Raw genomic sequence first — 72,089 nt, 5'->3', positions numbered from 1 at the left:
TCCAGCTTCTCAATCCTGAGAACAATTCTCAAGTTTCGAAGCCAGTCAGCATAATTAGGACCAGTCAATTTGTGAGCATCCAGTATGCTCCTGAGTGATAGTGCAGAAGACATAATGTATATTGTAAATCTGTAAATGATAAACACATAACAACACTTAGCAAATATTCGATTTCATTTTAAAACACTATATGAATCGGGTCTTTATTCATAAGTGGCTCCCACTAGTTTATCTAATTTATTCAACCCCCTACGTGAAAAATTAAGCATTCATAATGCTAGTGGGAATAGGGATCCTACATTCCATTACACAACCCCGGTTGTGGCACGAAACGCCATGTAATGTTCAATAGGCAGACAACTCTTGTCAATTACATCTAATGTTATTCCCTAATCAAACTTCAGCCTCTTGAATAATTGAGTCACGGCTGTGGCACGACAAACTCAATATTTTAAGTCAAGTCTAACCCAACATTCCGTACAATTAAATCAATCCCCAAAGGCCCACGGCTGTGGCACGTAACGACCTTTAGATTCTTATTCAATGTACACATCTCTATGTAATAGACAAGTATTTCTTATTTCGAAATCAAAGCCCTCGTCTGTGGCACGAAATGACAATGATTTAAAAATAAGAACTACTTTCTATTATGTTGGAAGGCTATGACCGACACAAGCCTGTTGTGTCATTGGCCAATTACTACTTGATATTATTTAATTTTAGAGGGATTATATTATGTTACAATCATAATCATATTATAAAGAGATTCTTCCTTTTAAATTAAATATTTTAAATCAATAATCAATAATCAGATGATTCCCAGATCGGGTGGAGCATTGTCAAGAGGCGTCACTTAATAACCCTTTCTTACAGATAGAAATCTGTTGTTGACAGAATCATCCTTTCTCTCATATCGAAAATTCATATTCAATTACGTGTTTCATAAACACAAGAATCTCATGATTGTATTCATAATATTATTATTAAGGTTATGAAACAATTTCACTATACTAGGTTGTCTAACAAACGCCTTATGTTCATTTAAGTTCACCTAAATCTATCATCACATGATAAACTAAGCATATATCACATATATAAACATGAATAAACATCAAGGTAGGCATGTTATATCATCTAGTATATTAGTCTAAGCATTATACATCTCTATGTATCACATGAAGCACTTAAAAGCAATTCAAACGATCAAAAACAACTTTAAAACAATTCTGTCAGCTATAAACAGTTCGAAACAATTTCATAAAATATCATATAATATACCATTAGAAGCGTCTCGAAAAGACGAATCCAACGGCACCAAAATTGCCCAATTCTGAGCTGCCACGCGCCCGCACGCGCCGAAAGAAGGTCTCCCACGCGCTCCCACGCGCACACGCGCTGTCAGGTGCGTGTCAGAACTCGGCCCACGCGCGCCCACGCGCCCACGCGCTTTACGCGCCCAGAACCCTTCACTGACGTCAGCATGACGTCATCTGATGACGTCAGCATGACGTCACCAGCGCGTGTCTACCACGCGCCGCGCGTGGCACGCAAGCGCGTGAGCCCCACGCGCGCGTGGTCGACGCGCGGTCCTCCCCCTTTCTGCGATTCGCCGCCGCCTGACATCGTCTCGATTGCCGTGCCGCCGTACCTTCTCTGTCTGTTCCTTGTTTTGCTTCCCATGCCACACAGACAGCCACAACAACAAACATAGCAGATATATATATACGTACTTATAATTTATATATATATATACATGATTATTTAATTACGAATTTAATTGCAACAACTTCAAAAATTCATAATAAAAAATCTATACATCATAAAAATATAAGAAAAATACCCAGACGATCTACAACACTTGTAGAACCCAGATCAACATTCAAAATTATTCTGAGAAACAATTTCTCATCAGACAAAATTAATCCATAATATAACTTGTAAAAATCATAATTAATTCATACAAGCACATAAAATTATGAAATTTTTACCACAGATCTATATGCATACAACCTAAGCTCTGATACCATTGTTGGATTTTAATCGCAGCGGAGGCATGGTAAAACACTTTTACACACATAAAATCCAAATAAAAGTATATAAATCGTGGTAAAAACATATGGATCGATTACTAACCTTTAATATGCGATCCAAAAGCAACGATCGGAGATCCTTAGCAGCTGCTCCTCAAACGTGAAGCACTCCACCGATATCCACCAAGAAAACGACGTTAAGGAGGAGGAGGAGGTGGAGAGAATTAGGTTTTATAAAATTTTGGGGTTCAAATAAAAATAGGGTTTATAATAGTATATTTATAGGCAAAATTTTCAGCTAAAATTTTCCCATAAAATATTATTATTATTAACCCATTTATTATTCTTATTAATAATTAAAACACCTTTTAATTATTAATCCTTTTTAAACACTTTAGAAATAATTCTCTCTCTTGATTTAATTTCCAAAAAATTAAATCCTTAATTAATAATATTAAGAACTTTTCTTAATTAATTTATAATCAATTAAATCTCATTTAATCAATTATTAAATTTGCCAATTAATTATTTATTTCACAAATAAATAATTATTAGCCATTATTAATTAATTCCTCCACCATTAAACCATTCTCTTTTTATGGTGTGACCCTGTAGGTTCAATATTAAGCCGGTAGTAGAAATAAATAATAATAAAACTATTTTATCATTATTTATATAAATTCTCTAATTTATTAAATATGATTAATTAATTAATCACATTTATTCTACATCGTGAGGGATACTTTTCAGCATATCACGACTATCCGGATAATATGAATTCACTGCTTAGAATACCAAGAACCTATTCAGTGAATAGTTACCGTATAATAAAATCCTTCTACCCTACAATGTCCCGATTAAATACAAGGCATGGATCTCGTGTCAAGCCTATCTAATTCAATCACTTGCTTACCATTTACTATGCGTAGTTCTATGCAAATTAGAAACTCCTTTCTAATTTCATTCACTCTGGCCAGAGATTCCTGAACTAGCATAAGTGGATCAGCCTTGAACATTCGCTTCCTTCACTGGAAGGGGTAGATCCTTTATTGATCATACACTATCTTCGTGTACAAATTCCTATACCCAGAAGAGCCCTAATAATTGTCCCTGGAGACTAAGAACTAAACCAAAGTATAGTTCAGTGTACACAAGATGACTATGATGACCTCAAGTCTAAGGATACTTGTACAACTATCACTATGTGAACAACTGCTGACACGTGAGTGAACTCCATCAGTTGTTCAGCTGTGCGAGTCATGTTCAATGAACTTATTCTATAATAAGCACCTACATACTAGCTATAGTGTCACCACACAAATGTCTATGAGAACAGACATCCTTCATAATGAAGCAAGCATAGTATGTACCGATCTTTACGGATTATTAATTACCAGTTAGTAATCCTATGATCAGGAACTATTTAAGTTTAGAGTTATCATCTTTTAGGTCTCACTATTATGATCTCATCATAATCCATAAAAAGCTTTACTCTAAACTATGGTATATCTTATTTAAACACTTAAATAGATAGAGCCCGTAATAAAAACAAAACAAGTCTTTTATTAATATCAATGAAATCAAAACAGATTACACAGGAAGTTATTCCTAAATCCTAATACATGATTGGACTTAGGACATATTCCTTTCAATCTCCCACTTGTACTAAAGCCAATCACTCTGGTATCTAATACCCATCTTGTCTTTATGACGTCTTTATGACGATCAAAGTGACTTTCATAAAGTAGCTTTGTGAGTGGGTCTGCTATGTTGTTATGTTTGTCAACTCTATTTCAATACAACACAAGAAATGTTATCGCGCTCCCACTAACCCTTTTGTAGACGCATGGTTCATCTACATTTTTGATAAAATCAAACTCTTTGATTGTCTCATCAAAACGAATGTTCCATCTTTCGAGAAGCTTGCTTTAAACCACATATGGGTCTTCCCTTCCACATTTTTACTCTAGATCTTAAAGGAGTACCTGATATTTGTTTCTTTTTTTCTTTTTTTTTAATAAGTGAGGCTTATCAACACTTAGTACATCCATCAGATTTACTAACATCAGAACTTAACAGATAAGAAGCATTATTCTAGTTTTTGACTTAGTAATAAGATACACAAAGTAAACTTAACTAAGCTCAATATCAGAGTTTGCTTGTGTTAAAATATTTCCACATAAACAATTACTTCATACACGGGATCTTTAGTATATTAAAGACTACTAGGTCAGCATCTAGCACAATTACCTCATTGGATTGAATAGTCACAGAAACATTCATATCACTATCAGTGTTTAGAATTCACATCAGACAACAATCAACACTTAAGCAAATTTTAGTTTAAGCACATAATACACAAAGATAGTAATATCTGTAAATACTGATCATAAAGTCTGATGTATCAGAACATAAACTAGGCAGATTTAGATAAAGAACCCGAAACTATTCCAAGTTCATTTACCAATCTTGTAAAAGTAGCTTCACACAGTGGTTTTGTGAAGATATCTGCTAGTTGTTGATCTGTTAAAACAAAATGCAATTCCACTGTACCTTCATCCACATGTTCTTTTATGTTGTGATACCTAATACTGATGTCCTTTGTCATTGAGTGTTGAACTGGATTACCTGTCATAGCAATAGCACTTTGATTATCACAGTAAATAGGGATTTTAAAAAATTCTAACCCATAATCCAGTAACTGATTCTTCATCCAAAGAATCTGTGCACAACAGCTTACTGCAATAATGTATTATGCTTCTGCATTTGATGTAGAAATTGACTTCTGTTTCTTGCTAAACCAAGAAACTAATCTGCCTCCAAGAAATTGGCAGCTTCCACTTTCTTTGGTTCAGTCTGAGAAAGAAAAGAATGATAGAGACATTTATTTGATGTAGCTGTTCTAGTTCTGACGCCTGCATCAGGATTTCAAATAATTAAGTCAGGTGCATGTGCTTTAGTACACTTCCTTGCAGATGGAAGGTTATCTCTAGAACTGGATGCTCCCCCATGATCCATGCTGTCTCCATCAACATTTTCTGATGCTCCCCCTGAAATTATGCTCTCTGAGTTGGATCCTTCAGTATTTGAGTTTCCAGAAATATCAGAATCTGAGTTTCCAGAATTATCAGAACTTGGCCCATCAGAACTTGAAGAGCCTGTTGTAGGTTCTGGTGTTTCTTGAGATGTGGTTGGATCTTCAATATGCTCCCCCTGCACAGGTGCATTTTTTTTGGCGTAGTCACCACAGTTTCAATAACATCAGAGTTTAATCCATCAGAGTTTGCAGTATCAGGATTTGGACTGTCAGGATTTACAGAATCAGAATTTGAAACTTCATTTTCGAATCTCAGCTGATCATGATCATTGAAATCTTCAAGTCCAGTAATCTTCTTATCATCAAAAGAGACATTGATAGATTCCATGACAACCCTTGTTTTTAAATTATAGACTCTGAAGGCTTTTGTGGAAAGTGGATATATAACAAAAATTCCTTCATCAGCTTTTAGATCAAATTTGGATAGCTGTTCAGGATGAGTCTTAAGAACAAAACACTTGCATCCAAATACATGAAAATACTTCAAATTTAGCTTCTTTTTCTTCACCATCTCATATGGTGTCTTTCCATGCTTGTTAATGAGTGTAACATTCTGAGTAAAACAAGCAGTCTGCACAACTTCAACCCAAAAGTATGTTGGCAACTTTGCTTCATCAAGCATAGTTCGTGCAGCTTCAATAAGAGTTCTATTCTTTCTTTCAACAACTCCATTTTGCTGTGGAGTTCCAGGAGCAGAAAATTCTTGCTTTATTCCATGGTTTTTGCAGAACTCTTCCATGATCAAATTCTTGAACTCAGTGCCATTATCACTTCTTATGATCTTCACAGAATCTTTGACCAATTTATCCAGTTGCTTGACATGATCAATCAAGATAGATGCAGTTTCAATTTTTGTGTGCAAGAAATACACCCATGTGTATCTGGTGAACTCATCCACTATGACCATAGCATATTTCTTCTTTACAATAGACATGACATTCACTGGACCAAATAGATCAATATGTAGTAGGTGATAAGGCTCAAGAATTGATGATTTAGTCTTGTTCTTGAAGAAGATTTTCTTTGTTTTACCTTCTGACATGAATCACAAAGGTCATCAGGAGCAAATACTGATTTTGGCAGTCCTCTCATAAGATCTTTCTTGACTAGTTCATTTATATTGTTAAAATTTAAATAAGAGAGTTTCTTGTGCCAATCCCAGCTTTCTTCAATTGATGCTCTACTCAACAGACAGATTGCAGAGCCATCAGTACTTGTTGAAAGCTTGGCTTCATAAATGTTACCATGCCTGTATCCTTTCAGAACAACTTTTCCTGTAGATATGCTTACAACTTCACAGTGTTCTTCAAAGAAATCCACATGATAACCTCTGTCACAGATTTGACTAACACTCAGTAGATTGTGTTTAAGTCCTGAGACTAGAGCTACTTTTTCAATGATGACATTCCCAAGATTGATATTGCCATATCCAAGAGATTTTCCCATGTTTCCATCTCCATAAGAAACACCTGGGCCAGCTTTCTCCACAAAGTCTGATAGCAGGGCTTTATTTCCAGTCATATGTCCTGAACATCCACTATCCAGAACTAGGATGTTCTTCCTGCTGCCCTGCAATCACAAAGACCACTAATGATTAGTCTTAAGGACCCAGACTTGCTTGGATCCTTTGGCCTTATTAAGTTTGTTAATATTTACAGCGGATTTAGCATCAGAGTTTATGTTAACAGTTTTCTTATCAGAATTTGCAATATCAGACTTTGCAACAGAACTTACACTAGAAGGAATAATGCTAACTTTCTTTACAGAAAATTTTATTTGATAATAATCATAGTACAAACTATGTTATTCCTTACAAGTATAAATGGAATGCCATAAACTACCACAATGAAAACAAGGATTTTGTGGCTTATATCTAACAGACTGACTCTTAACTTCTGATTTTGAAGGTAAGGAATTTATGTTCTTATTCTTTCTGCAAAAAGAAGCCAGATGGTTAGAATTTCCACAGTTATGACATGTTTTTCTAGGAGCATTAGGAACAGACATATAATTGTTACTTTTGTTCACACCTGTTGGATTTTTAACGCAGCGGGGGCATGGCAAAACACTTTTACACATACAAAATCCAAATAAAAGCATATAAATTGTGAATAAAAATTCGGGGGATCGAATCTAACCTTTTAAAAATAATTCGGAGACAACGATCAGAGATCCTTAGCAGTCGCTCCTCAAGTGTGAAGCACTCCACCGGTATCTACCAAGAAAACGATGTTAAGGAGGAGGAAGGAGGTGGAGAGAATTGGGTTTTCCAAACTTTTTGGATTTTCGGGTTCGATGTGGGTTAGAATAAAATAGGGTCTATAATTGTGTATTTATAGGCAAAATTTTCAGCTGAAATTTTCCCATAAATATTATTATTATTATTATCCCATTTATTATTCTCATTAATAATTAAAACACCTTTTAATCATTAATCCTTTTTCTAAACACTTTAGAAATAATTCTCTCTCTTGATTTAATTTCCAAAAATTAAATCCTTTAATTAATAATATTAAGAACTTTTTTTAATTAATTTATAATCAATTAAATCTCATTTAATCAATTATTAAATTTGCCAATTAATTATTTATTTCACAAATAAATAATTATTTAGCCATTATTAATTAATTCTTCCACCATTAAATCATTCTCTTTTTATGGCGTGACCCTGTAGGTTCAATATTAAGCCGGTAGTAGAAATAAATAATAATAAAACTATTTTATCATTATTTATATAAATTCTCTAATTTATTAAATATGATTAATTAATTAATCACATTTATTCTACATCGTGAGGGATACTTCTCAGCATATCGCGACTATCCGGATAATATGAATTCACTGATTAGAATACCAAGAACCTATTCAGTGAATAGTTACCGTACAATAAACTCCTTCTACCCTACAATGTCCCGATTAAATACAAGGCATGGATCTCGTGTCAAGCCTATCTAATTCAATCACTTGCTTACCATTTACTATGCGTAGTTCTATGCAAATTAGAAACTCCTTTCTAATTTTATTCACTCTGGCCAGAGATTCCTGAACTAGCATAAGTGGATCAGCCTTGAACATTCGCTTCCTTCACTGGAAGGGATAGATCCTTTATTGATCATACACTATCTTCGTGTACAAATTCCTATACCCAGAAGAGCCCTAATAATTGTCCCTGGAGACTAAGAACTAAACCAAAGCATAGTTCAGTGTACACAAGATGACTATGATGACCTCAAGTCTAAGGATACTTGTACAACTATCACTCTGCGAACAACCGCTGACACGTGAGTGAACTCCATCAGTTGTTCAGCTGTGCGAGTCATGTTCAGTGAACTTATTCTATAATAACCACCTACATACTAGCTATAGTGTCACCACACAAATGTCTATGAGAACAGACATCCTTCATAATGAAGCAAGCATAGTATGTAACGATCTTTGCGGATTATTAATTACCGGTTAGTAATCCTATGACCAGGAACTATTTAAGTTTAGAGTTATCATCTTTTTAGGTCTCACTATTATGATCTCATCATAATCCATAAAAAGCTGTACTCTAAACTATGGTATATCTTATTTAAACACTTAAATAGATAGAGCCCGAAATAAAAACAAAACAAGTCTTTTATTAATATCAATGAAATCAAAACAGATTACATAAAAGTTATTCCTAAATCCTAATACACGATTGGACTTAGGACATATTCCTTTCAATCTCCCACTTGTACTAAAGCCAATCACTCTGGTATCTAATACCCATCTTGTCTTTATGACGATCAAAGTGACTTTCATAAAGTAGCTTTGTGAGTGGGTCTGCTATGTTGTTATGTGTGTCAACTCTAATTCAGTACAATACAAGAAATGTTATCGCGCTCCCACTAACCCTTTTGTAGACCCATGATTCATCTTCGTTTTTGATAAAATCAAACTCTTTGATTGTCTCATCAAAACGAATGTTCTATCTTTCGAGAAGCCTGCTTTAAACCACATATGGTTCACAGCAGCTTACACACTAGGTTTTATTTCCCTTGGAAAGAAAACCATCTAGCCATCTGCCAGATTTCATAGTCGTAGTAAGCAGCATTCGCAAGCAAAATCCGAACTGATTTTAACAGGGCTACAGTTAAAAAGTTTCATCAAAGTCAATCCATTAACTTTGTTTGAATCCTTTTGCCACAAGCCTGGCCTTATAGGTCTCCACCTGGCCATCTGCTATAATCTATCTTTTGTATCCCGTATACATAGATTTCATTCCGAATTTCATGGCACTATGCCATTTCTCTGAGTCAACACTACTCATAGCCTCGTTATAGGTCACAGGGTCGTCATCATCAATGATCGACAACTCATTGTCATTCTCAATGACAAGGCCATATTTCCTCTCAGGTTGGCGAGACACTCTCCCTGACCTATGAATGGGCTGTTCCACAAAAGGTTGTTCAGTCAGAACAGGTGTTTCCACTTGATCCGTAGTAGTTTATGCTTCTTGAACTTCATCAAGTTCAATTTTGCTCCCACTGTTTCCTTCAAGGACAAACTCCTTTTCCAAGAAGGTAGCATGTCTGGATACAAACACCCGATGATCGGTGCAAAAGTAATACCCTAAAGTCTCTTTAGGATATCCCACAAAACTACATTTTACGGATCGATATTCCAGCTTATCTGGGTCAACTTTCTTGATATAAGCTGGACATCCCCAAATCTTAACGTGTTTAAGACTCGATTTCCTTTCTTTCCATATCTCATACGAAGTTTGAGGAACAGATTTTGGAAGGCACCTTATTCAGTAAATATGCTGAGGTTTCCAATGCATAACCCCATAGAAATACTGGAAGATTTGCATAGCTCATCATGGACCGAACTATGTCTAACAAAGTTCGATTTCTCCTTTCAGATACTAATCTGGAGGAGTCCACTGGGAGACTATACCATTTACTTTGAGATAATCCAGAAACTCTCCGTTCAAGTATTCACCACCTCGATCTAATCGAAGAGTTATAATACTATGTTTGGTTGTTTATACACTTCATACTTATATTCTTTAAACTTTTCAAAGGCCTCAGACTTGTGTTTCATCAAACATATATCCGAATCCAGATCTATCATCTATGAAAGTAATGAAGTATGAAAATCCACCCATGGCTTGCGTAGACATTGGTCCACATACATCTGTATGTACCATTCCTAGCAAATTTGCAGCCCTCTCTCCATGTCTACTAAATGGAGACTGCAATGCCACTATAAAGTGAGATTTTCATCATCCCTTTTCTTTTATTAGTTTGTTCAATCTGAAATAAATTATGTCACATACATACAGACCATTATTTAAAGCACCATATCCATAAAGAATATTATCTCTAAGAATAGAACATTCATTATTCTCAATAATAAATGAAAATCCAGCCAAGTCTAACATGGGAATAATATTCCTCACAATCGAGGGAACAAAATAACAATTATTTCAAACAATAGTCTTGCCCGTAGGCCTATGTAAATGAAATGATTCTACAACTTCAGCAACAACTCTTGCTCCATTTCCATCAGTAGAATCACCTCCTCTTCCTCAAGAGTCCTACTTCTCCTTGGTCCCTGCAACAAATTGCAAATTTGAGAACCACAGGCGGTATCTAATACCCAAGTAGAAATTTGATTTAATGACATATTCATTTCTATCATGAACATACCTGAATCAGAAGCGGTAGTCTCACTATCCTTCTTCTTCTTCAATTCTGCAAGGTAAACCTTGCAGTTCCTCTTCCAGTGCCCCACCTTGTTACAGTGAAAGCAAACAACTTTGCTCTTGGGGTCTTCAGCTTTTGGTGGAACCGGCATTTTCTCACATACTCTCTTCTTCTTGGAAGGGTTCCTCTTCCTTTTCTTAGGATTGGAACCTTCACCAATTAGAAGAACGAAACTCTTCTTAGGGGGAAAATTCGATTCTGCAGTCTTCAACATGTTGTGGAGTTCAGGCAGGCTGACATCCAACTTATTCATGTGAAAGTTCACAACAAACTGCGAGAACGAACTCGGAAGCGATTACAAGACCAGGTCTTGGCTCAGCTCCCCATCCATGACAAAACCAAGTTGTCCAAGACGTTCAATCAAATTGATCATCTTAAGTACATGGTCATTCACAGATGATCCCTCAGACATCCTACAACCGAACAGCTCCTTCGATATCTCATATCGAGCTGTCCTCCCCGACACATCATACAACTCTTGTAGATGCATGAGGATAGTGTGAGCATCCATATGCTCATGTTGCTTCTATAGCTCAATGTTCATGGAAGCTAGCATGATGCATTGAGCAACATTTGCATCATCTATCCACTTACGATACACAACATGTTCATCATTATGTGCATCACTAGCAGGTTCAGTAGCCTTAGGTGAGTCAATCACGTATTCCAGCTTCTCAATCCTGAGAACAATTCTCAAGTTTCGAAGCCAGTCAGCATAATTAGGACCAGTCAATTTGTGAGCATCTAGTATGCTCCTGAGTGATAGTGCAGAAGACATAACGTATAAAGTAAATCTGTAAATGATAAACACATAACAACACTTAGAAAATATTCGATTTCATTTCAAAACACTATATGAATCGGGTCTTTATTCATAAGTGGCTCCCACTAGTTTTCCTAATTTATTCAACCCCCTACGTGAAAAATTAAGCATTCATAATGCTAGTGGGAATAGGGATCCTACATTCCATTACACGACCCCGGCTGTAGCACGAACCGCCATGTAATGTTCAATAGGCAGACAACTCTTGTCAATTACATCTCATGTTATTCCCTAATCAAACTTTAGCCTCTTGAATAATTGAGTCTCGGCTGTAGCACGACAAACTCAATATTCTAAGTCAAGTCTAACCCAACATTCCGTACAGTTGAATCAGTCCCCAAAGGCCCACGGCTGTAGCACGTACCGACCTTTAGATTCTTATTCAATGTACACATCTGTATGTAATAGACAAGTATTTCTTATTTCGAGATCAAAGCCCTCAGCTGTGGCACGAAACGACAATGATTCAAAAATAAGAACTACTTTCTACCATGTTGGAAGGCTATGACCGACACAAGCCCGTTGTGTCATTGGCCAATTACTACTTGATATTATTTAATTTTAGAGGGATTATATTACGTTAAAATTATAATCATATTATAAAGAGATTCTTCCTTTTAAATTAAATATTTCAAATCAATAATCAATAATCAGATGATTCCCAGATCGGGTGGAGCATTGTCAAGAGGCGTCACTTAATAACCCTTTCTTACAGATAGAAATCTGTTGTTGACAGAATAATCCTTTCTCTCATATCGAAAATTCATATTCAATTACGTGTTTCATAAACACAAGAATCTCATGATTGTATTCATAATATTATCATTAAGGTTATGAAACAATTTCACTATACTAGGTTGTCTAACAAACGCCTTATGTTTATTTAAGTTCACCTAAATCTATCATCGCATGATAAACTAAGCATATATCACATATATCAACATGAATAAACATCAAGATAGGCATGTTACATCATCTAGCACATTAGTCTAAGCATTATACATCTCTATGTATCACATGAAGCATTTAAAAGCAACTAAAACAGTCAAAAACAGCTTTAAAACACTTCATGGAAATATAAACAGTTCAAAACTTTTATATAAACTAAAATTGATCACTCCATTAGATCCGTCTCGTAAAAACCATTCCAACGGTATATTGCACGCCCAAAACGGAGTTACAAAACTCCCAGAAAATCAATTTTAAAATCAACAGACGGGCTGTAACGCATTACAGGAACGCGTTACAAGCCCTGTAACGCATTCCGGTGATGCGTTACACCCCTTTTAAGCCGTTAAAGGGTGTAACGCATTCCGTGAATGCGCCACAGGTGTGTAACGAATTCCCGGAATGCGTTACACCCCTATTTTTTTTTTGTTTTTTTTTTAGCAGCCGACAGCTTTCTTCCTCGCACGGATTTCCGCGCCTGACATTACTGTACCATGTCTGTGCATTCAAACAGATATAGCAGAACAGCAGAAACATATACAGCCGATACAAACATATATATATATATATACTATATATACATATATTTATACTTATTTAATTATGAATTTAATTACAAGAACTTTAAAAATTCATAATAAAAAATCTATACATCATAAAATTATGAAAAAAATACCCAGACGATCTTCCACACTTGTAGAATCCAGATCAACATTCAAAATTATTCTGAGAAACGATTTCTCATCAGACAAAATTAATCCATAATATAACTTGTAAAAATCATAATTAATTCATACAAGCACATAAAATTCTGAAATTTTTACCACAGATCTATATGCATACAACCTATGCTCTGATACCAATGTTGGATTTTTAACGCAGCGGGGGCATGGCAAAACACTTTTACACATACAAAATCCAAATAAAAGCATATAAATTGTGAATAAAAATTCGAGGGATCGAATCTAACCTTTTAAAAATAATTCGGAGACAACGATCAGAGATCCTTAGCAGTTGCTCCTCAACTGTGAAACACTCCACCGGTATCCACCAAGAAAACGATGTTAAGGAGGAGGAAGGAGGTGGAGAGAATTGGGTTTTCCACACTTTTTGGGTTTTCGGGTTCGATGTGGGTTTGAATAAAATAGGGTCTATAATAGTGTATTTATAGGAAAAATTTTCAGCTGAAATTTTCCCATAAATATTATTATTATTATCCCATTTATTATTCTCATTAATAATTAAAATACCTTTTAATCATTAATCCTTTTTCTAAACACTTTAGAAATAATTCTCTCTCTTGATTTAATTTCCAAAAATTAAATCCTTTAATTAATAATATTAAGAACTTTTCTTAATTAATTTATAATCAATTAAATCTCATTTAATCAATTATTAAATTTGCCAATTAATTATTTATTTCACAAATAAATAATTATTTAGCCATTATTAATTAATTCCTCCACCATTAAATCATTCTCTTTTTATGGTGTGACCCTGTAGGTTCAATATTAAGCCGGTAGTAGAAATAAATAATAATAAAACTATTTTATCATTATTTATATAAATTATCTAATTTATTAAATATAATTAATTAATTAATCACATTTATTCTACATCGTGAGGGATACTTCTCAACATATCGCGACTATCCGGATAATATGAATTCACTGCTTAGAATACCAAGAACCTATTCAGTGAATAGTTACCGTACAATAAACTCCTTCTACTCTACAATGTCCCGATTAAATACAAGGCATGGATCTCGTGTCAAGCCTATCTAATTCAATCACTTGCCTACCATTTACTATGTGTAGTTCTATGCAAATTAGAAACTCCTTTCTAATTTCATTCACTATGGTCAGAGATTCCTGAACTAGCATAAGTGGATAAGCCTTGAACATTCGCTTCCTTCACTGGAAGGGGTAGATCCTTTATTGATCATACACTATCTTCGTGTACAAATTCCTATACCCAGAAGAGCCCTAATAATTGTCCCTGGAGACTAAGAACTAAACCAAAGCATAGTTCAGTGTACACAAGATGACTATGATGACCTCAAGTCTAAGGATACTTGTACAACTATCACTCTGCGAACAACCGCTGACACGTGAGTGAACTCCATCAGTTGTTCAGCTGTGCGAGTCATGTTCAGTGAACTTATTCTATAATAAGCACCTACATACTAGCTATAGTGTCATCACACAAATGTCTATGAGAACAGACATCCTTCATAATGAAGCAAGCATAGTATATACCGATCTTTGCGGATTATTAATTACCGGTTAGTAATCCTATGACCAGGAACTATTTAAGTTTAGAGTTATCATCTTTTTAGGTCTCACTATTATAATCTCATCATAATCCATAAAAAGCTTTACTCTAAACTATGGTATATCTTATTTAAACACTTAAATAGATAGAGCCCGTAATAAAAACAAAATAAGTCTTTTATTAATATCAATGAAATCAAAACAGATTACATAAAAGTTATTCCTAAATCCTAATACACGATTGGACTTAGGACATATTCCTTTCAACACCTTCCTTTCCATTCCTATTTTTCCTAGGTGGCTTTACCTTGTTTACATTTTTAACCTCTTTCAGCTTATGCTTAAGCTGCTTCTTAGTCATTAAGCCTATGTTAACTTCAGTTGGCTTATCCTGTTTAGGTTTTTCAGAAGTTAATTTCTCCTTAACTTCTGATTTCTCAATATCAGTCTTTGCAGTTACAAACTTAACAGGATTTACCTTTGGTTTTTATTTAACAACTATAGGCTCAGTTTCTACAGTTCCCTTACTGTTCTTATCATCTCCATAACCTAAGCCCTCTTTCCAGTTTCCACTACTAAGAATATCCTGAGTTGCTCTACCAGAGTTAGTCCAAGTCCTGATAATATCTCTTTCCTTTTCTAACTCAGTTTTTAGAGATTCATTCATTTTTAGCACTTCATCCCTAACATAAAAGGCATCATCTCTATCTTTCTGAGTTTGATGGAACATGACTAACTCTTTTTCTAAATAATCATTCCTCTTTTTATAAGCAAGATTTTCAGAAGTTAATCTTTCACATGTTAAAGTTTGATCTTTATAACTAATGAACATGGTTTTAAGATATCTTCTCAACTCAGTAATATCATTAGTATGAAAGGCATAAGTAGTTTGAGTTACCTTTAAGTCAGCAGTATCAGAACTGCTATCAGCATTTGCCATCAAGGCATAGTTTTTCTCATCCTCAGAATCTGAAGCATCTGACCAGCTTTTCTTCTTTGTGACAAGAGCCTTGCCTTTGTCACTCTTCCCTTTTCTATAATCAGGAGATATGTGGCCTTTCTCACCACAGTTGTAGCATTTAACATTTGAGTAATCTCCTCTGTCAGACTTTCCTCCTTTGCCTTCAGATTTTATGAAACCTTTCTTATCAGAACTTGCATCTTTCCTAGAAAACTTCTTTCCTCTCCTGAATTTCCTGTATACAATCTTTGTGATTCCTTTCACCATAAGAGAACACAGCTTCATCATCTCTTCATCAGGGTCCATCTCAGGTATACTTTCAGTTTCTGAGTCATCATCAGTATCAAAACTTGATGACTCAGTATAAGACTTTGTGATGAGAGCTTTTCCCTTGCCTTTCTTTGAGGTAGCACCTTTGGGACTTTCCTCCTCAGCCACAAAGGCAACTGTCCTTGACTTTCTTTCATTCCTCTTGCTTCTTTGTTCCATCTCAAGTTCATGAGCTTGAGCATCCCATAAATTTCATCAAGAGTTGTTTCATCAAGATTATAGTTGTCTCTTATTATTGTGGCCATCAAATCCCATCTTTCAGGAAGAGCTAACAGGAATTTAAGATTTGAATCTTCAATATCATACTCTTTGTCAACTAGTGACAAATCATTCAAGAGTTTGACAAATCTGTCATATAAATCAGTTAATGACTCATCAGGCTTTGAGTCAAAGTGCTCATACTCTTGAGTGAGTATAGTCTTCCTGTTCTTCTTGATTGAATCAGTTCTCTGACACCTTGTTTCCAAAGCATCCCATATCTCTTTTGCAGTCTTGCATTGAATTACCCTGTTTGACATGACATTATCAATGGCACTATGCAGCAAGTGTCTTACCTTTGCATCCTTTGTAATCGATGAGATATCTTCAGCATTGTAATCACTTTTCTCCTTTGGTACAGTCTTTGCTGGTTGACCTGCAACTTCCACAGAGAGTTTGGTTAGCATATGTGGTCCTTCATTAATCATGTCAAAATATTATGGATCTATAACTTCCAGAAACATAGCCATCTTCACTTTCCATATAGAATACTCAGAAGGTCTCAACATGGGAACTCTTATAGTCTCATATCGACTATGGGTTATGGTTTTTGGAGTTTCTTCAGTTTTGGTGGGCTTGGTTGGAGTTTCTTCTTCAGACATGATTGTTTTTGGATCTTAAACTGTATGTGTGTTAACAGATCGCTCTGATACCACTTGTTAGGTCACACACACTGTAGAAGGGGGTTGAATACAGTGTTTACTACAATCAAATCGAATATAAGAACTCAAGTAACAGAACACATATTTTATTCAACACAATAAACTCTGTTACAAAGAACTGTTCTCTCTCAGTGATGAACAAATTATCACGAGAGCTGTTAGGGTTATAATGAATAATGACTTTGATTAAGATAACACTTATAGTGTAAATCATATGTCTGTGTTTATATACTACACAGTTACAAGATAATGTTCTAATTGATATGGAATATAATTTTGCTTCCTAAAATATATCAACTAGTTATCTTTTCTTCCAAGGATTCTATTCTTCATAGAATTCCTTCTTCATGCATATTTCTTCTTGTATTTGTCTTGATCTTCTTTCCTTTCAATCAGCGCCTGCCTTATCTGAAAGTCTCCTTAAGTCCTGATATTATCTCCTGATAAATATCTCCTGATAACTTAAGTTCTGATAACTTAAGTTCTGATATCTTAAGTCCTGACATCAGTATAAGTACTGATTTCCAGTTAAGTACTGATTTATCCTGTTAAGTAAGATCTGAAAACTTAAACACAAATCATATTAGCCATGACATCACAAATATATCTAACACTCAAGCTGCCATTCAGGCCACCAACAACACCAGCACCAAGAGAATTCTTCAAAACCATATGGAGTCTCTTCAGTTGCAAAGAATTCAAGCTCTTCAACATCATCAAAGTATGGACATACTGAAGCATGATTTATCTCAAGTCAAAGAGGATCTCTACCAGAAACTGGATGCTAAACTTCCTGATACTAGTATGACCAGTCTCAACCAAAATCTCAGGAAAGAGTATGACTTGAAGAATAAAGTTGAGGCCATAGATTCCAGACTTACAAATGTGGAGAAATCAATGGCCAAGATACTTGCAAATCAGGACGCTCGGACAAGTCTGCTACAAAAATTGGTGGTTGCACAAAACTCAAACCCTGCTCAACTTGATGCTAACAAAAAGGGGGAGAAAATTACAATCATTCTAGTTAGCAGGGGGTCAGTTAGTGTTGGGGAGAAAGTGCACAACATTCAAGTCAGTAAGGTAATAGTTCCAACAATTACCTTCATAAAGCCACCAATGCTAGACATCATTGACCTGATAAAAATAGCAGCAACTGAACTAGAGCTGAAAGATAAATGGAAAAAGCTTGATGAGAAGATTGAGAAGAATTTTGGTCCAATTGAGAATCAAGACAAAGCTGTGAAACATTTCGCTCAATTGAGACAAATTTTAATCAATGAAATGAGCTTAGAGAATTTGGAAAAGGGTCAACCCTCTGCAAGAAGACTTCTACAAGCCAATGTGATTTTATAGCCAAAGAAAAACTACCCAAAGAATTCAACCAAAAATCCATTGGACCTTGTCTGTGCAACTCCCAAGCCTGATGAAAAGAAGCTGCTTAGTAGATCTATTTCCTATCACAAAGATCCAAGAGACTCAGTCTTAAAAAAGAGAATTGCTAAAATCTACAGGAATGGCAAATTGATCTGTGTGATGGCTGAACATCTACAATTTGCAGAAGCTAAGAAAGAGGAAAAAGTGAGGCTCAAACAACAGAAAAGGCAAGCTGCCGTAGAGGCCAAGAACCAAGCTAAGAAGCCTGCAATCACAGAAACCGAGATGCCTGCTGTGATAGCTGAGTCTATGAATTAAGAAAAGCAAGAGGAGCCAAAACAGAAAATTGGAAAAAGGGTGAGGAAGGAAACAACCAAAAGGAAGATGGATTTGGAGAAGAAAAAGAAGAAGAAGATGAATCTGAGTCTACCCAGTCTACCACTACAAATCAATCAACATTGAAACCACTATGGAGCAAGCTGAAACCAAGGTCTATCCAGATGTGAATTTTTATGATTAGCCAATAATTCCAAAGGATGAACCAATAGACTGGGAAAACCTACCTATCCCTGATCTAAACTTCCCAATTCCAACTACCTCAGCTAAAAGAAGAAAATTCAAACCAAGCAAGCAAATCAAGTCAATTCCATTCAAATTCAAAATCTACCCAAACCCAAACAAACTGTCAACAAGGGACATTAAGGAGTTCTCTGACATCAGTCTTTACTTGGATGAGCTAGATGAAGTTAGGGCTATTGATGCTTATAAAAGACTTCTAGAAAAATTGATGTTCGAGTACAAGGGTGGAAAAGAGCTAACCTGGCCTCTTCACAAAATTCTCAATGGAGGCTTTTTTGTCTTAGTGAAGATATTCTCCTCAATAAAGAAGAACTTTGGGTTCAACATTGTTGCCAAAAAGGAGATACTGAACATGATTGAGAAGATTATAGATAGCTGGAGAGACCCAAATGCACTCCCAAGAGTCTTAACTATCCCCTACAATGGAGATATAGTGCATTTGAGGTCATACTTGATAATGGAGTTAAAGAATGAGAAGAACACCAGAAGATTCTTCAGATTAGAAGATCAGATAAAAATTTCAAGTAATAAAACTCTCATGGAGATGCAAGAGATGTTGGATCAGACTAGTGAAGATGAATCTGAATTCTACAGGCAACTGCAACACCAGATTGAAGAGAACAATGAAAAACTGGGAAATAAATAAGATATATTTGCTCAGTCTAAAGGAGCACCTTAAAAATGGCTTGTGAGATTTTCTATGAACCTTCCTCTATATAATTTTCAATAAACTGCAGCACTTGTTAATTTTATCTACTATTAATCAGTCTATATTTATAAGGTGTTTTGTTATCATCAAGTTTCTCTTAATTTATACCTACAATTCCAGTAGACATAAATTGGGGGAAATTGTTAGGAATATGATATAGGCTTGATGATAAATTCACCAAAACACCTTAGTAGATTTAATTTAATGTTTTTGTAGCTCTCGGCGGTAGCTTATGTCTTAATAAGTTTTGTAACACATTTCTGCATACTACAATACCTTAGAGATCTAGAAGTTGTAGGATATTCAAAGTCATGTTGACTACTAGATTGATATGCAAAGTAGGTTGACCAATTGTATATATTAGATACCTTGTAATTTTGCATAATTGAAATGAAATTAACTGCTATAAAATACTTTCAACGGATGATTCTACAAGATTTCGACGGATGATCCAAGTCACATTCAAAGGATGAGCTAATGAAGTTTCGATGGATGATCCAACACAGTCTCAACGGATGATCCAGTGAAGTTTTAACGGATGTTCTAATTCAAATTGCAGCTGACAGTGACTTGACAGTCACATGGGTTGATTAGATGCAAATGTAATGTGGCAGCATATTTACAGGTTTTAGAGAACAAAGAAGCATTTCCATTTCCATTTTAACTTGAAGATATTTAAAGATGCTGGATGGAGAAATGAAGAAGCATGTGATTAGACAAAGACACATTTTGTTTTATTAGTTTGTCTTATTCACTTGCATCTTGGTAATATAAACCAAGAGTAGCTAGTAGAAAAAGAACTCGATTCAGAGAAATAAAAAAAGCTGTACTTGTGAAATAATAATGTGATACTATTATTTTTTAATTTCGTGCCCATGTTTCGCTCAGGTTACCAACTAGTAATTCGTAAAGTATATAAAGATATATAACTAATTGGAAATATCATTCTATTCGGAAGCCGATACGAATCAAACATGGCTATATAGTAAGTTGAGAATAAATTTTTATCACTTCACTTTTGTTGTGTTGTGTACAACATGAGAAACCCAACATTCTATTCTAATGAGAAGCTGTGTGCAAAATTTGCATCACAGTTTTCTCGATTTTATATATATCTCTGGTGGAAAAATTCAATCCACCAGAAAATTTTTAAATACTAGTGTTTAATTACTTTGTGTTTGATTACATTAATATTTTTATTACGCATTTTGCTTAATCAAACACTGTCATATATATATATATATTTGAGATATAGTCAATCTTAAAATAAAAAAGAAACCCTTCTGTAATTCCTTGTTAAATTATTTGGGAATAACAAAAGTATAATTATAGAATCATTATTTAGTATTTAGTTATTTATATAAAATTTTAATAAAATTAAATTAGATAAAAATGAAATATATAATATTAGTATCATCTATATGTAACCTGTAGTCTGTTTTATCTAAACTTTATTCATTTATTCCATTTCACAACACAAACGTAAAATTTAAAGAAAAACCTTTTCCCACCTTGCAATACTTCAAATTAGGGGATGTGATTTGCAAAACTGAAGTTTCGGGGGAACTCCGATTATATATAACTTAATAATCTTGTTACTTTAATCATATTTTAAAAAATAGAATTTTTTATTATATATCTATGAGCACATAATAACTAGGGAAATTCATAATTTTGAGCTATATTAATTGGTTTAATATTCTTATAAATAGTGGGTCATCCCTATCATAAAAAAGGATTAACGAAAATGGTCTAAATTTGTAATATTTCGTATTTATTATATAATCATGAGCAAGTAATATAATTTTTTTTTTAAAATGTATCAAATAGGTTATTACTTTTTGATTTAACTGAATTTAATTATTAAATTTGAAAATTTATATTAATTTACATATTAAAATTTTAAAATTTTATATGAATTTAGTCAAATATTTCAAAGTAATGATTAAATCGAGGCAAAAGTGGAAAGTAAGGAGGTTGATGTAACTTGATATTTTGTCCCGGACCCAGAAAAATAGTGAAAGTTCCATACGGTGGCGCCAGATCCCCGCCGGTAACCATTAACACAGAACACTTTATTCCACTTTACAACCGAGATCTCACTCAAAATCCCATCAAAACACACACACACACATGTTAATATTTGAGTTATCTTGAATTGATAAAAGAGATGTCAGGTTTTTTACATCAAAGGCCCCTCCACAACTTACTAGACCAAGAAGATCCATACCCATTATCCCCACCATCTCCCTCGCATCAAAAACCCAATTCAATCATAACCCGAACCAATGTTCTAATCATCCTTTCTTTACTAGTATCTTGGGTATTTTTATTCCTTATATGAACATTTCATCAGCTCTTGTAATTACCACTTCTAGAGTCTCTTTTGAGTGTAAATCGAGAGACTACACTTTATCTGATGCTGTTAAAAATGTGGGGAGAAATGGGACAGTTATTGTTTGTGCAGTGAGTGAGCCTTATTTGCCTTTCTTGAATAATTGGTTGATTAGTATTGTGAGACAGAAGCATCATGACAAAGTGCTTGTTATTGCTGAGGATTATGTTACTCTTTTTAAGGTTAATGAGAGATGGCCTGGTCATGCTGTGCTTGTTCCGCCCGCCCCCGATGCTCACACTGCTCATAAGTTTGGTTCTCAGGTCTCATCTCTTTCGAGTTTATGATGTTTTTCTGAGTTTAAAAAATTCAGCTCATTTAAGGTTGATAGTTGTTTTGGATCATTTTTATTGTTTAGTATTACCCTCCCAGTTCCTTAGATACTTGTTTTTACGGGGCATTAATATCAATTTAAATAGCTAATGGGTAATTGACAATTTGTTTCAAGTTCCAGATACGGTGCCTTTCGAATTAAGATGGGGCTATATAATCATCCTTAGGTGCAGGGTCTAATTCTAAAAGGAAGTTAGCAATAAAAAACCAGATTTCTAGCTAGCTTGTAGTTAGTATTAAATTTCGGTCGCCTATTTACAAATTTAAGCTTGATAAATCAAGCATCCGGCCAATTAGCATCCTAAGCCTGTGCTTCACACAGCGGGAGTCAAATATGTTTAGGATAATCTACTACATGACTTGGCTTAATCTTAACTTTTACAGGCGATAGGCACTTGAGAATGGCTCGTCACTGTTCAAGTTCCCATAGGCGAGACATGTAATTTGCCTTTGTGTCACTATGTCATTATGAGTGGTCAGTTTCCTACTCTCCCAGATTCATAACTGTGTAAACTACTATAAAGCTGTGGGATATCTATCCATTGCTTCAGATTAAGCATATATATTGAGTTCTACATTTCCAGTAACACATTTAAATTTTTCGAAGAACTATTAAACCAGCATTTTGACATGAATGATTATTTGGGAATATAGGTTTTGCATGTTTAGCATGCTCAAGCTAAAAACTGTTACTTATTGTCATCAGTATATTGTTCCTCATACTAGTGCTACTCTTCTTATTAACTTCGTTAATTCATGTTACAGGGATTCTTCAATTTTACGGCTCGGAGGCCACGCCATCTACTGCAAATACTGGAGCTCGGATATAATGTAATGTACAATGATGTTGATATGGTTTGGTTAGCTGATCCATTTCCTTATTTGCAAGGGAAGCATGATGTGTACTTTATGGATGACATGACTGCAGTAAGTATGACAACTTTTCCTTTTCCAGTTATTCTAAAGCAAATTGTTTATTCTTTTAAAAATTAAATAGAAAAGAAAGGGGAAGGAGAAAGGAAACTGAGAATTTTAAAAATAGAAATGAAATAGGAAACCCAAATTGAAATATTATATTTTTTCTATTTAAATGTATCCATAATGTTGCCAGATACATCTCTAATATATCTTAAATTTATAGTTACTTGAATAAAATAGTTATAGGATGCACACTTGAGCATAAAGCTCTGTCACTTGATATTTAGGTTTAAGCATAACAAAGCTTGCACATTCTTTTCGGGCACTTAAACACACAGTGTCCATTGGTAATGATTTTACTATGGTGCCACAACGGGAAACTTGAAATTTTGCAAAATAGTAACCAAATTTCGTTATCATATGAACCTCAGTTATTGTCACTAAGTCGTGTCACTAGTGCTTTGATATGTAAGGATTACTCTCACTTTCTCTCCTTTGCAACTAGGTGAAACCTCTGAACCACTCTCATGCCTTGCCGCCTCCAGGGAAAAAAGGCCGGACCTACATTTACAGCTGCATGATTTATATGCGACCAACTAGAGAAGCAAAACTGGTAATGGAAGCTTGGATTGCAGAACTTCAGGCTCAACCTTGGTCCAAGGTGAAGAAAGCCAATGACCAACCAGCTTTTAACTGGGCGTTGAACAAAACAGCAGGGCAGGTGCGTTCATTTTGTGTTCCTATTATGTCGTTACGTGTCTGAACCTTCACATCATCTATATTAATATGTAAGCGAGATGCAATAATATGTACTTGCTCAATGGGACCATGTCTCAAGTGTCCCATTGAGTAACCCCTTGTGCAACAGAACCAGCTGAGGCCCTCTATTGCTGCTAGACCAAGTTCTTAATATGAGACTATCATCTCAATAGTTCATTTAGATGAACATGAAGGATGTCCCCCACATTGTCCAAGTTAAGGGGAACAAGTGATACAAAATTAAGTAACTATTGAGAGTTCTTGATTCCTCTCCTCTTACATGTGATATACTAAATCCAAAGCTCCAAGAAATGGCCCTACAATGTCAAAGTAACACTTGTTTATCTCAGGTCGATCTGTATTTGCTCCCGCAAGCAGCATTCCCTACTGGTGGTTTATACTTCAAGAACCCTGATTGGGTGCAGGAAACCAAGGGAATGCAGGCCATTATTCATAACAATTATATTGTTGGCTTTGAGAAGAAGATAAAGCGATTCCAAGAATATGGCCTCTGGTTGGTGGATGATCATGCGTCAGAGTCCCCTCTCGGTAAAATATCTTGACCTTGACGTCCAAACTAAGGACTCGGTACAATATGTTCTCTTTCCCGTATATCAAGAAAATTACCTCCGAAACTGTGGTGTTGTGCCAATCAACTCTGGTCTATACTTGATACAGGAACAGTGACAAATGACTCAACTTCATCAGAAGGGCAGAAGTCAAAGTCTGTTAATATGGTTTTGCTAGCATTCTAGTTTTAGATTCTAGACAATGATAAATTGAGAAGTATCAAAGTTCAAATTCATCCAATTAGATTATTTTAGGTTATTTGTTTTTGGGAGTTCATGTAAACCATGTGAATGTTTCATATTTTTGGAAAATAGTTATGGTAGTTATACAGTATATATTTGATTTTGAAAATCAATACTCCCGGTTAAACCTTGATGAATAGATACTCTTATAAGAATTGAATTATATTCCTTTGTCAAGATTATTTATTTTCTGGAGATAATATTCGTTTAAGGAGATTATTGGTTAATACACATATCAATTATCAAGTTTCAATTGGGCTCTACAGATTTATTTATTTTTTTTTTAAAAAAACATTTTGTTTAAAGCTTGAATTTATAGGGCTTGTGTTTGGATAGGAAATGAATGTGCTTAAATGAGAAGAAATTTGGTATAGACCCTGGTGCAAAATTAGAACAAAAAAAATCCCTTAGTTTCTTCTTGACTTGTGGCTAGGTGCTTGGAGTCTCCGTGGTTGCAAAAGAAATGCGTTTGCCGGGAGTCGAACCCGGGTCTATTGCTTGGAAGGCAATTATCCTAACCGTTGGACTACAAACGCAGATGTTATTATTAATTAAACAATTTTATTGTACACTTAGTCTTACCGATAAATGTAAATAATTTGATTCCAGTTGAGCATTACATAATAAACTTTCATTATTTTTTTTAAGCTATATACAAATATGACACCTCAACAGTTAGCTAGACAGACTGACATATTCACATACACACAAGTTTACCATAGGAGGAATGTATCCGAGTCAAGAATGTATTGAACTATTGATGAGTGATTTATTAAGTTAATAAAATTAATTTGTTTGTCAAAAAAATCAGTAGCCGTGTGTTTAATTTCAGGTTCATATTTTTGTTATGGCAAAATAATAAAAAATTACTAAAAGAAAATAGTAAAGTAATTGATGAAAATAGTAAAATAATTGATGATTTCTGATATGAAATTCATCCCTTGTCTGACAGGCTGTTATAGGAAGAGTTTATGGATAAAGAAATTTTGTTATAATGACACCTACCTTCTTCTTCTATCCCCTCTCCCCCCAAAATAAGGTCCTATCATAGGAAGTATTCCATGCCAAATACAATGAACCCTTTCAATTTTCAATTTTTCCATGCAAATTTATTGATATTTTTTCATTTGTTACCTTCTTAAGAATTGTAATAATTATTTATTTATGATGAGTAGTGTTGAAGTCACAAAAAATATAAAAAAAATTGTTGCAAAATGACGTGATATTGTTATTAAAAAAATATGAAATAATAGTTTAATTGATGTTATTAGTTTAATGTCATTTTTATTTAGCAAATAAAAGTACACCTGACATTTTGTAAATTTTGATAAACAGTTTTCTACAGCTGACAAAAAAAATGAACAAAAAGGATAACAAAGGAGAAATTAGCAAAATATTCTCCAAAGTCTCGGCACATGTATATATATATGCAAAACCTAACCCGTCACCAACTAAAGTATACAAAGATAGTAGGGATCACAGATCATTATCCAAATTCAAAATTATGAAACCTAACAGATTTCAACTAGTGCAAAAGCATAACAAGATTTGGTGAATCAGTGCACGTCGAGATTGTAAGCACGTTGGTCCAGATAGAGAGGGGAACATGCTCTCCACATTTAGAGGAAATCTGCCCTCCAGATTGAGCCTTGCATGCGTTGTCCACAAATGGTGCCTGTACTACAGAAGTTAATAGAAATTATAAACTACTCCTATATAGGTTTAGAATTCATGTAAAACATATCTAGTTCCTGATTTCAAGCAAAGGTTGCAGTGTTCTTATATTCGTGTATTCTGGCCAAACCTTTACTTTTTTAAGATGAAAATCACTCGACTCGCATACAAAGGATCCCGTAGTTACCCATTTCAGTCGTGCAATTAGTAGAATCGGGATTTCTTGTAGTGGTCAAAACTCAAAATTGTAGCAAAAAAGTTGTACTAATTGCACGACTGACTTTGGTAACTGGTACAGATATAAATTTAATAGCTGTGTCCTTGCCTGCAATTTCCTGCATTAATCCCAGAAATCATGTTGCAGTGGGTTTCAGGGATCCTTGTCCATATGAAGCCAGAATTAGAGAGCATCACCATGCCTTGTTTCAATATATATCATTTAGCAGTGCACTCTCGGCATCCTTAAACAATGACTCCTTTTAAATCCATAAACTTATTGTGAAAGAAATATTGAATTTTGTGCCTTTAATTAGTTCTGTAACTTCATTTTCTGTTAAATATCTACCAGTGTTATGTTTCTAAACGTGCCAAACAAATAAGATATTAAAAAAAAAATTCAAGTAATCTGCTTCTACATCCTGCAAATCTCAGTGTTGAACCAAACACCCAGAGAAGTGAAAGCATGCAATATAAAGGACAGAATCCTTGCATATTAGGGTTACAGATAACTACAAACCTTCCTTGCAGTATCACTGAAATAGCCTGGGTACTGCAACTTCAGATGGGAATTGCAGAACATTCTCACCATTATCTTTACCGACTGATGCAACATTATGAGCAAGGGAAGATAGTTTTCCACATTACCCATAACTTGCAATAGAATAGGATCTGATGAGTTAGCATTCTCCTTTGGATAAAGATAACCATTTACCCTGTTGAAATTCCATGTTCAGTGTGTAGGTAGCTTGCATGACAAATGCTAAAAAATTGACAAGACAAATTACTAAATACTAAAGAAAAATTACTAGGAGGCTTAGACTAATAGAACTATAATACTTAAAGCTAAATTACTAATAATATCATCTAGATAAATTATAGATATGCAAAAGCTGAGGAGGAGAATTAACACCAACATTACTTTCTCTCCATCCACCCAAACAAATTTGCAATACCCTTCTTTTTCTCCCTTCCACTTCTCTCTATCATATTTTTCTGCCATTCCAGAACAAAAAAAAACTTGAATTTTAACTCTAACACAATTTTGAAAAATTGTCCAATTTTTTCTTCACCAATGTGCAACAATGGACAAAAGGACATTGACTATGAACTGGGACCGTGTAGGAGATGACGAGGATGATCATTTCTTCGAAACCTACGATCGGATCTCATCAGCTGTACCTCTTGACTTGGATTCTTCTGATGAAGAATTCGATGACAGTCGAATGTCATTTGCCTCTGCTGTCTCCTCTGCAGCAGTACTTAATGATTTACGCAACTGCAGCTTCAAGTCATCAACAAATCCTCCATCTGTGTTGGAAAACTACGATGTATGGATGGCGGAACCCGGGTCCATTCAGGATAGACGGAAACGTCTATTTCAAGGTATGGGGTTGAATAGTAATAAAGAACTTCTTGCCATTGCCAGCACCAAGTTCAGTAGAGGTGTTTCGAAAAAAGTTCAAACTGAAAAGCAGGGAGGTAATGACAAACCTAAGACAAAAGAATCAAAGAAAGAGCCTACGACCAAGCCTGAGGCTGAGAAGAAAAATGCAAATGGAAATGATCCGGAGTCATTGCCTCCATCAACTATAGAGTCGTTGCCAACAACAACTATGGAGTCGTTGCCCCCAGCAACTATTGTACTTGTTCGTTCCCGTTCAGATGGAGAAATAGTATCACTTTCATTTTTAACTAGAAGAAGAAAAGAAGAGTTACTAGGGAAAGTTTCAAAGCAGCGCCTTACTCGGACATCATCTGCGATTATGAGACCAAATGTGGGTGTATGTCAGGTTGCCAACACTATTCGATTTCAATCAAGTAAATCCTCAGTAAATAGCACTGACCAATTAGGATCATATTTCCTAATAAAGAATTTAGATACTGGAACTGAATTCATTGTCAAGGAGTACAATGACAAGGGATTGTGGAATAAAGTTAGCGATCTTCACACTGGAAAGCAGCTTACACTGGAAGAATTTGAGAAGTCCGTTGGACATTCTCCAGTTGTTAAGGAGTTGATGCATCGGACAAGCTTAGCAAAAAATCCTGACGACGACAAAAAAGCAGCTGCAGCTGCAGCTGCAGCAGCAGACTCATCCTTCACCAAGAGCTTTAGGAACAGCAAGAAAAAAGGGGCTGCACTATTTAAGAATATAATGGGTGTAGCAAATAGCGTGAGTGGATTTATAGGCGAGAGAGAAAAATCACAGCAACAATCTCAACCCGAACAGAAATCCAACAAAAATTCCTCGTCCCAGTGGGTTAAAGTTCGTCAGCACGGAAAGCAGTATAAAGAATACACGGGATTGCATTTGTGTCAAGAAATCCAGGCTCACGAGGGATCTATTTGGACTATCAAGTTCAGCCACGATGCGTGTTTCCTTGCCAGCGCAGGGGAAGATAGAGTTATCCATGTCTGGGAAGTGCAAGAATGTGAAGTTGTGTCATCAAAGCCACCTGATGATATGAATTCTGCCAGCTCCACACCAGTACACCCAATGGCAATGGCAGGCAGTTCTCCTGATCGCCCTCCTCTGGCAGAGAATAATGCTGTGCCATCGGAGAAAAAAACTAAAGGGAAGAACTCAAGCAAAAAAAAGGGGAACTCCATACCTGACTATGTCAATGTGCCAGAGACTGTTTTTGCACTTTCAGAACGACCAATATGTTCCTTCACAGGTCATCAGGACGATGTTTTGGATCTCTCTTGGTCAAAGTCTCAGGTTAGCAGATTACTAACATGAATTCCAGACGATGTATATACAAAAACTAGAACACGATTAAGAATCAGTATAACAATATTTTTATCTAGTGCAAAACTATAGCCAAAGAAGCTTTTATAAATGCCTTCCCGTTTTTTTAATATGCATATTTTAAATTACGTACAGCTGCTTCTTTCATCTTCGATGGACAAAACAGTTAGACTGTGGGACATTGAAACTAAAGATTGTTTAAAGATGTTTGCTCACAATGACTACGGTGAGATGGCTTACGGTTACAGTTTTTGATCCTACAGTACTAATACATTATATTCTTATCTATAAAATATACATCTCATGCTGCATGATCGGATTGGCAGTTACATGTATACAATTCAATCCAGTGGATGATGATTACTTTCTCAGTGGCTCACTGGATGCAAAGATTCGAATTTGGAGCATACCTAATCGGCAAGTTGTGGACTGGATGGATCTGCATGAGATGGTTACAGCTGCTTGTTATACTCCTGATGGCCAGGTAGCTGCTAATTTTCCATCTGACCACTAAAACTGTATCCATTATGCTTTCACTGTTGTATAATTGAGTTGTACTGAAAGCCTTTAGTATAGTTTCTAAATTTCAGATCAGCTGTAAAACAACACTTACTTTAGCTACATTCAGGAATATGGTTCTCATTAATAAATTTACAAGTACCAGAAGCAGTCATTAACAACCTTAGTTTTCTATTCAATCAATTAAGAAAACAATTCATGATTAAGTTAACATTGGATTCATAATCCATTGACGATTATGATATTATGATTTGGTACTTGAGAAAGAGTATGTAACACGAATTCTTACACTCCACTGTCGTTTTTCAGAGTGCTGTAGTCGGTTCACACAAAGGAACTTGTCGCTTGTATAGCACAGCTGGTATCATTCTGATCCCTCCATACCTTTCCTTTCTCTTACTTCTTGCTATTTTCAACAAACATGTAGTTAACCATGTTGAGTTCAGTTTTGTGTTTAAAAAACATTAGTCAGTATTAAGATTCAGGTATATATCTTCTGACTAATCATTTGTAATTTAGATTCTAAGCTAGAGCAGAAAGAGAACATCAATATTCAAACTAAGAAAAAAGCTCAGCCAAAAAAGATTACAGGCTTTCAGGTGAACCTCTAACTTTCTCTGATATCGTTGTCTCGTCTAAGATCTATTGTAAAGTTCATCCTTATAAGTACTAAACTATTCCAATTGTCATTACAGTATAACCCATCAAATCCTTCTGAGCTGCTCATCACTTCTGCTGACTCACGGATTAGAATATTCGATGGATCAGATATTACTCACAAATTTAGAGGTATTCTCTAGGTCTGAGGTGTTGGACAAGTATTCAGTTCGTTAATCACAAAACTAGTGAAATGCTGATATTTAATCTGACAGGATTCCGAAACACTAGCAGTCAAATTGCATCTTCTTTCAGTCCAGATGGAAAATATGTCATAAGTGCAAGCGAAGATTCTCAAGTGTATGTCTGGAAGCGTGAAGAGTCTCGAAATGCAGGAAATGGTAAAAGCAAAACTATAATAAGCATCCCATCTCATGAACATTTCAACAGCAAGGAAGTTTCGGTCGCAATTCCATGGCCTGGTAGTATAAAAAATGAGCCTCCAATTGTAGAATTACATTCCAAAAGGCACTCAAGACGTACAACACCACAATCCCAGTCCGGCAATGTTTCTCCAACCAAAGAGGAAGTAGGGCCTAATAGTAAGGCACAGCTACCACCCCTTCCACACAAAAATAATCATTCAGAAAAAGTTACTCAATCAGAAAAAGTTACAAGTAGCCCAGAGGAGGATCAAGACCAAATTTCTCGTACAGAGTCGGGGATAGGCGAGTCGTTTAGTTCAGCTTCAATGAGAGATGACCCGTCTGCTATCTCCAATTCTAGCAGCAGTTTAGGATCTTGGTCTTCTTCTTGGTCTTGGTTTGATGTTGGGAATAGCCACACGCAAACTGTCCAAGCAACAGCATGGGGCTTGGTAATTGTGACAGCGGGTCTGGGAGGTGAGATCAGGGCTTACCAGAATTTCGGGCTGCCTCTCAAGGTTGGCCGTCAAACCTATCTCTTTAGAGACCTTACATAAGTACATTTGTATTCTCTCAACAAAAATTAAGTCATTCCAATATAAATTTTGCATGGTGTACATTTTGCATGTGAATCAAAGAACAACACTGAGTTGTTTCTGCAGTCACCTATGTGTTGCAGATGTCAATTTCATATCATAGTTGTAAATTAGCGGAATAATTAGAACTTTTCTTTGTTTGTATGGAATTTTAGTTAGCTCACACCAAATTTATATGGAGAAATTTAACTTATGTTCAAATTCAGTATCCTAAATATTGGGGAACTACCGAAATTTGGTATCCCGGTGGGCTGTGCTAGATAAAAGAGTAAAGTGTCAAGTGCAGAGACTAAACTAGATCATGGATCACATATACATGTGTACTGAAAGACAAATATAGATAAAAAATTTAAGCATGTGTTTACATTTGTTAGTACTACTTAGAACAACTAATATGTATATTACAACCGAAAGAGAAGAATAATATTCAAAGTGTTTTCCATGAACGTTACATTGCTTGAATTTAAACACTTTCCATTGTATCTCCACTACTGAACGCTATCCTAATAAAATGTCACTGACCTAGTCTTGCGGTTAACAAAAACACTTTGTTACAACTGATTTATTCAACACCAAATCAATAAAAAAATACACAAATAAATAAACAATTACCTAAAAAATAAATTTAAGATTAAAACCCCAACAATCAGCCCCTTAATTTTAAATTTGTCATGAACCCGTTTGGTTATCAACTTAGTCCGTCTGGCTTTCATCCCATTTGGCTTCCAACTTAGCCCTTTTGGCTTTTAACTTCTCTACCCGTTTGGCACTCTAACATAGCCCGTCTGGCTTTAATACCTAGCCCGTCTGGCCATTTGTTTTCCCGTCTCACACATTGCTTCTTTGTCCGTATGACATTTCGTATTTGCCCATATGGCACGTTGTATTGCCCATCTGGCATTTCTAATTTGCTCATTTGGCACGTCGCATTTGCCCATATGACAGATACTTTTTTACCCATAATCTCCATATCCATATCCTGAATTTTCATGTGCATCATCATAGTTATCTTTCATGAATCCACCACCACAAGGTTTTAGCTCTCCACCGGCAGAGAAATTGCTTACTCCTATACTTACTCCTAAGCCAATCTTCAACTGTAACATATGCAGCTTGATTCCCATAAGATTCATCAGGTCCACCATATCTCCTATTTGCCCATCTGGAAACACTTGGAGATTGACTCGTGTACAGAGCTGCACCACTACTAGAGAACCACCTGAACCTGCATCATAACTTGAGATACCTCAAGCACACCAAAGCTTAATTTGATAACTCAAATTATCATATCGAGAGGAAGAATGAGTACCATATGTACTTATGCGTCCAGCAAAAGGACCGCTCCCATAACTAACGATAAGTACATGGGTTTTCATATTCAACCAGAGCATAGCCATCATTCAGGACCATAGGCTCGGATACCAAGTGTAGAGACTAAACTAGATCATGTATCACATATGCATGTGTAATGAAAGAAAAATATAGATAAAAAACTTAAGCATGTGTTTACATCTGAGTACTACTTAGAATAACTAATATGTATATTACAACCGAAAGAGAAGAATAATATTCAAAGTGTTTTACATGAACGTTACATTGCTTGAATTTACACACCTAAAGCTACAGAGATGGCACCTAAAAAATAAGGAACTACTTCCTATTATATCTCTACTACTGAACGCTATCCTAATAAAATGTCACTAACCTAGTCTTGCTGTTAACAAAAACACTTTGTTACAACTGATTTATTCAACACCAAATCAATAAAAAAATACACAAATAAATAAACAATTACATAATAAATAAATTTAAGATTAAATCCCAACATCATGTACATGTACTCACACCGAAACACCACTTACAATACAGAGCTCTGAAAAATTCCGCTTCTGAACTTATACTTCATGCTCGGTATATCACCGTCCGATTCCAGTTAAATCCATTAATAACTAAATTAGTTCTATATCTCGTAAATGCACGGGCATATCCTAAATTGCGTGAATTGATGTTATTTTAGCAGTTGTTGACAGTATATTCATGTTGTTGGTTGTTTATGTATATGAGCGATAGTTTTATGATTGTGATAGTGGTGCATGATGTGTTCTTCGACATTTGACATTAAGTTGAAACTCTAGATTTTGTAGTGGTTTTCCTTATCCGCCACATAAGGCGGCCCATTAGTATTGAGAAAATGTCAAGGAGCAAGCTAAAAAGGAAAGACATGCTTGTTAACATATATAATATTATTATTGGATAATTTCATTATTATAATAGCTTCCTTGTTATGATGTTTTTATTTATTATTGTTTGGTTATTTGCTATATAAGCACCTCTTCTATTGTAGTCAAGTACAAGTTGTTTTATAATTAAATCCTCTTTTTTCTCTTCTCTCTATATTATTTCATGGTATCAAGAGATATGTTTCGATCCGGGATAGGTTGATGATGAATTATATTAGGTTGGCTTCCACATCTTGGGTTTAAAATATGTGTTATAATTATTATTTCTTCTCGTCGGCTTTTTATTCAAATCTGTTTTTTTCTTTTTCTTGGATGATTTTGAGTTTTAATCATCATCGTTGTTTTTTTCTTCGATTTGGTTGAATTTCTTGTGGGTAAACAAAATTGATTTTGTTGAAGTTTGGTTGAAGTTTTTTCTGCTGGTTTTGGTTAATGCTAGACTTGCTAAGCAGGCCTGAACCCTCGCATTAGTATGATATTGTCCGCTTTGGACCGAGCCCGTACATATTTATTTTTGCATAACTCCCAAAGGCCTCATACAAATGGGGTTAACTAGTTGCCTATATACTAACAATCTGACCCTCCCATAAAAGATGTGAGACAAATCCTAACAATCTTCTACTTCACGCATCGGGCTCGACACCTGTCGGATTTGCGTGATATGGCTCCCCTAACCAATACTGGAAATCCATCTGGCCATCTGCTTACCGCTAGGCCCATGCTGGAAGACCCGTATGTCTTTCCCTTAAGTCCATCCTGGGATAGCCAATCTTCCGCTTACCAGGTCCCTTCTGGGAACCCGTTTGAGATTGTTCTGTACCGTTATAACTTGAAACTCTGATACCACTTATTGGGCTTGCTAAGAAGCCTTAACTCGACATTAGTAAGATATTGTCTGCCTGTTGCTTGCCCAACTCCTCAAGAAAATTCTTCAACCAAATCATCTCCTTGTTAGCTTCAGAGTTAGCCATATATTCTGCTTCTATGGTTGAAAGAGCAACATTATTTTGAAGTCGAGACATCCAACTAACTGTTGTTCCACCCAAAGTAAAAATATAACTCGTTGTACTTTTACTTGTATCCAAACATCCACCCAAATCTGCATCATACAACCCTTCCAAGATAACATCTTTCTTACTGAAATATAGTGAAACCTTGGATGTGCCTTTCAAGTATTATAGCAACCACTTGACTGCTTCACAATGCTCTCTTCCTGGATTAAATATAAATCTTCTAACAATTCCCACTGCACGAGCAATGTCTGGCCTTGTACACACCATAACATACACCAAACTTCCAACTACAAACGCATAAAGAACTTTGGCCATATCTTTCTTGTCTTCATTCATTTTAGGTGATTGCTTCTTCATGAGATTAAAGTGACTCACCAACGTTGTACTTCTGGTCTTCGCATCCTGGACACTGATTTTTTGCAATAATTTCTCAATATACTTATCTTGAGATAATTTTAAAGTACCTTCAACTCTACCCCTTATGATGCTCATACCAAGTATCTGTTTTGCTGCACCCATATCCTTCATCTCAAACTCCTCAGACATCTGTCTCTTTAGCCTGTTGATTTTCCTCATATTTGATCCTGCTATTAACATGTCATCAATATACAACAACAATATGATATAAGATGAATCAAACTATTTAAAGTAACAACAATGATTATAACACTCCTCGTGTAACCATTCTTCATCATAAAGTTGTCAAACTTCAAGAATCATTGCTATCAACTCTCTTGTAAAGTGATATCTCTGCTGAATATGTTTCGTCCTAACATGAAATACAGGATTCTTTGCAAGATGAATAATGTTAGGAATATGTTGTGAACTTGATGATAACTTAAACAAAACACCTTAGTAGATTTAACCTAGTGAATTTTGTAGCACTAGACAGATGATCAAATATAGTCCCAACGGATGATTTAATATAGTCCCGACAGATGACAATTTGACATCCACCGGGTGAGTAGCTTATGTAATAATAAGTATTGTAGCACATTTCTGCAAGCAACTTTATGTAGATTCTGTAGGGGTGTTTGAGTCATGTTGACTACTAGTGGATATGTATAATAGGTTGATTAATTGTAAATATAAGATATCTTGTAATTCTGTATAAGTGAAATGGAGTCAAGTGACAAATAGCTACCCGACAGATGATCAACAAAACTACCTGACGGATGATCAACAAAGCTACCCGACGGATGATAAACATGTACCCGACGGATGATCAAATTCAAATATCTGTTGACAGTGACAACACAGTCACATGCGTTGGGTGTTTGCAAAAGGAATATGACAGCTGTTAAGCAGGGATTTGAGAACAAAGAAGCATTACTATTTCCATGCAATTGTGAAGTTATTCAAAGATGCTAGCATAAAGTAGTGAAGTAGCATGGAGTTAGACTAGATATGTTTTGTTTTATTATCTTATCTTATTGTCATAAAAACTTGGTGATATATAAACCAAGTGTAGCTAGTAGAACATTCAACTAAGCAAACACATTTTAGAAGAGAAATAGAAAATGCTGTACTTGTCAAGAATTTCTCTATAGTTTGTTTGTTCTACTTGTAAGCAGTTGTGAGCTATTCAAGCTTCACAGGGTTCTCATTCGATATATATATGTATATATCTCTGTGGATACTTTCAAATCCACCAGAAAGTTTTAAAAGCTTGTGTTTTTATTACTTTGTGTTTTGATTTATATAACTACTTCATTCCGCACTCTGCAAATCAAACACTTATATATTTGTTGAGTTAGAACTGTTTTAAAATCTTGAAAAAGTAGCCAGAATTACATTCAACCCCCCTTCTGTAATTATTTTTGTATTGTTAGGGAATAATAATTGGTATCAGAGCAAGCTCTTGAAGTACAAAGAGTGTAAATATCACGACAAACATCAAGATGAATAAGAAGGATGTTGGAGTCAAAATTCCATTTCTGGACAAAGATAATTATCACCACTGGAAGGTGAAAATGCACCTACATCTTCTTTCCCAAGATGAGGCCTATGTGGATTGCATAGAGAGAGGTCCTCATGTACCAATGAGAGCTGCAACTGGCAATGAACCATATGTTCCCAAACCTAGGCATGAATGGTCAGATCCTGATATTGAGCAAGTCAGGAAAGATAAGAAGGCCATGAACATTTTGTTCAATGGAGTTGATGGTGATATGTTTGATAACATCATTAACTGTAAAATAGCTAAAGAGGTTTGGGACACAATCCGGATTATTTGTGATGGTACTTAGCAAGTAAGGGAGAACAAGATGCAGCTACTGATTCAGCAATATGAGCATTTCCACTGTGAAGAAAGTGAGTCTCTCACTGATATTTTTAGTAGATTTCAAAATCTACTAAATGCTCTAAAGTTGCATGGAAGAGTCTATCAAATAAAAGACTCTAACCTCAAGTTCCTTAGATCTCTTCCAAAAGAGTGGAAGCCAATGACAGTCTCATTGAGAAATTCTCAGGATTACAAGGAGTTCACCTTGGAGAGGCTATATGGCATCCTAAAAACTTATGAGCTTGAAATTGAGCAAGATGAGAGGATGGAGAAAGGAAGGAAGAAAGGAGGGTCCATAGCATTGGTTGCTAAGTTAGAGAAGGAGAAAGAGATGAAGGTAGAAGCTGTTGAGACTACATCAAAGGTTTGTGAAAGCAAAGGTAAAGGACTGGTAGCTGAAAATGAAGATCACTTGAGCCAAGATGACATGCATGATATTGATGAACATCTAGCATTCCTATACAGAAGATTTGCCAAGATCAAATTCAAAAAGAATTTTGGAGCAGTCAAGCCAAGTAGAAACATGGTGGATAAATCCAAATTCAAATATTTTAAATGTGGCTTGGCAGGGCATTTTGCAAGTGAATGTAGAAAGTCTGATTCTAGCAAGAAGAAGTTTGAGCCTGTTGATTATAAACAGAAATACTTTGAGTTGCTCAAACAAAGGGAAAGGGCTTTCATCACACAGGAGAATGACTGGGCAGCTGATGGATCGGATGAAGATGAAGAAACAAGCTATGTCAACCTAGCCCTGATGGCCAAATCTAATGAAACATAAACAAGTTCTTCAAGTATTCAGGGAAACAGAAAGAATCTTTGGTATCTGGATAGTGGTTGCTCAAGGCACATGACTAGAGATTCTACCCTGCTCACTGAGTTCATGGAAAGAGCTGGCCCAAGTATTACTTTTGGAGATGACAACAAGGGTTATATTGTGGGATATGGCTTGATTTCAAAATAAAATGTCATCATTGAAGAGGTTGCCCTAGTGGATGGTCTCAAGCACAATTTGTTGAGTATCAGCCAGCTTTGTGATAAGGGCAATTCAGTAACCTTCAATTCAGAAGCCTGTATTGTGACAAACAAAAAGAGCAACAAAGTGGTTCTTACGGGAGTGAGAAAAAGAAATGTGTACCTAGTTGACTTCAACTCATCAAATGCAGAATCTGTTACTTGTCTTCTCAGTAAAGCAAGTCAAGATGAAAGTTGGCTATGGCACAAGAAGCTGTCCCATCTAAACTTCAAAACCATGAATGAGCTTGTCAAGAAAGAACTAGTAGAGGCATTCCTCAAGTGGAGTTTACTAAGGATGGATTGTGTGATGCATGCCAGAAAGGAAAGCAGATCAAAGCATTATTCAGAAAGAGGCTTGATTCAACAATTGAAGAACCCCAATTGTTACACATGGATTTGTTTGGACCAGTCAATGTGTTGTCCATCTCAAGGAAAATATTTTGCCTAGTAATTGTGGATGATTTCTCAAAGTTTCTCTTGGACATATATCCTAAAGTCTAAAGATGAAGCTAGTGAAATCATCATCAATCATATAAGTCAAGTCAATAATCATCCTGATTTTGAAGTAAGAAGAATCAGGAGTGACAATGGAACTGAGTTCAAGAATTCTGTGATGAGATCATTTTGTGAAGAGAATGGGATTATGCATGAGTTTTCTGCAGCAAGAACTCCACAAAAAAATGGAGTAGTAGAAAAAAAGAACAGTTCTCTTATTGAAGCTGCAAGGACAATGCTTGAAGAATCAAAGTTACCAACATATTTTTGGCTGAAACTATGAATATTGCTTGCTACGCTCAGAATATTTCTTTGGTTAATCAGGCAAAGTGCATGACACCCTATCAATTGTTCAAGAATAGGAAGCCAACTCCAAATTTTCTTCATGTCTTTGGCTGCAAATGTTATATCTTGAGGAATCAAACTGATCAACATGGGAAGTTTGATGCTAAAGCAGATGAAGGATTTTTTGTTGGATCTGCTGTGGGAAAGGCATGTAGAGTCTACAATCTAAGAACCAACATTGTTATGGAATCAGTACATGTTGTATTTGATGACAAAAAGATTGAAGGACTGCAAGATGGAGATTTCCATGAGAGCCTCAAGTTTGATAATGTGGAGATGGTTAGTGATGACAGTGATGATGAAAATGATCAAGAAATAGTAAATAAGGATAATACAGAAAAATCTACAACTAATGAAGCACATAACTCAACATCTGTCATGTTAGATATATTTGAGATGTCATGTCTAATGTGTTTCATGTTTAGTTTTCAGATCTTAACAAACAGGAAATATCAGTACTTACTGAAATCATCACTTACTGGAAGTCAGAACTTAAGGATATCAGTACTTAAATTATCAGGAGATAATTATCAGAAGATGGATATTGGAACTTAAGTGTGGGAGGAAGAACGGTTAAGGAAAGGCTGATTGAAATGAAAGAAGATCAAGACTAAATAAAGAAGAGATATGCATGGAGAAGATTTCTATGGAAAATAGAAGACTTGGAAAAGAAGATATCTAATTGATATATTTTAGGATACAGAATCATATTCAATATAAATTAGAGATTATCTTGTAACTGTGTAGTATATAAACATGGACATAGGGTTTACACTATATGTGTTATCATAATAGAAGTTATTATTTATTGTAACCCTAGCAGCTCTCGTGATAATTTGTTCATCACTGAGAGAGGACAGTTCCATATTGTAACAGAGTTTATTGTGTTGAATAAAATCTATTTTCTGTTACTTGTGTTCTTATATTCGATTTGATTGTGATAAACACTGTATTCAACCCCCTTCTACAGTGTGTGTGACCTAACAAGTGGTATCAGAGCAATCTGTTAACACACAAATAGTTTAAGATCCAAAAACAATCATTTCTGAAGAAGAACAAACTCCAACCAAGCTCACCAAAACTGAAGAACCTCCAAAGACTCAAATCCATAGTCGATATGAGATTATTAGAGTTCCCATACTGAAACCATCTGAATATCCCATATGGAAGGTGAGGATGTCTATGTTTCTGGAAGCTACTGATCCAATACCTTAACAGAATCAATGAAGGACCACACAAGCCAACCAAACTCTTTGTTGTACTTGCAGGTGAACCAGCAAAGTATGTACCAAAGGAGAAGAGTGATTACACTGTTGAAGATATCTCATCAATTGCTAAGGATGCTAAGGTACGACACTTGCTGCATAGTGCCATCGATAATGTAATGTCAAACAGGGTAATTAACTGTAAGACTGCAAAGGAGACATGGGATGTCTTGGAGACAAGGTGCCAGGGAACTGATTCAATTAAGAAAAACAGGAAGACTATACTCACTCAAGAGTATGAACACTTTGACTCAAAGCCCGATGAGTCATTAACTGGTTTATATGACAGATTTGTCAAACTCTTAAATGATTTGTCACTAGTTAACAAGGAATATGATCTTGAAGATTCAAATCTTAGATTTCTGTTAGCTCTTCCTGAATGTTGGGATTTGAAGGCCACCACTATAAGAGACAACTATGCTCTTGAAGAAACAACTCTTGATGAAATTTATGGGATGCTCAAGACTCATGAACTTGAGATGGAACAAAGAAGCAAGAGGAATGGAAGAAAGTCAAGGATTGTTGCTCTTAAGGCTGAGGAGGAATCCCCCAAAGCAGCTGCATCAAGGAAAGGCAAGGGAAAAGCTCTCATCACAAAGTCTGATACTGAATCATCAAGTTCTGATACTGATGATGACTCATAAACTGAAAGCTTATGTAACGCCCCCAAATTAGGGGTCAGGAATCTGGGTAGTCACGCCATCCTTCACTCATGTGTAACCTGGTATTGATTCAATAATCCACAGACCCCAATCTCATACTCACACACACAAGTTATAGTCTTAGAAACGACGTACAAGATGTAATCTTCTTTTATTACACTCGAATGTACTTTACAGGATCTCAAACAATTATTTATAATCTCTACATGAAGTTACAATAATTACAACTGATATCTTATATCTATCTGATACTCTAGCACACCTGAGACAAAGCTGCCAGGGATCCTCCCCATGACTGCAAGCGACTAAGTCCCACACCGGCATACATGTTATCTGTTGTGTTGTGTCATTTAAAAGAAAGCAAGAGTGAGCTATAATGCCCAGCATAATAATGTACAGTATGAAAATGACTGTATGATTAACTCACGTAAAACATCATATTTGATAAATACGTTTTCTTCAAAATAGTTTTCCTTGGTGATACACACCTTCTGAAAACAATCCTTTAGTGGATTTTATTAACCTGTGAATACCTTATTAGTAATCCCAGCACCTAGGCTTGGGTTACGGTATTACATCACAATTCCAATTGGAAGAATAGGACATTCACTGGAGCCACCGCATACGATGATCAGTCGTACTACGAAAATAGTAACCTTTTCTACTAGTAGAAGGACGAAACCGTCATCCCTCGGGTATCACCTTTGCCACATTTGGGCTACGTGTCCCATTCTGGGGTATACACATACTTCACAAGTTCCTGAGTACACTGAGTACCTTCGCCTGCGGTACCTTTGGTAGTCCATCTAACACACATAGTACCAAAGCCTATCCCTCCCTTGTCCTTTAAAATAATTCTATTAATCTCGAGAACTCGAACCACATCAAAGTTCCCCAAGCGTTTTAATCGTTTATAGAAATAGCTTATCTCTTTAAGATATAAGTGTATATATATGTATATACGTACTTCCGAAAATGTCGGAGGAAGTACTAAGGATGTGAGTTGACCATTGTCAACAGATAATTAATAAGGTGGAAAAGTTTCTTCTCGAAACTATATTCAATATATTAATAAGTCGGGATAATATTCACCGACGATCTGAAATTATTCGAATGATATTCTGAAATCAGAAAGTATATTTTAAATTAGGATCTATGATTTTTAAATCAATAATAAACCCTTTTAAGAATAATAATTAATTAAATAATAATCGATAAATAATTAAACCTCGAATGAGTTTACTTTCTAAAAGAATATTTAAAATAATATTTCTCAACTAGTTTGTGTTTACATAATTAATTAATCTATCATGATTAATCGGTTTTGAAATAAATAAATCGTTGGAGTATACTACTCCCATAATAAGGAATAAGTATATAGTATTTATTATTCGAACAATAAAATATAGTTGAGGGAATATGATCGTTGGGAAATTATTTTAATAAAAGTTCGAGGTGTTTTAATATTTCGTAAGTGGACGATGAGTCCCTTTAAAAATGTACTACTATGGACTTATAATCATCCAAAATATCTCCGGGATGATTCCCGGGTTTATACTTTATAAAACAAAACTGACCGACTCTCGGTCTTACGACTTATACATCATGCTCTACTGTAGCGTTAATATTCTTAAATAAGCACCTCCGGAATACTTCCGGGTTTTCATCAATTTAACTGACCGATCCTCGGTCTAAAATATATTCATGCCACGCTACTCGCTAGCGTTAACGTTCTCAATTATAAACTCCTCCGGGATACCTCCGGGTTTTTATAAGCTTACACCGACCGACTCTCGGTCTAAATATAATATTTCAAACTCGGTATAAACATATACTAGAAATTATCAACAATTGACTAATATAATACATCTCAAACTTCGTAAAACAGTTTAAAGCAATCTTATGCATATATCACAGTTTTGTAAAATATTCACAACACAACAGTTCTTAAAAGGTAGGGTTTGAAAACTTGCCTGGGTATCTCGAGGTGGAGGATGCTCTAGGTTCCGCTCGGAAATCTATGACAATAAACACAATTCATCTCGTTAGGTCCCGTTCTAATTTACGGCGACTCGCACTCATGCTGTAACGTCTGAGAAATATTATGTAATTATTTCATCAATAAATAATTATTATGTGATTTTTATGTGATTTTTGGTGAATTATTTGATGATTGATATTAATATTTGGGTGTTTATTTCTGATAAAAATTTAGATATTTTAATTTCTAATTATCCAGAATAAAATATAGATAATTTTGGTATTTTTCTGGTAATTTTTGGATCATTATATGATTTTATAAGGATTTATAGAATTAATAATGATTATTCTTACTTAATTATAAAATTACTTTTTAGAATCAGAAATCATTCCACTTCAACCGTTTTTGCGTTTTTACCACCCGAAACTCTTTTGAAAACTCCTTTCTAACCTAATCTGATAATTCTGAACACTTTTCGTGTTTTGACTTTTTCGATCCGGGGTACGGTTTGACCTGTACAGGTCCCGGTGTGAAATTTTCGATATGCAAATCATTTTATAGATCGATAAAAATCCGTATTCCCAAAAGGCGAGATATTATTACCTCATTTTCATATAAAGTATTTTATAAGAGTCTCTGTTTTGATAATTATCCAATTCTGATATTAAAATCGTATCGTCTTTTAGTTACTTAGCGGCTAATTAACCTATTTTTGGCACCGATATGTACATATAATTATTGAATTATTAAATAAATAAAATATGTAATGGTTCTGTCAGCTATGTGTCATTGTGGTATTAATTGTTTGTGATTTGTTAAACGCGAAGATAAATTTTATAATTAATTATCGAGCTGTATGAATTTAATTCATTTTTAAATGATTTTATTGAATACTTATTCTTGTAAATGCTAAAATTGCTCCTAAAATTATTTTTGTTGTTTTATAATTTTATTTTTAGGTTTTAGACGGAAGACCCGAGATTTGACATCGGATGTAACACCCCCAAATCCGGGGTCGGGGATTCGGGTTGTCACGAGTTCCATTTCCCTTATCAATACTTAATGTTAACAGTCAACCAACTACTGAGTAGTGTGACCCCACAATATACACACACACACACCACAAGTTATAGTCTCAGAGATGAATACCAAAAATAACACAAGTCATTTTATTCCACAATTATAAACCGTTACACCTTAAAAAGGGTTTCTGAATAATTTACATATTCCTTGCCATTATTACAATTCATAAATATACATAAGTATGGTACATCAAAAGTTGAAAGCCTAGCCTATTGGTAGTTCCTACCTCAGCCACAACGGCATCAACGCCTACAGGAAACTGCGGAACGTTTCCTATCCGCTCACGAATTGGGAGCTTGGTCCTGTTCATCTTGTCTCTCTGTTGTTGTGTGATGAAAGAAGAAAGTAAGGGTGAGCAACAAGCCCACCAAAATAATATGTATATCAATTAACAATATATGAGCATTCTCATAATACTCATGAAAGTCTTGGTCAAAAGAAATGAACCAAGTTTGATATCTTAACGTGACCAAGTCGCAAAATATTCAGTATATATATACATATATACTTTTCACAATCTTTGAAATCCTCTGACATGTATAATATACACAGAGTTCCAGTCTATAACTGTAAAAATATCGTTGCAAGGTGATCTCATATATCTAACCTTGTCTCAACGTTTTTCTGAAAATCTTTGATATGCATAAGATAATCATTTACTAGATATAAGTTTAAACGATGAAGTTACGAGATACTCCAATATACTTATATCTTTCCGAATACTACTTGAACTACCACCGTTCAAGTTATAATTAGTTTCAAAAGTTCATCACACTGATGAGACTACAAGATAAGACTTGAATAGATTAAATCTTTGAATATCATTATAAATAATGAAGTTACGAGATACTTCATTAAGTCCCGATATATATATACACCTATATATATACATTTCATACACTCCTTGAAAACCTCTGTTATGAAAATTATAAACAGAGTTGTAATATCCAATAAATTTGGAAAGGAGAAAAACTTGGCATAAACCTGATATCTTGCTGATCAGGCAAAGATACCAATAAGTAACCTTTTCTACTAGTAGATGGACGAATTCCCCACTGGTCATCACCCTGGTCGCAATATGACCTTATGTTGGACTGCCACTCAACCACTTACGCATTTGATGGACTTCCACTGAGCCACTTACACTTTCATGGACGCCCACTGAGCCCATGTTGCTTATGCCGACTCGATAGATGGACTTACTTCCCGAACGTTGGGTAAGTAATCAATTTATTTACCAAAACAGCAACCTTGTTGCGAATATAAAATACACCACAGAGCCGGATCCCTCCGGTTTTGAGCGAGTATTTAAATCCCCTTTAAAAGGAAGATCTTAAATATATAAAAAAATAAGTTTTGGGATCCGCTCTAACTTTTAAAAATCATTTTAAAGACTCGAAAACACTTTAAAGAGTGTTTGGAGTAATGCTGATTTAATAAAGTAAATCAGTCCCAATATATTAGAAAATATCTGAATATTATTATTTAAATAATATTCCCATAAAGAATAATCCTTATAAAAATAATTGAAGTAGAAGTTGTAAAACTTATACTTGAAATGAATAGTAAATAACCAAAGATATACTTATACGAAAGTAATATCTTTATTTGAATAATCAAAAGTAAGTTTGATTATCAACACATTATTTTTTAATAAAATAAAGAATATTATTCAGTAAATAATCGGAGTCATAGGTCCTCAAATGAATATTCAAATAATATTCATTAAATAATATAAACTGAGTCATAAGTCCTCGAATGAATATTCAAGTAATATTCATTAAATAATATAAACTTATCGAATAAACCTTATTCGATTAATAGTTTTGAAAACTATATCAATATATATATATATATATATATATAAATATATATATATATATCATATATTCGGGAACATCTACTCCCGGTTTTAGAAAAGGGTTCACCTTTGGGTCCCCTATCCTGAGGGTATACGCAACTACTGCTTAACTCTAGCATATGTATTATGCAACTATAAGCAATCGAATCAATAATTAGATATCAAGATTACGAAACAGACATGCATATATACCAAATCACATGCTCCAATATATCGCAAGAATTTGCTAATAACAATCATGCATCTATCACAAGATAATACATATACACATATACATCAAAACAACAGTTATACGGGTAGAAAACTTGCCTAAGCGACTGGGGGTTACAAATGGCTTGGGACGAGTCTGGTAACCTATAAACAACATATAAGTTGGAATTAAACCAAAGTCACTTATAAACCTATACTTTAACCAATTTAGACTCTAACGCTCGCTTTGCGCTTAATGATTCTCTTAAGTCGCTCGAGTACCCTCGGCTCCACCATTTTTAATAAATTAACCATTACGAGTTTTAAGGCTTTCGCGAGTGTCTTACCAACTGCCTATTACACTTTACATAAATGTTTCATACTCCAGTTAGTCCTTTAAGGTCTTTAACATATGTTTCAAAGTAAGGCGAGGGGTAATGGTTCGTTCGCGAAATGCCGTTACTTAAAACGGTCGTTTCTCCTAAACCGTACATCGGATTCAAGCGAATCACATATCAAAACGAAGCTCGTAACATGAAATATCTAATCATGGTAATGGTCAAAACCTAACAGTGAGTTAATGGGTCCTGATGTTTAGAACAAAAAACAGTCTAAAGTAAATCGGGCATTACGACGGCTATGTTTACGCGATTACCAAATTTTATCCTACTCCAAATCAACCACAATTCAATCACAATTCAACCATACAACCAAACTCCATACATACATCACTAAAACAACCCCAACACCTCAAGTTTTCCAATTTATATTATTCTCAAACATGAACTAAAACTATTCTTAAGTTCATTAACTAATAACCAAGATTTACAACTCCAAAAACATCACAAAACCAACTAATCTCTACATATTCAATCACCATGCTTCTCATGAACTATCCTACTCATAATAATCTCTTAATATTCAATAACAATGCTAGGTTAAGAGATTATACCTTCCTTGGTGAGTAAGAGTAACTAAGGAGCTTGGAATCACCCTTGAAAGTCCTTACCAAAGCTTAATCTAACCAAAAACACAAGATCAAACAATTTAAATTTCGTGAAAACACTATTCACTATCTTCTTAAATGATTTATTGAAAGAGATTGTGAAGGAATTTGGAGCTTAAACTCCTAGGATAGCCATAACTAATCATAAGGAACCTTGGATAATTACCTTGCAATTTAACAATGGTTGGATCTTGGATTTTGAAATTTTTCTCTTTGAAAAACAAGAAAAGCCGAGAGCTTCTCTTGAATAATGAGAGTCAACTTTGTTTTTGTGTTTTTTATTTTGTTTGGCTTGGTTGATCCACTTTTGTTTTGATTTATTACCTTTTAACCATGGTGAATTTTGTGTGGTTTATAATCAACCAACCTTCCTTCCTTTTTGGTCATGCTTAGGTCATCATTCTTATGTCATCTTCCCATGCTTGTCCTCTTCTTATTGGTTTGATGACATCATCCTCACTAACCTCTTTGATTAGCTCCTACTTACTTGGCTAATGACCGCTGATCCGTTATACGGTTCGCTTAACTTTCGTTTTCGTTTATCGTTTGAGGGATCATACCCGGGATCTTATTACTTGGGTTCCCTTAACCTTTCTCAATACATTATATTCCTTTTATGATCCTCTCTTACAATCCTTGAATTTAAATCCTTTTTATCCTGTTACCTTATACTCAATTCTTTCGATATCTGGTGGATTTTCGGGAAAAATCAAAGTGTTCGGATTTGGATTCTGACGATCTTTACATACACTTATATACCACATTAGGTACTAAAAATATCCCAGAAGATCAAGAAAAGAACCCTTACATAGTGTGGCATGAAAAGTTTTCTTATTCAGCATAATCAGCAAAACACTATTCATAAGGGTTTCAAAAATTCCAAAAATTGGGGTTATTACATCGGACCAGGAACGATCTAGTGATTAGACGTCGAGATCAACGAAGTTCCAACTGAAGGGTCTGAATGTTGGGATCATATCCATAATAGGATAGTAGTTTGACGATAAAACCGAACGATCAAAGTCGAACCAAAGTCAATAGCGGTTAAAGCTTATTGAGGCAAGTATTCCCGAATTTTCTTTTAAATACTGCAAGTATTCTTGATTTTTCTTTTAAAATACTGCAAATATTTATTCGTTCATATTCTAAGTTCAGAATAGTTAACTGTTTTATATTTCGTTGCACTTACTCTGATTATGCATGATCCTTTTATTCTTGTCCCTGTAATTCGATTGCTCTCTTGAGCAAATACCCATTATTTCGGTTTATTTGCGAATCCTGAATTGGGATGTTTTGAATTCAAAATGATTTGACATCAAAATACTCCATGGGCTAGATAATGATGATGTTTTGGGGATTAAGTGTATCTTAATCCTAAGGACCAGGACATGACCGGAGCCTTGAAATGGGTCGTAGTGCCTAGGTACCTGAATGGACCTATACAGTTGGGTATAGATCCGCACTGTATCCTGACTGATCAGCAGGGTATAGTGCATATATTGGTTTAAGTGTCCAGTCTAATTTGTTGTTGATCGCCATTAACGACATTCTCTCTTAAAAGGTTTTATGATTCCAATGCTTGTCATTTTTGGATTTTAGTCAAAGGCTGGTGACAACCAACGTTTATTTGCTCAACTCACTCAAATGAATTGAATGGTTTAAAATTATCTTAAGATTTTTTCCGGAAGTTTTCTTTAATATTAATGTTTGAAACTCAAATTATATACTTGCTGGGAATTTTTGGCTCACTATTGCTTTGTAAATTCTTATTTCTGCCAGAAACAGATAAGGATAAAAGTGAATAGCTTTGATAGACAGCAGAAGTTAGAGAAATTTCCATTACGAGAGGTTGAAGGTGTTAGAAGAATGTGACAAGAGCATTAGTTCAAAGGTATTTACACTTGTATTCTAGTTGTGGTGAGTTGTAGAAGGTTAGATTCTTGTTTCATATCATAACCTGTAAACGATCCGGATTCAAGGGGTTATTTATTTATTTCTTTATTTTATTTAATGATTGTTTAGTGACACCAAATCTTGACCTCGGATTTGGGTTGTTACAAGTTGGCATCAGAGCTGCAGGTTATTGGTCACTGAAATAAGAATAGGTGAGAGTAAGTTAGGAATGATAGGTCGTACAAGATAGGAAAGACCCTAGGCATATTCAGGATAAATTGAGTTGAGTGCGAATTAGGGTTAGTAGATCCGAGATGGAGTTGCTAAGATGGGATCGTTGAGAAAGTGTAAGGCGAATATTACAACATTATAGGTATATTGAGTTCTCAGATCATACAATAATAAGGAATCGACGGATCAACGGAGACTGGGTATGTTACCCTACTTTTCATGTGGTTTTGAAGGAAATGCGGTTGATTTCGTGAGAATTTGTGTAAGAGAAGCTACGATTTAACTTAGGTATTAGGACGAGTTCCACGTCAAAGGCAACCAGTTGATGGAAGCTGATGAAGAAATAACGTTGCGCATTTCGAAGGCATCACCGTTGCGAAAAGATTCTTATCACTTATTGGGAGCTGCGCAAGGAATAATATCTACCTTACTAGGTACAGGTAAGACTAGCAAGAAGGTGCGCCCTTACCTACGGACAGAACATCGAATCACATGCGTGGTTGTAAGCATAACGTCAAGGACGACGATAAGAATATGAAAGACAATGGCAGATGTCAGCGTTGGGTTCGAGTTAGGAATAAAATGGCATATAATGGTGAATGGAGTTTCGTCGGCTAATAAGTGCATGTATAATCCAAGGAAAAGTGAAAGAAGTACCAAAGTGGAGAAACCCTTATATGGGCATTCTTTTAATTAGACATTTCATTGGTAAATCATAAAAATAGCAAGTAACTTATATGGTAATGACGACCAAATATTTGTTTATCAAAACTTTAAAATGAGATTTCGGAAAAGATTTTCTTAACCAACTTTCAGAGGATTTTTGGCATGAAATGAGTTTTACACATTGGTTGTCGAATTACTATCTATGTTCTTGTTATTATAAACAGAAAATGATCTAAAAGAAGAATGGAATCAGACTCAGTGTTGTTAGTTCGGAGAACCAAGAAAACCTATTAGTAGAAAGGAAATTTTTAAAGTTTTCCGTAAAAGACGAAGGTAAATTTGGTTTAATAATATCAATAATTGAATCAACATGTTAAAATATTATTTACCCAGTTTATAAAATTATTAAAATTTAACGAGATTCGTGATTCGAATGAACGAAGGATGATTGAAGGAAATGGCAGGATCTTCTAGAAGGTGGAAGAAGAATCATATTTTAACGATGAAATCGAGGCATTGCGTGATCGATGGTTATTTTACGCGGGATAAATGGAATCCGAAGCAGTGGTTATAAATTTTGCAAGGACACAATTATGGTCAAATCATTACAATATTGGATATGAAAGAATTTCCAGACGACATTCCGAAGTTATATCGTGATCTAAACGGGGAGTCTCTCATTCGAATGATTTCTGAAGGCATACGTAAGTGAAGCGTGGAAGGTGATCGGCATTGACATTCTTTCTTCTAATACGATAGTATATGTTTTTCCTGATTCTTGAATATGTAGGAGCTTCTTCTGTTGATAAATTATATGAGGCAAAAATGAAAGAAGAATTCTTGTATTCCTTCTGAATTATTTCTCTTCTCAAATTCTTGATTCCTGATTGAGACAACAGTGTTATGATATGACGCTTTGTCGAAATGACGAAGAGTCGGGTGGGACGCCACCTAATCATGTGATGTATGCCATATAGTATGAAAGACTGGCCATCTTGAGTACGAATGTGGTTGTCTCATTCACATCTAAATTTTCACTCATTCTTCTTCCTTCAATTTATTGACTTACAGATTCTTCCAACTGTTTATTGCATTATTATTCCTTATCCTTCTTTTCATTCAAAGTCCTATTCACAAACTCTCCTCTTGTATCGAGTCTGTTCTCTGACGATTTCAAAAGAAATAAAGTATTGTGGTACGTGGAATCATACAACGAACATAGATATGACTGCAAATCGATAAATGGTGGACATCTGCGAGCAAGGAAAAATGGATACACCGACAAATGTGGACATGGCGAAGATATCAAGTCAGACAGTTGTTCTTGCTAAAGGGATCTCATCAGTACGGTAGATTACGTTAACATGATGCACTTCGAATTGGAAGATTTTGATGAGAAAGGAATCATTAGTAAACCGTAATAATTAGATCAATTACAAAATAAGGAAGTAAAGTTGTATGCTTCAAACAGAGCAAACGAGTATCGGGATGATGATCAAAGATCAAGGAAATTCTGAACAATGACTCAGACATGCAATTACTACGTGAAACATCCCTTCGTCGCGGGAAGATATTTGTCGTAAAGATTCAAGATGGAAGAAATCTTAAATGTAATCGAACTTCGAACATGTTCTTCAAGAAATTGTGAAGTTCTCTAACTTGCGTAAACAAGTGATTGTGAATTCAATGCTCATACCCGGGTCAGTGACGAAAGTTTGATGCAAAGCCATAAGTGGAGATGAAGCAATGGTGATTCGATTTTGAAACTTTTCAAGAAATAATGATCTAACGATTGAGTTTCCACCAGATTATGATGATAATAATGAAGACCATGAGCAGTTATTAAAAGATAAACCGATTAATAATGGTCAGAAATAAATTAAAAGAATCATGAAATCAAACCTTAAGTTTATTAATAATAATTCGTAATAGTTCGAATGGATTGAGAAATGTATGGTTATATAAATCATTGTGGATTCAGATCCAATCCCAATTAAAAAGATATATGCTATGCCAGTCAGATGCTGATCAAAGGTGAAAATTGGGAATTGATGATTTTGGTTGATGAAAGTGGGTGGATATGATTGTGGATGATTTGGTTGATTGATGGTGTCGGCTTGAATCCGACTGGTAGTCAATGGTGTAGGGGAAGTGCTGCCCAAATTTTCAGAAATTACCCTATAGTTAAGGACAAAGAAGTATATTGTCGTTCTCGTCAGTACTCCAAATAATTGCGATCTCGGTTCTTGAGAAAATTGTTATGACCAAACCGACTTTATATAATTGGTCTTTGATTCCAGTTAGCTAGTCAGCACTTGGTTTAAGTGATCAGTTAAAGGAGTTAATTGATCAACTTTACCAACTAATGGTTAGTTAAATGGAGATTGATTCTAATTAGATTGAGTCAAGCTCTAACATGATTTTCAGATACGAAATCAAAGCAATTGGCAATTTGGAGGAAGTAATGGCATCAGTAGAAGTGGAAATTTAGTAAAAGTAGTGTAATGTTGCTGCAAGCCTGTGCGAGATTTTATCTGGAGAAATACGCCTTTTTCGATAAATAAGAAGAACAAAAAGTTATTGGTTCATGCTAGTGAGAAGAATGTTTTCAAGAACTGAAGGTACGAGATAAAACAAAGAGATTATATTATCTGTAATAGCGTTCCAAGAAGGACTTGGATGTATACCCATATCGAATGACGAGTTAATGGAAGCTACTGTAAATTAGTGGGGAGAACGTTTGCAAGAATTGAAGATCTAAAATAGGGCAAAGAAATATTACCTTCTATAGTAATACTCCATGAAGGACGTAAATGTACATATTTATCGAATGGCGATTGAATGAAAGTTGCTGTAAAATAACGGAAAGCTCGCAAATTCAAGCATCTAATGTTAGACGGAGACTGGTGAAGTCCGCCTGTGAACTCAAGGAAAAGAGTTGTTGGTTAATGAAGAAAAGTCAAATATGTGATCCGTGATGCGTTAATCAAGGATAAGAAAATAGCTACCGATGAAATTCGATAATTCTGTTAGTAAGAATTTAAATATTATAAATAAAAGTCTTCATTCCAGTGTGAACTCCAGAAATGACCTATCCAATAATAAACAAATTAATATTACTAAGAAAAAGAAATTCGATATGTTTAAAAGAGATAATGAATAATGAGAATGAAGAACTAATGAAGAAAAGAAGTAAAATCAAAAGAATGATAAGGAAATTTTATAAAATGATCCAGGATATAAGCAAGTTGGGAACGTCGGTTGTGCCATAACTGTTAGGAGAATGAGGTGAAACGTCGATAGTTGGAGATAGGAATTCGTTCCAAAAATGCGTGTAAACAGGAGTGATTAAACAAAGGTATTAATGGCAAACTGCTAGAGAAGAACGTTACAATGAATCTCATGTCAGAATTCTTTAAAATTAAAGTGAAGTTCCGGAGGTTCGAATGAATGCTTTACCAAGATTATCTCAGGGAATGAGGTAGGAATTTCTCGTCGGATTCTGCACAGAGTCAAGCTGGCGTCACAAGCCCTGTATTGTATAACTCAATAGGGATGAAATAATGAGTGGTCATGGAAAATGAGAATAGAGGTATGAAGTTACGCGTCGAATATCAGAAATTGTAAGTTTGAAGATTAAGTGAACACAATGTACCAGGAGTATTTGGATAGTGTGATTGTATTTATCGATAACATCCTCGCTTCAAGGACTAGGGAAGATCAAGTTGAACGCCTGAAGATATGCTTTCGAAGAGTTGAAAAATAGCAACTGTATTCTCAGCTTCAAGGGTATAAATTCTGGTTATGATAGATTATGAGCTATGATTGTATGATTAACTACCAAACAGGAAAGGTCCATTTAAGGACAGATGTTTTGACTAGGAAGAAAAGAGTGAATACCATTAAGATTGTTGGGAAATGGTTAAAAGAATTGGAAAAGTTAGAAACTGAAGAATAGGATGTGATCCGTCTTCTGGGTTATGCTGATACTTACTTTGTTGTTAGATATCAAAGGTGGTATTAATACAGATGATTGATGTTGACTTCAGTATGGTATGTTGTGAGCATCAAAGTTCGTGTTGATATCTAATTTGATATGACAACAAAATGAGTATTAGTACCAAAAGACTGGGTTTTGAATAAAGTTATGATTCATTCCGTTCCAAATTAATTTTTTCTTTCAAATAGTAACGGATTCTTGCTCAATGAGTATGCTTGATGGTGATGGAAAAGAAATTGAGATATACTACAAAGTGGTGAGTTAAACGCGATTGCCGAGATTTTCCTTTAAATTTTAGTTTTTGAATAGATTTAGAATATTTCGAGGCATCAGATGCCATAAGCTCAGTATACTAGGCGCAGATGGATAGAAAATGCAAGAGACCGATTAAAGATTCTCAAATTTGATTAGAAAATGAGCATAGGCCAGATTAACCGAACAGAAGGAGACATGAAAAGTAGAGTAAAACAGTCAGTGAAAATAGAAATTTTATGAACACGAACTATTAGAGTTGGAAAGAAAAGAAGATTAGTGTAAATTAAGTTAGTCCTTTGAAACAATGAGGTAGATAGAACGATTGTGAATGAGTCGGTCTTGTTGTCACGGGTATAACGAGTTCATAAGACGTTCATAGGTGTATAACCAGGAAGACTGATTTAGCTCCATATGTATGAAATGGAGATGTGATTCAGGTTACGTGAGTTACTGATAGATTTGATATCGGTAAGAGACCGTTGAGTTGTGATTAAAACGATGAGCCCTGAGAAATTTTAAGTCAGATACTCGAAATGTAACAGTGTCTGTTCCTTAGCATGATTCTGAGGACAGAATCCTTTTAAGGGGGAAGAATGTAACGTCTGAGAAATATTATGTAATTATTTCATCAATAAATAATTATTATGTAATTTTTATGTGATTTTTGGTGAATTATTTGATGATTGATATTAATATTTGGGTGTTTATTTCTGATAAAAAATTAGATATTTTAATTTCTAATTATCCAGAATAAAATATAGATAATTTTGGTGTTTTCTGGTAATTTTTTGGATCATTATATGATTTTATAAGGATTTATAGAATTAATAATTATTATTCTTACTTAATTATAAAATTACTTTTTAGAATCAGAAATTATTCCACTTCAACCGTTTTTGCGTTTTTACCACCCGAAACTCTTCCGAAAACTCCTTCCTAACCTAATCTGATAATTCTGAACACTTTTCGTGTTTTGACTTTTTCGATCCGGGGTACGGTTTGACCTGTACGGGTCCCGGTATGAAATTTTCGATATGCAAATCATTTTATAGATCGATAAAAATCCGTATTACCAAAAGGCGAGATATTATTACCTCATTTTCATATAAAGTATTTTATAAGAGTCTCTGTTTTGATAATAATCCAATTCTGATATTAAAATTGTATCGTCTTTTAGTTACTTAGCGGCTAAGTAACCTATTTTCGGATCCGATATGTACATATAATTACTGAATTATTAAACAAATAAAATATGTAATGGTTCTATCAGCTATGTGTCATTGTGGTATTAATTGTTTGTGATTTGTTAAACGCGAAGATAAATTTTATAATTAATTATCGAGCTGTATGAATTTAATTCAGTTTTAAATGATTTTATTGAATACTTATTCTTGTAAATGCTAAAATTGCTCCTAAAATTATTTTTGTTGTTTTATAATTTTATTTATTATTTTTAGGGGTTTATAAAATAAAAAAACAATATTTTATCAATTATTTAATTTTAAATGATTTCTGATTTCATTAATTGTAAAATTAATATTTAATTCCAAGATGTTTCCAAAATCATGAAAATTTTATTTTATTAACTTTTAAATATTTCGAGAATATTAAAATTGTTTTGGAAATTTTCTGGCTTTCATTTATCCGCACGTCTGTTCTTTAAATTACAAACCGCGGGTCTGATTTCCGTTTCAAAAATATATATAATAAATTTTTAAAATAAAATGCTTATGTATCATCAGTTTTAAATGTTGTAGGAATTGAGAGGATTATTTTGAGATTATTTCGATTCGTTTTGTTCGTAAAATGTATCGTAACTAAATAAAGGGGGGTGTTCAGTTGCGGTATCGAGGAAAGAAACCGGGTAAATAAACCCGATTTCATCCCCTTTCCTGATAAATCCCTAGGCTCTCTCTTTCTATTTTCTCAGCTTTCTTATCTCTCTCTCATCGATCTCTCAATCTCTCCCTCCCGTATCCCTCCTGCTTCTCTCTTTCTTGATTCCCTGTTATTTCTTTCCGTTAATCTCTTCTCCTTCTCCTACCTTCTTATTTTTCCCGATTTATTGCCCTTCTACCCCGATTGTTTCCGGCCACTGCTGCTTCTTTTTCCGGTAAGTCGCCGTTGGACTTCGGTTCGGCTTGGAGGTTTATTCGTGTGTGTATTTATCTGTGTGCGTGTGTGTATCGTGTGTGTGTGCATGCGATTGTGTGCGTGTGTGCGCTGTGTGTGTGAGTTGTGTGTGTTCTGTGTGTGTGGGCTGCTGTGTGTGTTGGTTGATGTGTATGCTGTTGCCTTTCCCCTGTTTCGTTTTTCCGATCGCCGCCCTCGCTGTGTTTTCTGGCGAATGGTGGCGCGTGGTTCACCTTGTTTTGTTGCCTGGGATTACACCGCGCGTGTTGCACGTGTGATGTCATATGTTGCCTTCTGTATAATTTGTTGATTCTGAATATTTGGTAATTCGAGTTATTAATTTAAATTTCTGTGAATATCTCGTTTAAATATTGTGATGAATGTCGAATTAATAATTTAGAAGTATTCAGAATTTTATCGGCGAAGTTCGTATGGAAACCCGAAATATTTGGGCACCGACGAACTTTACTGCCGTCGGCGAGCCGAAGGTGGGCGATGATGATTTTTATCTGAGTCCTACATTTATTAATTAAATAAATCAGTTTGTGATAATAATTATGAAACGAAAACGAATAAATTATAAATAAATAAAATTAGTTGAGAAATTAATTTCGAAACGAAATGAGAAATAAGATACGAATAACAGTACATAATAATTGAATTCATATCGGTGGTTGGGATTGGTAATTGGATTGTGGATTGAATTGTGTTGTGGTTGTGATTTGACGTCGAGATGATTCGACGGGTAGGCCGATAAATAGAGGAAACGCTGCCCGATTTTTGGGAAAATAAATTCCGAAAATACGGAAACGTAACCTGTAATTGTCGGAAACGTCGAACGAGGATATAATTGAACTTTATGAAACCTATTTACGTAGCGTGACAAGATATTTTGTGAATAATCGATTACCCTATTTTTCAAAATGACAAATATACGTATTTTCCGAAATTAAATACCGAACCGAGTTTCGAAGATGTGAACCATAATTGCTATGTGTATTTCGATAATACATATAAATATGAATTCAGTTATGAAATCGTATGGGTAGAATATGATAACGATTTGATGTTAAGCTTAAGCAGTTAGCTGAATTAGGGTATTTAAACCCTGTAGTTTTTAGACGGAAGACCCGAGATTTGACATCGGACTAGGAACGATCTAGTGATTAGACGTCGAGATCAACGAAGTTCCAACCGAAGGGTCTGAATGTTGGGATCGTATCCAGAATATGATAGTAGTTTGACGATAAAGCCGAACGATCAAAGTCGAACCAAAGTCAATAGCGGTTAAAGCTTATTGAGATAAATATTCCCGAATTTTCTTTTAAATACTGCAAGTATTCTTAATTTTTCTTTTAAAATACTGCAAATATTTATTCGTTCCTATTCTAAGTTCAGAATATTTAACTGTGTTATATTTCGCTGCAATTACTCTGATTATGCATGATCCTTTTATTCTTGTCCCTGTAATTCGATTGCTCTCTTGAGCAAATACCCATTCTTTCGGGTTATTTGCGAATCCTGAATTGGGATGTTTTGAATTCAAAATGATTTGATATCAAAATACTCCATGGGCTGGATAATGATGATATTTTGGGGATTAAGTGTATCTTAATCCTAAGGACCGGGACATGATCGGAGCCTTGAAATGGGCCGTAGTGCCTAGGTACCTGAATGGACCTATACATTTGGGTATATATCTGCACTGTATCCTGACTGATCAACAGGGTATAGTGCATATATTGGTTTAAGTGTCCAGTCTAATTTGTTATTGATCGCCATTAACGACATTCTCTTTTAAAAGGTTTTATGATTCCAAAACCGGACAAAACCCTGATTCAAGAGATGAATCGGGGAATCGCTTGTCATTTTTGGATTTTAGTTAAAGGCTGGTGACAACCAACGTTTATTTGCTCAACTCACTCAAATGAATAGAATGGTTTAAAATTGTTTTAAGATTTTGTCGAAAAGTTTTCTTTAATATTAATGTTTGAAACTCAAATTATATACTTGCTGGGCATTTTTGGCTCACTCTTGCTTTGTAAATTCTTATTTCTTCCAGAAACAGATAAGGATAAAAGTGAATAGCTTTGATAGACAGCAGAAGTTAGAGAAATTTCCGCTGCGAGAGGTTGAAGGTGTTAGAAGAATGTGACAAGAGCATTAGTTCAAAGGTATTTATACTTGTATTCTAGTTGTGGTGAGTTGTAGAAGGTTAGATTCTTGTTTCATATCATAACCTGTAAATGATCCAGATTCAAGGGGTTATTTATTTATTTCTTTATTTTATTTATTTCTTTATTTTATGTAATGATTGTTTAGTGACACCAAATCTTGACCCCGGATTTGGGTTGTTACACATGCGCTATTTATTATGCACCCTCTCAACTTATACTACCCTTATTATTCCTTTAAGTCCTTATTCACATCATGGTCGCTTTATTTTTCTAAGTATCTTAGGTTCATTCTCTTTATCGTCATCCGCTCCACTTATGGATTCTTACGGTTTCTACTCGCGCGGTCTCGGCTCCGATATTTTTATTAAATTGAAAAATCATTCTTTTCACTTGAAATTTTTATGGAATTTAGGAAACTCAAAATAATACTCTCTGTGAAAATTTCATGATTTATGAACACTTTTAAGTCGATCCTTTATATTTTCAAAGTTCGTGATTTGTAGCAGTTTTTGCGCGTAAATCATCTTTACTAAAACGACCATAACTTTTGATTCGTAAATCAGAATCAAGCGATTCAAGCGCCTAAACGATACTTATAACATTTCCTATTATAATCAAGGGTTGTTTTTCAAGAAAATACATTTTACAACTCCGGGACTTTCTGCAGAAACTTAAAATTACGATTCATTGGTTTTAACGGGGTTACGTTTACGATCAGGGTTTCGTTTATGCCCTAACTCTTAACACAACCACCAACAATCATCATTTCATCATCAAAATAAAAACTCCTCTCAAGAACATAATGTTCTTGAGGCAACAACAATCAACCTTAAATCTACTCAACTTAAACTTCAAGATCTCAACAATACCACTTCTTAAACTAAGTTTTCTACCACATACTAAATGGATCTTAAAAATGAATCTTAAATAAAGTTGGGCCAAATATTTTTACCTTTATTGAAATATTGAGATGTGTTCTTGAGGATGGTGGAGGCTTGGAAGTGCTTGGTATGATTTTTGGAGCCTAGAACCATCATTGAAATCTAGAAACCAAGGAGAAGTTACTATTCATACTATTCACTAGTGAGTTTCTTGAATTTATTTCACCCATCAAACCTTGATAAAAAGAGATGAAAGAATTTTCTTACCTTAGTTTAATTTCTAGGAGGCTTGATAATTAATGGGATGATTTTACCATGGCTAGAACTTGGGATTTTGAATTGGATTTCCCCTCCTTTTGCATTAGGGCCGAATGGAAGCATCAAGGGGGGTATTTATACTCCTCTTGGTTACTTAGCTTGGTTGATTTGCTAGGTAACTTCTAGGAAATGGGGTGGAAGATCTTGCACTTGATTTTTATTCTCCTAGGTTGAATCCTAGGTTTATTCTTGTTGCAAATCTTAGGGACAAATCTTTGGTAGCTTCCTAGAATCTACTTATGTTAACTTCCTTAGCACATTATTTGGATAACTTGCTTGATAATCCTATGGTTAGCTTACTATTTGATAAAGTAACCATGGTTATTCTCTTACCATGGTTTAGTTAGTGTGTTACATTTATTTAATCATTTATGCGTTCGCTCGGTTACTTAAACGTTTTCGTAATACTTACTCGCAAATAGTTCGCGATGTAATTCCTTTAGTATTTCTTCCTTATATTTTTAAATTATCATACTTGAATATAAATCCGTAGGGTTTTAATCTCATAATTATATTGTGATTCCCGTAATCCTCGATAAGTCGTAAATATGGTCGTTTTTCAAAGTTCGTTTTCTTCGAAAACTAATAGCGTTTATATACACTCATTTGGTACGTATAATCGTAATATCAACTCCGAAACTCATTTTCTTATGCACTACATAGTGTGGGCTCAAAAGTTTTTCCCGTCCGTCAGGGTTACTATTCATTAAACGTTTTACAAGGTCTCAAAAATTCAAGTTATTATATTACCATTCATAAAGGTCTTTTACCGATGTCAAAAATTTGGGTTCTTACAGCTTACCTGAGATGGATCCTGATGAAGAGATGATGAAGTTGTGTGCTCTTATGGTGAAAGGAATCACAAGGATTGCATACAGGAAATTCAGAAAGGGAAAGAAGTTTTCCAGGAAAGGTGCAAGTTCTGATAAGAAGAGTTTCAGAAAATCTGAAGGCAAAGGAGGAAATCCTGACAGAGGAGATTACACAAATGTCAAATGCTACAACTGTGGTGAGAAAGGCCACATATCTCCTCATTGCAAGAAAGTGAGGAGTGACAAAGGCAAGGCTCTTGTCACAAAGAAGAAAAGCTGGACAGACACTTCAGATTCTGAAAGTGAGGTGAACTATGCCTTGATGGCAAATGCTGATAGCAGTTCTGATGTTGCTGAGTTAAAGGTACCTCAAACTACTTATGCCTTTCATACTGATGATATTAATGAGTTGAGAAGATATCTTAAAACCATGTTCATTAGTTATAGAGATCAAACTTTAACATGTGAAAGATTAACTTCTGAAAATCTTGCTTATAAAAAGAGGAATGATTATTTAGAAAAAGAGTTAATCATGTTCCATCAAACTCAGAAAGATAGAGATGATGATTTCTATGTTAAAGATGAAGTACTTAAAATGAATGAATCTCTAAAAACTGAGTTAGAAAAGGAAAGAGAGATTATCAGGACTTAGACTAACTCTGGTAAAACAACCAGGATATTCTTAGTAGTGGAAACTGGAAAGAGGGCTTAGGTTATGAAGATGATAAGAATGATAAGGGAACTGTAGAGATTGAGCCTATAGTTGTTAAACAAAAGCCAAAGGTAACTCCTGTTAAGTTTGTAGCTGTAAAGTCTGATTTTGATAAATCAGAAGTTAAAGAGAAATTAACTTCTGACAAACCAAAATAGGATAAGCCAACTGAAGTTAACATAGGCTTAATAACAAAGAAGCAGCTTAAGCATAAGCTGAAAGATGTTAAAAATGTAAACAAGGTAAAGCCACCTATGAAAAATAGGAATGGAAAGGAAAGTGTGAATAAAAGTAATGAATATAATCCTGTTCCTAATGCTCCTAGAAAGAAATGTTATAACTGTGGAAATTCTAACTATCTGGCTTCTTTTTGTAGGAAAAATAAGAACATAAACTCCTTACCTTCAAAGTCAGGAGTTAAGAGTCAGTCTGTTAGATATAGGCCATAAAATCCTTGTTTTCATTGTGGTAGTTTATGGCATTCCATTTATACTTGTAAGGAATATCGTAGTCTGTACTATGATTATTATCAAATAAAACCTTCTTTAAAGAAAGTTAGTATTATTCCTTCTAGTGTAAGTTCTGATGCAAAGTCTGATAGTGTAAATGCTGATAAGAAAAATGTTAACATAAACTTTGATGCTAAATCTACTGCAAATATTAACAAACTTAATAAGGCCAAAGGATCCAAGAAAGTCTGGGTCCTTAAAACTAATCATTAGTGGTCTTTGTGATTGCAAGGCAACATGAAAAACATCCTAGTTCTGGACAGTGGATGTTCAGGACATATGACTGGAACTAGAGCCCTGCTATCAGACTTTGTGGAGAAAGCTGGCCCAAGTGTTTCTTATGGAGATGGCAAAATGTGAAAAACCTTGGGATATGGCAATATAAATCTGGGAAATGTCATCATTGTAAAAGTAGCTCTGGTCTCAGGACTTAAACACAATCTACTCAGTGTTAGTCAAATCTATGACAGAGGTTATCATGTAGATTTCTTTGAAGAACACTGTGAAGTTGTAAGCAAATCTACAGGCAAAGTTGTTCTGAAAGGATACAGGCATGGTAACATTTATGAAGCCAAGCTTTCAACAAATACTGATGGTTCTGCAATCTGTCTGTTAAGTAGAGCATCAATTGAAGAAAGCTGGAATTGGCACAAGAAACACTCTCTTTTAAATTTCAACAATATAAATGAACTAGTCAAGAAAGATCTTGTGAGAGGTTTGCCAAAATCAATATTTGCTCCTGATGGTCTTTGTGATTCCTGTCAAAAGGCAAAATAAAGAAAATCTTCATTCAAGAGCAAGACTGAATCTTCAATTCTTGAGCCTTATCACCTACTATATGTTGATCTATTTGGTCCAGTGAATGTCATGCCTATTGCAAAGAAGAAATATGCTATGGTCATAGTGGATGAGTTCACCAGATACACATGGGTGTATTTCTTGCACACAAAAAGTGAAACTGCATCTATTTTGATTGATCATGTCAAGCAACTGGATAAATTGGTCAAAGATTCTGTGAAGATCATAAGAAGTGATAATGGCACTGAGTTCAAGAATTTGATCATGGAACAGTTCTGCAAAGACCATGGAATAAAGCAAGAATTTTCTGCTCCTGGAACTCCACAACAAAATGGAGTTGTTGAAAGAAAGAATAGAACTCTTGTTTAAGCTGCACGAACTATGCTTGATGAAGCAAAGTTGTCAACCTACTTTTGGGCTGAAGCTGTGAAGACTGCTTGTTTTACTCATAATGCAACACTCATTAACAAGCATGAAAAAACACCATATGAGATGGTGAAGAAAAAGAAGCCAAATCTGAAGTATTTTCATGTATTTGGATGCAAGTGTTTTGTTCTTAAGACTCATCCTGAACAACTATCCAAATTTGATCTAAAAGCCGATTAAGGAATTTTTGTTGGATATCCACTTTCCACAAAAGCCTTCAGAGTCTACAATTTAAGAACAAGGGTTGTCATGGAATCTATCAATGTCTCTTTTGATAATAAGAAGATTACAGGACTTGAAGATTTCAATGATCATGATCAGCTGAGATTTGAGAATGAAGTTTTAAATTCTGATACTGTAAATCCTGACAGTCTAAATCCTGATACTGCAAACTCTGATGGATTAAACTCTGATGTTATTGAAACTGAGGTGACTACGCCGAAGAAAGATGCACCTGTGCAGGGGGAGCATACTGAAGATACAACCACATCTCAAGAAGCATCAGAACCTACAACAGGCTCTTCAAGTTCTGATTCATCAAGTTTTGATGGGCCAAGTTCTGATAATTCTGGAAACTTAAGTGCTGATAATTCTGGAAACTCAAATACTGAAGGATCCAACTCAGAGAGCATAATTTCAGGGGGAGCATCAGAAAATATTGATGAAGACAACATGGATCATGGGGGAGCATCCAGTTCTAAAGAAAACCTTCCATCTGCAAGAAAGTGGACTAAAGCACATACACCTGACTTGACTTAATTATTGGAAATCCTGATGCAGGTGTCAGAACTAGAACAACTACATCAAATGAATGTCTTTATCACTCTTTTCTCTCTCAGACTGAACCAAAGAAAGTGGAAGAAGCTATTCAAGATGCTGATTGGGTGCAAGCAATGCAGGAAGAGTTAAATGAATTTGAAAGAAATAAAGTCTGGACCCTAGTGCCAAGACCAAAGAACAGATATGTTGTTGGTACAAAATGGGTGTTCAGAAACAAAACTGATAGTGATGGCATAATTACAAGTTTTAAAGCAAAGTTGGTTGCAAAATGATATTCTCAACAGGAGGGAATTGATTATGATGAAATATTTACACCAGTTGCTAGATTGGAAGCCATAAGGATATTTTTGGCTGATGCTGCTCACAAAAAGTATATAGTCTTTTAAATGGATGTGAAAAGTGCTTTTCTCAATGGAGAACTGGAAGAGGAAGTATATATTGAACAACCTCCAGGTTTTATAGATTCAAAATTTCCTAATCATGTCTACAGACTTGACAAAGCACTTTATGGCCTTAAGCAAGCTCCAAGAGCATGGTATGAGACACTAACTCAGTTTCTTCTGGAAAGTGGATTTAACAGAGGGACTATTGACAAACATTGTTTTATCTCAACCATGGAAAGGACTTACTTTTGGTGCAGATATATGTTGATGATAGTATTTTTGGTTCTATAAATGACAGACTTTGTAAAAAGTTTGCCAAGCTGATGCAGTCAAAAAATCAAATGAGTATGATGGGAGAACTCAGCTATTTTCTGGGCCTTCAAGTCAAGCAGAATGAAGAAGGAACTTTTATTTGTCAATCTAAGTACACCAGAAATTTGTTGAAGAAATTTGTAATACAATATTGTTCAAGTGCATCCACTCATATGGCCACTGCAACAAAATTGGATAAGGATACTGGTACATCAGTAGATATTACTGATTACAGAGGTATGATTGGCTTATTACTCTATCTAACTGCAAGTAGACCTAATATCATATATGCTACCTATCTTTGTGCAAGATTTCAAGCAGATCCAAGAGAACCTCACTTAACAGATGTGAAAAGAATTTTCAAGTACCTTAAGGGTACAGCTGACCTGGGATTGTGGTATCCTACAGAATCAGACTTTAAGCTAATAGGTTACTCAGATGCAGATTTTGCAGAATGCAAAATTGACAGAAAAAGCACAAGTGGAAGCTACCAATTTCTTGGAGGTAGATTAGTTTCTTGGTTTAGCAAGAAACAGAAGTCAATTTCCACATCAACTGCAGGATCAGAATACATTGCTGTAGGAAGCTGTTGTGCACAGATTCTTTAGATGAAGAATCAGTTACTGGATTATGGGTTAGAATTTTCTAAAATTCCTATTTATTGTGATAATCAAAGTGCTATTGCTATGACATGTAATCCAGTTCAACACTCAATGACAAAGCACATCAGCATTAGGTACCACTTCATAAGGGAACATGTGGATGGAGGTACAGTGGAATTGTATTTTGTTCCAACAGATCAACAACTAGCAGATATCTTCACAAAACCACTGTGTGAAGCTACTTTTACAAGATTGGTAAATGAAATTGGAATGGTTTCAGGTTCTGATACATCAGACTTTATGCTCAGTATTTATAGATATTGCTATCTTTGTGTATTCTTTGCTTAATTAGAAATTTTCTAAGTGCTGATTGTTGTCTGATGTGAATTTCTAAACTCTGATAGTGATATGACTGTTTCTGTGACTATTCAATCCAATAAGGATAACTGTGCTAGATGCTGACCTAGTAGTCTTTAATATACTAAAGATCCCATGTATGAAGTAATTGTTTATGTGGAAATCTTTTAACACAAGCAAATTCTGATATTGAGCTTAGTTAAAGTTTACTTTGTGTATCTTGTTACTAAGTCAAAAACTAGAATAGTGCTTCTTATCTGTTAAATTCTGATGTTGGTAAATCTGATGGATGTACTAAGTGCTAATAAGCCTCACTTATCAAAAGAAAAGAAATAAAAATCAGGTACTCCTTTGAGATCTAGAGTAAAAATATGGAAGGGAAGACCCAAGTGCATTGCTGGTATTAAGTTATATGCGTTAGAAAAGCAAAATAAAAATTTCTTGGTGACTTTTCACATTCTCTGATTATTGGAGAAATACTCTGATAATGGCATAAATTCTGATAAGCAGTCATGATTCACTTACACTGAGAAGCCAGTATCAAATGGAATTTCAAAAGATGCATAAAATGAGCACAAAACAGTTGACGTGGACTCATGCATGAACTCATTCTATAGTAGACTTCAGAATAATGACAGATTTTGAGCAAAGTTCTTAGTTATGCCTTATTTCTAAGATGTACTGAAGTGAATCAGACTTTAATCTTTATCTGATATTTAGCTTACTGCACACACATACACTCCATATGAATGATGACAATCACTGTGGTGATAAATGTTATTTTAGATGAACAGTTTAAGTGTCAGTTGCATATATTCTGGCAAGTTCTGATGGAAGTTCTGATGATTAAGTTCTGATGAAACCATATCAGTACTTGTGTGAAGAATTACATGAATAAAACATTCACTTTTCGAGTTAAGGAGCCATGTTCTGATGACTGTTAAGTTCTGATATAAGTCTAAGTTCTGATATTAAATCCTGATTCTTTACTTGACTTATTCGTGGTTAAATCTGAAACAGTCATATTTAAAATCAGAATATGTTTAGGTGAGATATAAACAGTCAAAATAATTTGGGTTAGTGGTACTCGTATATGCACAGTAATTTTTACTTGTTTCGTGTGCTCATTAACTCCTGTTTTAAGCTTCTAATGGTTGTCATAATTACTCATCGGTCTAGGGAGACGAGGCTTCACTTCTCTTCGTTTCACATTCCCTGCATCCCGTGGTCTTCCCTTATCTATATAACTAACCGATAATCCTTTAGTAAAAAACCAATTTTTTTTCCAAACAATGACTCAGTTTGGTTGGTTTTACTGCTAAGGCTAAAGACAAGCAGCAAGCTCAAATTTCTGATCTTTTACAAAATCAAGCTGCTCAACAAGTTTAGCTCAATGAACTTCAAAATTCTGTGGAATTGCTTGTCTCCCTGCTTCTTCCTGATGATGCCAAAAAGGGGGAGAAAGTAATTAAGTCCAAATGCAATTCTACTAAATCACAGAAAGAAAAAGATGATGAAAATGAAGATGAGGGAAACTCTGGAAAGGGTGGAGGTCAAAGAAAAAGCAAAGGCTCTTCATTATAGAAAGACAGAACTACAAGTCAAAGGCTAAGTTCTGATGCTGGCAAGAAATCAAGCTCAGGTAAACAAGTTCTAGTCAATCCTGAAGATCTTGATGAAGAGATCTCAAAGAAGCTGTTTCTTAAAGAAAATCCAGGGATGGATCTTGAAATGCTGGAAGAAGAAGAAGCTAGACTGAAAGCTGTAATTGATAAGTCACAATCTAAGTCTAAAGCTTCTGCGACAGCAAAGAAACCTCCACAGGCTAAAGGCATTGTGATTAAAGAAAGAACAAGTGCTGAGGAATCTAAAGCCAAATCACAAGTGGAGTATGATCCAAAGTTTAAGGGCAATGGGTAAAGTTGATGAACCTGTAAGGGTTTACATGCCAACTATGGATGAACAAATAGATGCTGATAAAGATATTGATCTGATTTTGAAGAACAAGAAAGATACTCAAACAACCTCTGACAGAGCTCAAGTTTTTCAAAGTCAGGAGTTAGTAAATTCAGATGCTACAAGGAAGCAAGCAACCTCTGACACAACTCAAGTTAGCTTGACATCAGGAGATAAGGGAATAACCTCTGACATTGCTCATGATAAACCTTCAACTACTCTACCAGGATTCACCCAAGCTAAACAATCTGCTCAAACTCTGAAAAGTACATCAAGAGGTTTTCAGAGTAGATTGCTTCTAGGAAATGAGGCAAGAGATAAAACTGGTTTGGGAAATGCTGATGAAAGAAGAGTAAGCAACACAACTCTAGATCCTACATCTCTGTCTGAACCAGGAATAGGCACAACTCCTGAAAGATTGGATCAATTGGAGTCTGTACAGATGGTTTACCACTCTGCACTGAAAGAACAGGTTATGTTATATTTCATGATAGATGGGAGGGTATTCCAGATTAGGCAGGATGCTATTAACTTGAAGTACTATGAAGAATTGGAGCATGTGCTATTTTTGCTTCAAGAAAAGAACAAGTCTACAGATGATGCTGCCAAATTCTTAAGGTCTAATATTGAGAGACAGAAGAAACTTTACAGGATAAAGTCTGACAGCTCATACTATCCTAAGTACAGAGCTCATAATGGAAAAATTGTTGAAATGAAGCCTAACACTGCAAAGATTGTTACTACCTTTCAAGGGTTATAGGGCTGTTGAATTCAACATAGAATCAGACAAAGCCTATTATATCAGACTTAACAAGGATATAAGAAAGGCAAAGATCAATGATCTCAGAGCTGCTATCTTTCAGATAAGTGAAGATACAGCTGAGCTAAAAGAAGCCAAAAGGAGGATGTTGAATGAACTTGCATATGCTGAGAGATGTCTTTTGAGGAATTATATCAGGACAACTCCTGATATTAAAGAGATCACATAATGAAGCCAAGTCAGGGACTGCAACTGCTAAATTCTGAAGAACATACAGGCTAAAGCTGATATCAGACTTTAAGGATGGTAAAAGCTACAAGTACTATAAGTTGTAGTTTCTTAGTCAAATTCTCATGTGCATTTGTACTTAATGTTTTTGACATCATCAAATATATATTGAACTTGTATATTATGCTAATTTACAAGTTGGGGGAGATTGTTAGATATATTTGAGATGTCATGTCTAATGTGTTTCATGTTTAGTTTTCAGATCTTAACAAACAGGAAATATCAGTACTTACTGAAATCAGCACTTATTGGAAGTCAGAACTTAAGGATATCAGTACTTAAATTATCAGGAGATAATTATCAGAAGATGGATATCAGAACTTAAGTGCAGGAGGACGAACAGTTAAGGAAAGGCTGATTGAAAGGAAAAAAGATCAAGACTAAATAAAGAAGAGATATGCATGGAGAAGATTTCTATGAAAAATAGAAGACTTGGAAAAGAAGATATCTAATTGATATATTTTAGGATACAAAATCATATTCAATATCAATTAGAGATTATCTTGTAACTGTGTAGTATATAAACACAGACATAGGGTTTACACTATATGTGATATCATAATCGAAGTTATTATTTATTGTAACCCTAGCAGATCTCGTGATAATTTGTTCATCACTGAGAGAGGACAGTTCCATATTGTAACAGAGTTTATTGTGTTGAATAAAATCTATTTTCTATTACTTGTGTTCTTATATTCGATTTGATTGTGATAAACACTGTATTCAACCCCCTTCTACAGTGTGTGTGGCCTAACATGTCGACTTACAAAATGCTTCATCCGCAGGAGACAATCTGCCTTATCCGTCGGGAGACAATCAGCTTCATCCATCGGGATACAAAGTGCATCATCCGTCGGAACAATAAGAGAAGCTGAAAGTTATAATAGATCACCTACAGAAAGCTCCCCTTTCTCAAATCAAAGGTTCACAAACTCAGGGGGAGTTTATCATAATCAAAACTCAGTCACATATCAAGACAACAATCAGGCCTCTTCATCTAGAGCTAATCTACCTCAATAAAGGAAATGGACTAAAGATCACCTTTTTGAGCTCATCATTGGTGATGCATCTTCTAGAGTACAAACAAGGAGAGTAACTCAAGAGGAATGTCTATATAGTAGCTTCCTATCTAAGGAAGAACCAAAGAAGGTAGAAGAAACTTTGTTGGATCCTGATTGGATTTTAGCTATGCAGGAGGAGCTAAACCAATTTGAAAGGAACAAGGTGTGAAGCTGGTACTCAAACCTAAAGGAAAGAATCCAATTGACACCAAGTGGGTATTCAGAAACAAGATGGATGAAAATGGCATAGTGGTCAGGAACAAAGCTAGATTGGTTGCTAAGGGCTACTGTCAACAAGAAGGAATAGATTTTGATGAAACATTTGCTCTTGTTGCAAGACATGAAGCCATCAGAATTTTCTTAGCCTATGCAGCCCATGCCAATTTCAGGGTCTATCAAATGGATGTCAAAAGTGCCTTTCTGAATGGAAATTTTGAGGAGGAAGTCTATGTCAATCAACCTCCTAGTTTTGAAGATCCAAATTTTCCTAAATATGTATACTATCTTTTGAAAGCACTTTATGAACTGAAGCAAGCACCTAGAGCCTGGTATAACACTTTATCAAAGTTTCTTTTGGAAAATCACTTCACAAGAGGTATTGTTGATAAAACCTTATTCTTTAGAAATGTTAATGGCTCTTAGTATACTTGTTCAAATTTATGTAGATGATATTATATTTGGTCTACAGATGAAAAACTTTGCAAAAAGTTTACCAAATTGATGCAAAGTAAGTATGAAATGAGCATGATGGGAGAACCAACTTACTTTTTTGGTTTACAAGTTAAGCAAGTTAGTGATGGAATATTCATTAGTCAAACTAAATATATTCATGATCTTTTAAAGAAGTTTGATCTAATGGATTGCACATCTGCAAAAACTCACATGGCCACTGCAACCAAGCTTGAGTTAAACACTACTGAAAAATCTGTGGATATTTCAAGTTATAGAGGCATGGTTGGCTCACTTCTATACTTAACAACTAGTAGGACATATATAATGTTTGCTGCTTGTCTTTGTGCTAGATTTCAGGCTGATCCTAGAGAATCTCACTTAGTAGCTATTAAGAGAATTTTCAAATATCTCAAGGGAACACCAAAACTTGGCATTTGGTACCCTAGAGATTCTGGTTTTGATCTAACTGGTTATTCAGATGCAGTTTATGCAGGTTGTAAAATAGACAAAAAAGTACAACAGGAACCTGTAAATTTCTAGGGAACAAGCTTGTGTCCTGGTTCAGTAAAAAGCAAAATTCAGTTTCTACTTCTACAGCTGAAGCTGAATATATTGCTGCTGGCAGTTGCTGTGCATAGATTTTATGGATGAAAAACCAATTGTTGGACTATGGTCTACAAGTGGACAAAATTCCCATTTTTTGTGATAACACAAGTGCAATTGCCATCACTGAAAATCTAGTGCAGCTATCAAGAACAAAGCACAGAGACATCTAGTACCACTTCATAAGGGAAAATGTGATGAATGGTACTATGGAACTTCATTTTGTTCCAAGTGAAAAGCAGCTTGCAGATATCTTTACCAAGCCACTTGATGAATCCACCTTTTCAAGGTTAGTAAATGAGTTAGGTATGCTTAATTATTCTTGAATCATTTCAGTAATTTTTGCAAGTTATAATGCAGCCAGAAAATTAATTGATTTTTCAGCTTTGGATGAAATTTTGGCTAAGTCAAAATTTACATCCCGACGGATGCTCATTATCCATCCAGTTTGGTCATATGTCGGTATATTGTTTGTTAATAAAATCAATTATTTTTCTGGAGTATTTTATAACTCGACGGATAATTGCTTTATCCTCATCCGTCGAATTATCTCAATCTTAGCCGTCGAAATTCTAGACATTATCCATCGAATATACTTACAGTTTATAAGCATAACACGACAGATAATTGAAAGAATTTTTATAGTTTATTTATTTTCAAACGGCTATTTTGGGAAATTTTAATTGGTTACTTTATTTTAATTTATTATTTTTGTCAATTTAATTCTGAGATAGTATAAAAGCAGAATTCATTTTTATTCTACTCTTTTATCATTCTCAAGAATCAATTGCTCTAACTTCTTTCTTCCTCAAAAGCAAATACTGTCTCTGTAAATTTCAAATCTTTAGCAATGGAACCAGTAGTCAAAATCATGTCCCAGTCTGGATTTATCTATGAAAAGAACAACTTCACAGCTCTTGTGAACAAGGAGATTCGACAGTCTGGAGATTATCACAAAATGATGGATTTTGTGAAAGGCTGTAAACTCAACTATGCGATGCTGGAATCCCCCACAATCTACTGTGAGGTTGTAGAGGAGATATGGAAAACTTCTGTGTACAGCTCCACTGACAAAACCATAACTTTCACTCTCAAAGGTAAGCAGTTTTGCATTAATAGTGATATTATGAAAGCATGCTTTAAAATTCCAAATAACACTACCACTGTTCCACACACTGATGCTGATATAGTTACCATGCTTAATTCTATGGGCTATGCACTTTCTACTTTTAAGTTAAGTGAAATTAGGAGGTTAGGTCTTAGAAAGGAATTAAGCTATTTGTG

At 35.0% G+C, this 72,089-nt stretch overlaps 1 protein-coding gene, 1 non-coding gene and 1 pseudogene across 2 annotated transcripts; 2 read left to right on the top strand and 1 right to left on the bottom strand.

The window, feature by feature from the left end:
* Positions 1-21,753: 21,753 nt before the first annotated feature.
* On the top strand, positions 21,754-25,094 carry LOC141668701 (UDP-D-xylose:L-fucose alpha-1,3-D-xylosyltransferase MGP4-like; annotated as a pseudogene).
* Positions 25,095-25,463: 369 nt separating this feature from the next.
* TRNAG-UCC (transfer RNA glycine (anticodon UCC)) lies at positions 25,464-25,535 on the bottom strand. The gene has a single exon. It is a non-coding gene; the product is annotated as a tRNA-Gly (tRNA).
* Positions 25,536-27,861: 2,326 nt separating this feature from the next.
* LOC141667681 (uncharacterized) lies at positions 27,862-31,922 on the top strand. Its single transcript, XM_074474265.1, has 7 exons — positions 27,862-29,615; positions 29,781-29,871; positions 29,972-30,129; positions 30,474-30,525; positions 30,684-30,763; positions 30,860-30,953; positions 31,037-31,922. Exons 1-7 carry the CDS (start codon positions 27,975-27,977, stop codon positions 31,741-31,743), a joined length of 2,823 nt encoding a protein of 940 aa, XP_074330366.1. The 5' UTR covers positions 27,862-27,974; the 3' UTR covers positions 31,744-31,922.
* Positions 31,923-72,089: the final 40,167 nt, after the last annotated feature.

This window comes from Apium graveolens, chromosome 6 (genome assembly GCF_009905375.1).
Source record: "Apium graveolens cultivar Ventura chromosome 6, ASM990537v1, whole genome shotgun sequence".
Classification (NCBI taxonomy): domain Eukaryota; kingdom Viridiplantae; phylum Streptophyta; class Magnoliopsida; order Apiales; family Apiaceae; genus Apium; species Apium graveolens.
This window is presented reverse-complemented; position numbering and strand designations above follow the sequence as displayed.

Coding starts and splice junctions, on each gene's coding strand:
- LOC141667681 (XM_074474265.1), top strand. CDS start 27,975: ATGGACAAAAGGACATTGACTATGAACTGGGACCGTGTAGGAGATGAC. Junction 29,616..29,780: donor TCTCTTGGTCAAAGTCTCAG/GTTAGCAGATTA, acceptor AATTACGTACAG/CTGCTTCTTTCATCTTCGAT. Junction 29,872..29,971: donor GTTTGCTCACAATGACTACG/GTGAGATGGCTT, acceptor TCGGATTGGCAG/TTACATGTATACAATTCAAT.